This window comes from Mobula hypostoma, chromosome 26 (assembly GCF_963921235.1).
Source record: "Mobula hypostoma chromosome 26, sMobHyp1.1, whole genome shotgun sequence".
Classification (NCBI taxonomy): Eukaryota; Metazoa; Chordata; class Chondrichthyes; order Myliobatiformes; family Myliobatidae; genus Mobula; species Mobula hypostoma.
In genome coordinates this window covers 30,363,935-30,436,023 of record NC_086122.1, presented here as the reverse complement: position 1 = coordinate 30,436,023, position 72,089 = coordinate 30,363,935, and positions in this window count along the sequence as shown.

Below are 72,089 nucleotides of genomic sequence, written 5' to 3'. Positions count from 1 at the left end.
GGACAGCTTCTATCCCCCTGTTATAAGACTATTAAATTGTTTCCTAATATGATAAGAACTCTTGACCTCATCATCTACCTTGGTATGATCTTACTCCTCCACTGCACTTTCTCCGTAGCTGTTACACTTTATTCTGCATTGTTATTGTTTTACCTCAATGCACTGTGTTTAGATTTGATCTGAAGGAACAGTATACAAGATAGGCTTTACACTGTATCTCAATACACGTGAGAATAAGAAACTAATTCCAATTCCAAATAGGATTTATTCTTCAGGTTTTACTGGTGTCATCTTTTTTTCCCGCTATATTGACATTATTTGAAATACCTTTAATGGACTGGAGTTGTATAGAATGACTATGTCAAGGAGGTATGTATTGCACAGCCTCTGACCTTGCTATATTTTGTGTCTGTAGTGTGGGTTTGAATTATATTGGCACTACAGAGGAGATCTGTTATCTGTCTAGATCACTCTCCCTATTTAACCCAGGGTACAATTTGCAATGACCAATTAGCCTATCAACCTGTACATCTTTGGACTGTGGGAGAAGACTGGAGCACATGGAGGAAACTCAAGCAGTCAGGGGGTGAATGTACAAACTCCTTATTACAGGCAGAGGCGGGAATTGAACCTGCATCACTGGTACGGTAAAGCGTTATACTAATGCTACCATGCCACTATGACTTAGATGTATAATCTGTCAACTATATGTCGAATAATTGGACTGGACTTACTTAGGGTGTGCTAAAACTTATGTTCAATGCCAGCACCAGTTCAGGACTCCTATCAGAAATGTTAAAATTGGATCAAATATTCTTGAAGTGTGTTCTACTTTATTTCTTAGACTGGAGGTAGTTATGGGTTTAAGATTTAATTCCTTAATTATGCTGCTGCATTGTTGTATTAATAGAGTTCAAAGTTCAAAGTACATTTATTATCGGAATATGTCTATGATATGCAACCATTAGATTCATTTTCTTACAGGCAGCTCCGAGAACATAGAGTTTTAGAATTACACAGCAGGTAAACAGGCCCTTCGGTCTATCTCATTCATGCTGACCTTGTCGAACTTATTAAAACCTACTAAATATTGAAAGGCCTAGGTAAAGTGAACGTGCAGAGAAATGTTTCCAATGGTGGGAGAGTCTAGGACAAGAGGGCACAGCCTCAGAATAGAAGAATCATCTTTTGGAATTAGAGATGGGGGGGGGGATTTTCTTTAGCCTGAGGGTGTGAATCTGTAGAATTCATTGCCACAGACAGTTGTGTATGCCAAGCCATTGGGCATATTTAAAGCTGAACTTGATAGGTACTTAATTAGCAAGGGTGTCAAAGGTCACGGAGGAAGACAGGCAAATGGGTTTGAGAGGGGAAATCAATCAGCCAAGACATTGTGGACCAAATGGCTTAATTCTGCTCCTGTATCTTACAGTTTTATGAATTATTTCACAATTAACTCTAGTATTTTAAAATGATTAATGGTAGGGGTCTATTGCATTAAGAATGTTGGGAACCCCTGCTGTAATTAAAACATGACAATGGACACCATTTAATTCTTTTCATTTTTGGGAGCTAAGCACTCTTTAATTCTGTTTTCATGTGATTGTCATATGACAGCCATCCTCCTGTCTTGGAAGGTCTAATTTCAGTCAACAGAGGACCAATCAGGTCTGAAGCAACAAATGCAAAATGGTGGAGGATCTCAGCAGGTCAGGCAGCATCTATGGAAATGAATAACAGTCGACGTACGAATCTGTCTCACATTTGCCATTATCCACAGTGCATATCTGAGAGGAGATGAGCATTATTAGAGTATAAAACCATGATTGAAAGCAGGCTCATCTAATATGGAACACAGTTAACCTTTGACCTCCAAGAATAATGACGTGACTCAAAGTCAAGGATGCTTCCACCATTTTATATTATGGCACCGTGCTGCCCCCAATCTCAAACTCCTCTGGCAACTCACAGCTCAGTCGATTCTAAAACAGCTGTAGAGAATTTTTTGACTGCGATCGTGGGCCTCTCTGCTGTTGCCCAGTGAAAAGTGTTCTGGGCAGAGGGCCCATCCCACCTATGCGATGGCACTAGTTATCATCCAGTGTTCCTGCTCAGTATCTGACATTTCCGATGATTAAACTTGAACTCGGATGTTAAAGTTGTGCAAATATGGCTTAAGAAGTTCAGTGCACGTGTTAATTATTTGACTACAGGTCTGTATGCTCAATAACTTTGAATTTAGTGTTTATTAAAGTTTGCAAGCTTTAAAGATTATAAATAAAATAATCTGGTGAAATGCACTTAGAGTGGAGTAATGTTGATTTTCAACTCTTTCCACAGCCTCCAGCTGTGTAACACACACAAAACGCTGGAGGAATTCAGCAGCTCAGGCAACGTCTGTGGAAATGACAGTCGACGTTTTGGGCCGAGACCCTTCTTTGGGACCCGCTCTCAGTTTGGACCCACTGAGGATCCCAGATACTCACATTCAGTTGACTGCTGTCCTGAAGAAGGGTCTCTGCCTAGATGTGTCACAGAAGTAATAAAAATTTTGATTAATAAAAATATTTGGAACACTTACGATATTCACACCAAGCCAAAATGATTGGTTTGCTTAGCTTTAAACTTGATTTCTGAAAATGACTCCTTCGCTTATACCTTTTACAGGTGTTTGAAAAATTGCCAAGAACAGTGACTCTGTTTCCTTATGTAAACAATAACATTTAAAATTTTTAAAAAGTATTTTGTTGCACTATGAAGTGAAATTATTTGAAGTATATAAAAGGAACCCATTCCCTGAAAGCAAGCTAGAATTTTAAGTAAACCAATTCCTTATTTTGATCACAAACAAGAGAAAATCTGCAGATGCTGGAAATCCAGGCAACGCTTACAAGTTGCTGGAGGAACACCTCCTGCAGTTTGTTTGTGTTCCTTTATTTTGATCCGCCTTTTCAACAGGTTTACTGTGTAATCAACTTGCAACTTATACTATGTTTGTTCACATGTCTAAGATTCATAGAAACATAGAAAACCTACAGCACAATACAGGCCCTTCAGCCCACAAAACTGTGCCAAACATGTCCTTACCTTAGAACTACTTAGGCTTACCCATAGCCCTCTATTTTTCGAAGCTCCATGTACCCATCCAGGAGTCTCTTAAAGGACCGTATCATTTCCGCCTCCACCGTCGCCGCCGGCAGCCCATTCCACGCACTCACCACTCTCTGCATTAAAAAAAAACAAACTTACCCCTGACATCTCCTCTATACCTACTTCCAAGCACCTTAAAACTATGCCCTCCCATGTTAGCCATTTCAGCCCTGGGAAAAGGCCTCTACCTATCCACATGATCAATGCCTCTCATTATCTTGTACACCTCTATCAGGTCATCCCTCATCCTCCGTCGCTCCAAGGAGAAAAGGCCGAGTTCACTCAACCTATTCTCATGAGGCATGCTCCCCAATCCAGGTAACATCCTTGTAAATCTCCTCTGCACCCTTTCTATAGTTTTCACATCCTTCCTGTAGTGAGGCGACCAGAACTGAGCACAGTACTCCAAGTGGGGTCTCACCAGGGTCCTATAAACCTGTAACATTACCTCTCGGCTCTTAAACCCAATCCCATGGTTGATGAAGGCCAATGCACCATATGCCTTCCTAACCACAGAGTCAACCTGCGCAGCAGCTTTGAGTATCCTCAAAGATTCAAGAGTCAGAGTACATTTATAATCAAAGTATGCGTAAATTTTACAACCTTGAGATTTGTCTACTTACAGGCAGCCATGAAACAAGAAACCCGAAAGAGCTTAGTCAAAGAAAAAAATCAAGACCAACACTCGATATGCAGATAAAGAGAAAAAAAGCATAAATCATGCAAACAATAGAAACCAGTAATAGAAACAATAGAACATGTAATGTTTCTACAATACTGTACTTAATTGCAATGAACATAATGGAAACTAGTATTTTTGAATGTTCTTGTCACATCAATAAGAATAATGAGTTTGAAGTTCTGAAGAAGGGTCGGGGCCCGAAACATTGACTATCCCTTCATTTCCATACATGCTGCCTGACTGCTGAGTTCCTCCAGCATTTTATGTGTGTTAGTAAGTTTTAACTTAAACAACCAACTTAACTTCATAATAAAGGAAAACACTTAAAATTTAATAAATAAAATGACAATGAGAATTGATTTGCACGTGAAGCAACCTCATTGGCTATTTTCTTTCTTGGAAACCACAGACAATCAGTCCAAGGAGAAGGTGCGATCACTAATTGTCAATTAGACGGTGGCATTTAAGATAAAGTGTGCTTTTGTCAGTGGTATTAGCTGAAGTGTCTTGTAGTGGGTTTAAGCTAAATGTTCCTCAAACCACTAATTCCTGAGCTGAAAGCAATCATTTATAGACTTCAGTGGTCTAACAGAGCAGAGAGAGCAACAATGATATTCTCAACCACAGAGAAACAATGTAATCATGAAATCACACATTATCCATTATATTTAGCTGCTAATTGTGACAATTACTTTAATTTACTTAAGATATACTGTACTGTGCAAAAGTTTTTGGCACATAAACTGTATATACTGTAGCAAGAGTGCCTAAGATTTTTGTATAATACTGTCGTGGTTTTATGTATTGCACTGTACTGCTGACGCAAAAACACAATCCTGACACGTGAGTGATGATAAACCTGATTCTGATATTTTCTAGCATGTTTCTTCTAGGTATAGGTTATGAGAACACTCAGTCCTCTTTTATTATCATTTAGAAATGCATACATGCATTAAGAAATGATACAATATTTCTCCGGAGTGATATCACAGAAAACAAGACAGACCAAAGACTAACACTGACAGAACCAGGTCTTCCTATCTGAACAGTGACTATTAGATTAGGTGTTGGTTACTGGTGCATGTGGACTGAGAGTGGGAAGGGGGCAGGGAGAGGGGAATCGTGGTTGGGTAAAGGGAAAGGGGAGAGGGGATCGAGTGGTAAGCACCTGAGAGACATTCTGTAATGATCAATAAACCGCTTGTTTGGAATCAAATGACCTCGCCTGGTGTCTCAGGGCTGGGTGTGTCTGCACCCACATCACACCACCCTCCACCCCGGTACTCTTTCTCCGCCACCTGTCCCACACCCCTCCCACGGCACTCCACCCTCACCATTCCCACCATCCTTTGGTCCCGTCAGAGTTACAAACTCGCTCTCCGCTTCACATTGACAAATACAGTACTCTGCAAGAGTTTTAGCACCCTGCCTAAACGTATGCATCTAAGACTTCTGCACAGTTCTGTAAAAGTGGACTAAGGATATTACTGAGGACAATGTATCAAAATTACAATGTCAATATTACAATATCTTTCCTAAGACAGGTACAATTTAAGGAATAATTAGTAGGAAGCACCTTACCTTACAATGGATGATTAATAGCAGCCAGTCAACCTGCAATAAAGATACAATATGCCTTTATTAGTGGGTGTAGCAGGTTTTGGGGGTTGAAATATACTGGACAGAATGTGGTTATCTAAAGGTTAAATGTAAAACTGTTCACTTAAGTAACACTTAAATTGATTAAGATGGATTAAGGTAAAGATTGCCTTTTTCAAAGGATCAATTAATGGATGTCACAGAGAAGAAAAAGTATTTATTTTGAGTAATATCTGAACAGAGAGCTACAGAATGAAATGGTCAGGATTGCCAACTGAAATATTTTTGGAATATTCCAATCATAAATAAACATGTTAAACTCTAAAGAAAAGAAATGGTCAGTATTATAGACTGGGGAGCTTGTGAGGCATTAAACAGCTGCATATTAATAATTGGTTTGGTTGTTATAAGCAATATAGGGTGACATTGAATTAGTCACAACTGAATTTTTGACTTGAAATTGCTCAGTTTTTCTAAAACTGTTTCTTGTAGGCTTGGGTCTTCCTATCTGCACAGTGACTATTGATTAGGTGTTGGTTACTGGTGCATACTTGTGTCTCCTGCAAATACTGGCATATAACAGCTAACTACATGGAAATCTAGATGAAGTATTTTGTAAAGCATAGTGGCTAGCACAACGCTTTACAATATCAGCGACCCGGTTTTAATTCCCACCGCTGCCTGTAAGGAGTTTGTACGTTCTCCCCGTGACCGCGTGGGTTTCCTCCGGGTGCTCTGGTTTCCTCCCACAGTCCAAAGACGTACCGATCGGTAGGTTACTTGTTCATTGGAAATACTTTATGCTTTATTGTCACCAAACAATTGATACTAGAATGTACAATCATCACAGCGATATTTGATTCTGCGCTTCCCGCTCCCTGGAGTACAAATCGATAGTAAATATTAAAAATTTAAATTGTAAATCATAAATAGAAAATGGAAAGCAAGGTAGTGCAAAAAAAAACCGAGAGGCAGGTCCAGATATTTGGAGGATACGGCCCAGATCCGGGTCAGGATCCGTTCAGCAGTCTTATCACAGTTGGAAAGAAGCTGTTCCCAAATCTGGCCATACGAGTCTTCAAGCTCCTGAACCTTCTCCCAGAGGGAAGAGGAATGAAAGGTGTGTTGGCTGGGTGGGTCGTGTCCCTGATTATCCTGGCAGCACTCCTCCGACAGCGTGCTGTGATCGTCCTGTGATTAGGGTAGGGTTAAATCAGGGGATTGCTACATGGCACAGCTCAAAGAAGGGCCTGTTCCATGCTGTATCCCAACAAATAAGTAACTGATAAATAAACAGAAGTTTTCTTATTTGGGCACAGAATGTTTGAAATATTTAAACAAAACCCCTGCACTTTCACAGCATTGCAGTGTTGTTAATCTTGATTCTCCTGTTGCTTTATTAAGCCCTTGATCTAATAAAACAGTCCTTTGCTTTGAAGGGTCTCGGCCTGAAACGTCGACTGTACCTGTTCCTACAGATGCTGCCTGGCCTGCTGCGTTCACCAGCAATTTTGATGTGTGTTGCTTTGCTGTCCTTTTTGAATTCACCTGATCTCCCTCAGTTGATCTGCTTGTGCTGATAAAGCCAGCTTACTGCTGTGCCTTCATTTTTTATTTTGGGTTTTACTTATTTTTGTTGCCGTTCAATAACTGATAGCTTTTCTGGAATTTTAGTCAGATGGGCTTCTCCATTCAATGTCCGTGCACACGAAGTGCTGGAGGAACTCAGCAGGTCAGGAAGCGTTTACGGAGGTGAATAGAGAGTCGGTGTGTTGGGTTGTGGCCCATCTTCAGGACTGGAAAGGGAGGGGGAAGATGCCAGAATAAAAAGGTGGGGGGAGGGAAAGGAGGCTGGCTGGAAAGTGATAGGTGAAGCCAGGTGGGTTAGAAAGATAAAGGGCTGGCGAAGAAGGAATCTGATGGAAGAAGGGAGTGATCCAAAGGAGAAAGGGAAGGAGGAGGAGACCCAGAGGCAGGTGATAGTCAGGTGACAAGAGGTGAGAGGCCAGAGTGGGAAACAGAAGAAAAGGAGAGGGGGAGGAAATAAATAAGACAGTAAGACATAGGAGCAGAATTAGGCCATTCAGCCCATTGAGTCTGCTCCACTATTTCATCATGGCTAATCCCAGATCCCATACAACCCCATACACCTGCCTTCCCACCATATCCCTTGGTGCTCTGACCAATCAGGAATCTATCAACTTCCACTTTAAACATACCCACAGGCTTGGCCTCCACTGCTGTCTATGGCTGCACGTTCCACAGATTCACCACTCTTTGGCTAAAAAAAAAAAATCCTCCTTACTTCTGTTCTAAAAGGTAGCCCCTCAATTTTGAGGCTGTGCCCTTTAGTTCTGGATACCCCCAGCACAGAAAACATCCTCTCCACATCTACGTCATATAGTCCTTTCAACGCTCAGTAGAATTCAATGAGATCCCCATGCATTCTTCTAAATTCCAGTGAGTACAGACCCAAAGCTGCCAAACACTTCTCATGTGTTAACCCTTCATTCCCGGAATCATCCTCGTGAACCTTCTCTGGACTCTCTCCAATGACGATGCATCCTTTTTGAGATAATGGGCCCAAAACTTCTAACAATATTCCTTGTGGCCTGACTAGTGCCTTATAAAGTTTCAGCATTATCTCCTTGGTTTTTTATATTTTATTCCCCTTGAAGTACATTCCAACATTGCATTTGCCTTTTTCACCACAGGCTCATCCTGTGAATTAACCTCCTGGAGGTCTTGCACAAGGACTCCCAAGTCCCTCTGCACCTCTGATGTTAGATGTTTTACTGGTCCATGTTCCACACCTTTACTGAGAGGAATAGATCATAAGAACATAAGACATAGGAGCAGAATCAGGTATTGAGTCTGCTGCAACATTTCATCATGGCTGATCCATTTTCCTTCTCAGCACCAATCTGCTGGCTTCACTCCTTATCCCCTCATGCCCTGACTGATCCAGAATCTACCTATCGACCTCTGCCTTAAATATACACAATGACTTGGCCTCTACAGCTGTCTGTGGCAACAAGTTCCACAGACTCACAATTCTGTGGCTACAGAAATTCCTCCTCATCTCCATTCTAAATGGACGTCCCTCCATTCTGAGCTTGTGCCCTCTGGTCTTAGACTCCCCCAATAGCAATAGTAGGGATCAGCAGAACTAGATGCTGGTTGACTGCAAGATTTGAAGTTTGCCTTTTCTTCTCTTTAACGTCAGGGGATCTTTGTGGTCAGTACAAAACAGTGTTTCTCACAGGCAACACGTTACTGCTAATCCATCGTGCTGCCTTGTGTAGGGATGATGTGCAATTGGTAATTTATCCTGGTTTGAGCATTGAATTAAATGTTTCCATTCTGTAGTAGATATCAGGTTTGCCTTGGTGTGGAAAGTCCTGGGTGTAAACCTCAGTAGAAAATGAGTTTAGTTTATCAATAAGAGAAGACTAAACATGAAGACAGAAGAGCCGTTACAGAAATAAGTCTCCATTATCTCCATTTGATCCACTGTTATCCAGTCCATGAAATTAATACAGCATACATTAAACTCTTTGTTCGCAGAGTGTCTTAGAATTGTAACTTGAGTAGCAATGTTGAAGCTTCTGCTGCGATAAAACTACTGTACAGTTGCTGCTATTTTTCTCATTTGTATTTTCTTGTTTTTACAGCGATTGTTTTATATATTTGCTAATCCTTTGAATTTGAAAATTCACCAGCATAATCATGGGTGGAAAATCCAGTGGTAGAACAAATTTGTACAGGTAATTCAGCCTGACAAGTGATTAAAGTTCCCTGACTTCATCACATCACCATCCCTGAGGCCTGACATGGTCATTCTGTCAGGAACATCGAAGCAGCTGGTCATGGCAGGACTGACAGCTCCTTGGGAAGACTGGATTGTGGAGGCGCTTGGACGTAAGAAAGCTAAATACCAGGAGCTGGTAGAGCAGTGCCAGGGACAGGGGTGGAGGGCACGATGTGAGTCTATAGAGGTGGGCATAGAAGTTTTGCTGGCTGCTTGTTGTGCAGATCCTACTCTCTTCTTGCCCCAACAGGGGTTTCAAAGAGAAGGGCCATCAAGACCGTCACAGAAGCTGCTGAGAGACCCTTCAGAAGGCTATGGATCAAGAGGAGTGGCCCGTGGGCCAGTGCTGCTGGGACACAAGCCGGGGTCTGATCAATCCTGGCTGGGTCACCTGGGCGAGAGTGTCTGATGTTGAAAGACCCGACACACCCGATGACCCCAGGTTACATCACCGATGATGCCTCCCAGCATATCCTAGGGAATGCTGGTGTTGACAGGGTTGATGCCATTATCACATCCCTTACTGTGAAGTTCCTTTACTTATACAGTGGTCTAAACTTTAGCGGCTCCCAACCTTTTTTAAGCCATGGACTGATACCATTAACCCAGGGGTCCATGGACACCAGGTTAGGAGCCCCTAAGTAAATGATTGAAACTACAAATCCTATTGCTGTCAAAACGTAGCCCATCAAAATTAGATAAAAAGATACGCACGCAAAATGCTGGAGGAATTCAGCTGGTCAGGCAGTATCTATGGAAAAGAGTAAACGGACGATGTTTCGGGATGAGACCCTCCTTCAGGATTGCGAGAGAAGGGGTAAGATGCCTGAATAAAAGGTGGGGGAAGGGGTAAGAGGCTGATTGGAAGGTGATGGGTGAAGCCAGGTGGATGGAAAAGGTCAAGGGCTGGAGAAGAAAAACTATATACTTACTGTAATTGATTAATAATTGACAATTATTAGTAATTGACAATAAACTGGACTGGTCTAAGAACACTGAGGCTGTCTACAAGAAGGGTCAGAGCCGTCTCTATTTCCTGAGGAGACTGAGGTCCTTTAACATCTGCCGGACGATGCTGAGGATGTTCTACGAGTCTGTGGTGGCCAGTGCAATCATGTTTGCTGTTGTGTGCTGGGGCAGCAGGCTGAGGGTAGCAGACACCAACAGAATCAACAAACTCATTCGTAAGGCCAGTGATGTTGTGGGGATGGAACTGGATTCTCTGACGGTGGTGTCTGAAAAGAGGATGCTGTCCAAGTTGCATGCCATCTTGGTCAATGTCTCCCATCCACTACATAATGTACTGGTTGGGCACAGGAGTACATTCAGCCAAAGACTCATTCCTCCAAGATGCAGCACAGAGCGTCATAGGAAGTCATTCCTGCCTGTGGCCATCAAACTTTACAACTCCTCCCTTGGAGGGTCAGACACCCTGTGCCGATAGGCTGGTCCTGGATTTAATTCATAATTTACTGGCATAATTTACATATTACTATTTAACTATTTATGGTTCTATGACTATTTATTATTTATGGTGCAACTGTAACGAAAACCAATTTCCCCCGGGATCAATAAAGTATGACTATGACTATGATTAATTGGTTTTTCTCTACATTATCATGATTGCAATATACTGTAGCTGCTAAGTTAGCAAATTTCATGACATATGCCGGTGATGGTACACCTGATTCTAATTCTGATAGGAGAGGAGAGTGGACCATAGGAGAAGGGGAAGGAGGAGAGGACCCAGGGAGAAGTAATGGGCAGGTGGGAAGAAGCAAAAGATGGAATAGAGGAAGGAGAGGGTAGGGACTTTCGTTCACTGGAAGGTGAAATCAATGTTCATGCCATCATGTTGGAGGCTACCCAGACAGAATATAAGGTGTTGCTCCTCTACCCTGAGGGTGGCCTCATCTTGGCACAGGAGAAAACCATGAACAGGCATGTCAGAATGGCATGTAGAGATGTTTATTTTGAACTTTGTCCATAACATAAGTAAACTGGAAAAAGGTTTTGTCAGTAAATCGTTTCTCTTACACTTTTCAGTTCTGTCAGTGTGGTGTTTCACACTATTGAAGAAAACCAAAATCACATGTAAAGTTGTGGTAAATGAAACTTTATTGGTGAACTGTCAATTGTGTATAATCTGTATAAATAATGCCCGATAAAATAAGTTGTTTTATGAAGGTAATGCTAAAGCTGCCCTTAGCCCTACCCTAGCTTGTCAAATAAACTCTTCTTGGCTTCCAGCTGGGTAGAGGTATCGAATATAACCGACCTTTTGATGACAAACTCTGCCATCCTCTTCAGGGATGATGCCTGGGTGTTTCTAGTCTGGTTGTACTTGTCCTCCTGTAGCCTGTCCTTCCTGATCGATTAGTCTTCATCCAATCAGGTTTTGTCTTTGTTAACTTAGGTTTCACTCTAAATAAGAACTGGGAGAGCTGCCTTTTGCTGCAAAAGATTTCAATTTAGCTACACAAAGCAGCAATCTGCCTAAGAAGCCTTTGTGGCCATATTCCCTATGTGTACATCTGATATATTCCCTCTGTGTTTCAGAAGTGTTTTATATAGTTAACACTGATTATATAAAATGTAGATCAAAGTTTATGCTGTAGCTGATTTTGTATGCGATGCAGTTCAAACCTTCCCAGTGGGTAAGAGTGGCTCCAAGCCAGAGCTTTCAGGAACACTTATCGAGTAACTAAATCTATCACACATTCACTGAAGATGCTTCAGTCAGAATCAGGTTTAATATCGCTGGCATATGTTGTGGAATTTGCTAACTTTACGGCAGCAGTACAATGAAACACATAGTAACAGAGAAAAAAACTGTAAATTAAAGTTTGAATATATATATAATTGTTAAATTAAATAAGTAGTGCAAAAAATGAAATAAAAAAGTCACGAGGTCATGTTCATGGGTTCAATGTCCATTCAGAAATCGGATGGCAGAGGGGAAGAAGCTGTTCCTGAATCGTTGAGTGTGTGCCTTCAGGCTCCTGTGCTTCCTTCTTGATGGTAGCAATGAAAAAATGTGAAGAGGGCATGTCCTGGGTGATAGGGATCTTTGAGGATGGACAGTGCCTTTTTGAGGCATCGGTCCTTGAAGATGTCCTTGGATCCTACGGAGGCTAGTGGCCATGATGGAGCTGGGATTACAACTCTCTGCAGCTTACTTTGATCCTGTGCTGTAGCCCCATCCTACCCCCCCACCACAATGACAGACATTGATGCAGTCAGTTCACTCTCCTTCTGTGAGAATTCAATGGGAAAGCACCCTAAATATAAGATATGTTCATCATCAAGATATCCGTTCCTTCACAAAATATATAGTGAGATACCGCCAGATTTGGGAACAGCTTCTTTCCAACTGTGATAAGACTGCTGAACGGATCCTGACCCGGATCTGGGCCGTACCCTCCAAATATCCGGACCTGCCTCTCGTTTTTTTTGCACTACCTTACTTTCCATTTTTCTATTTTCTATTTATGATTTATAATTTAAATTTTTATTATTTACTATCGATTTGTAATCCAGGGAGTGAGAAATGCAGAATCAAATGTTGCTATGATGATTGTACATTCTAGTATCAATTGTTTGGCGACAATAAAGTATAAATTGTAAAGTGATGATAGAAACATTGAAGAAGGGAGTACTTGAGAGAATTCTGATCATTTCTCCGAATAGCTCCAATGACCTTAACCTTTTGATGCTGGATCAAATGGATAAAGCTTGTCAGATGAAAATGATAACTTTCTATCTTGACAAGAATACAGCTGTATATTGAGCGTTTTAAAAGGAAGGAATAACAAAGCAATATAATGATATTTTATTTTTAAAAACAAACACATTATTCTGCTGTACAATGCAATTATATTTAGACTATTGTCATCAACGTGGCCCTAAATGATGGAGGAGATGTGCTCATGGCTTGTCAAGTTCTAATCCACTGTCAATCTTTAAACTGAAATGTCTAATGAAATACATTCAAAATATATTGCAATAGCATCAATATTGATTTATTAATGCCTGGGAATGCTGCTCTAATTGAGTTGAAATCCAGGAAGTCAGTTAATGTAACTGACAGTGATATATATAAGAACCCAATCTCCTACAGCGCATGCAACTGTGACTTCTCTATTGCTCAGTGCTGTCAGTCGAATAAATAGCAAATCAATTTGTGTTTCACTCAGACAGAGAAACAATCCTTGATCTAGACTTTGTTATGTAGATTATCCTGAATCTTCTGTTCGTTACGTGCTGTGTCGTATGATGTGGACGATTATGGTCTTTCCATGAGCGTGATTGTTCTTGGCAAATTTTTCTACAGAAATGTCTTGCCATTGCCTTCTCCTGGCAGTGTCTTTAGAAGATGGGTGACATCAGCCATTATCAATACTCTTCAGAGATTGTCTGCCTGGCGTCAGTGGCCGCATAGTTGGGACTTGTGATGTGCACCAGCTGCTCATACGACCATCCCATGGCTTCACATGACTGATCGAGGGGCTAAGCAGATGCTACACCTTGTCCAAGGGTGACCTGTAGTCTAGCAGAGGGAAGGACTGCCCTACACCTCCTTTAGTAGAGACATATCTCCACTCTTTCATCCTGAATGGCGCAACTAATCTGGGTCTCCTTTTGTGTGCCTTCAGTTTTGCTTAATCTGTTTTGAATGATTACACTGATGTTCCGAGCAACAACACTTTTTCCACTCTAAATCTTGTTGAATATCTTTTCTATTGTAGTTATGGATTTTGCATTGCCTTCACAAATATTTTGCCATGTGCATAACTGAGGTCATTTGAATATTGACTAATAAACCTAAGATAACTTGCTGTCAAGAAGGAGGAGAGTTGAATGTAATTCAAGGCTCAAGAGCCCAGAAGTCACTTGCTTGACCTTAGTGTCCTCCAGAAGGTTTTGGGGCTTATGGACGCAGCGCAGGTTTTATACTGTATCTTTCATTTTAGCTGCTTCCTTCATCTTCATAAACTCCAGAGATTCTGCAGACGCTGGAAATCCAGAGTGACACACACAAAGAGTGGTGAATCTGTGGGACTTGTTGCCGCAGGCAGCTGTGGAGGCCAAGTCTTTACAATACTTGAGGCAGAGAATGATGATTTCTTGATTCGTCAGGGCATGAAGCGATACGAGGAGAAGGCAGGAGTTTGAGACAGAAAGGGAAAATGGAACGGCCATGAAGATCTAGCCGAAGCACACTCGATGGGCCAAAAGGTTTAATTCTGCACCTATATCTTATGATCTTATGGTCTTATGGTCTAAAATGCTGGAGGAAACAGATCAGGCAGCATCTATGGATAAGACTAAACAGTCAATGTTTCAGGCGGAGACCCTTCATCAGGACTGGAAAGAAAATGAGAAGAAGCCAGAATAAGGAAGTGGGAGGAGAGGGAGGTAGTGCTAGCTAGAAGGTGATAGGTGAAGCCGAGTGGGCGGGGAAAATGAAAAGCCGGGATGTGATAGGTGGAAAAGGAAAAGGGCTGAAAAAGAAGAAATCTGATAGGAGAGGAGTTTATTCCTTTCCATAGATGGTTCACATCACAAGTCCTGACTATGTGGACACTGACGCCAGGCAGACAACCCCTTCACCTTCATACTCTGTGACCTCAGCTACTCCAACGTGAGCACCTTGTGGATCCCTATGCTTGATTCCAATTTAACTCATTTGATACTAAATCTGATTCTGGGTCAAGGTCCTGGGTGGAGTTAAGTTGCTTTCATTTTGCAGAGTTTGCATGGCTATCTGTATTTGAGCTACCATTGAGAAACCATCAGTAACTTTCGATTGGATGATGAGGACTACCTGCTGCAGGCATAACTCCTCAAAAATACCTGGTAAATATGAGAAACACACATATCAAAAAAAAACATTATTCTGTCACAAGGACAGCAGAACAGCGGTGCGCTGAAACAAAGAAACCACTCCTTGGATTTCTTGGAGGTGCTCTTTGTTGGAGCAGATTCCATACACTACACAACTTTGCCATGGACAGTTCCCTGCTCTTTGCAATGGCAATGATGAGAAAAATAGCTGGACTGGAAGTGCAGGTGGAAGGGAGGAGACAATTCTTAAACGCAAAGAGGTCTACAGATGCTGGAAATCCAGAGCAACACACACCAAACCCTGGAGGAACTCAGCAGGTCAGGCAGCATCTATGGGAATGAATAAACTGGCAACGTTTTTGACCGAGACCCTTCTTCAGGACTGAGAAGGAAGGGGGAAGACACCAGAAGAAAAAGGTTGGGGGAGGGGAAGGAAGTTAGTGGGAAGCTGATAGGTGAAGTCAGGTGGTGGGAAAGGTAAAGGGCTGGAGAAGAAGGAATCTGATAGGAGAGGAGAGTGGACCATGGGAGAAAGGGACGAAGGAGGGGATTCAGCGGAGGGTGATAGGCAGGTGAGAAGAGGTAAAAGGCAAGAGTGGGGAATAGAGGAAGGAGGGAAGGGGAGGGAATATTTTTTATTGGAAGGAGAAAGTGATATTCATGCCATCAGGTTGAAGACTACCCAAACAGAATATAAGGTCTTGTTCCTCCGGCTGGGATGGCCTCATCTTGGCACAAGAGGAGGCCACGGACAGATATGTCAGAATGGGCTTGGGAATCAGAATTTATCGGAGGTAATTAAGTTAGTACCTTTTTGACAGTGTTGCCCAAGACAATTCACCTATAGTATGTATAGTATAGTCATACTTTATTGATCCTGGGGGAGATTGGTTTTCGTTACAGTTGCACCATAAATAATAAATAGTAATAGAACCAGAAATAGTTAAATAGTAATGTGTAAATTATGCCAGTAAATTATGAAATAAGTCCAGGACCAGCCTATTGGCTCAGGGTGTCTGACCCTCCAAGGGAGGAGTTGTAAAGTTTGATGGCCACAGGCAGGAATGACTTCCTATGACACTCTGTGGTGCATCTCGGTGGAATGAGTCTCTGGCTGAATGTACTCCTGTGCCCAACCAGTACATTATGTAGTGGATGGGAGACATTGACCAAGATGGCATGCAACTTACACAGCATCCTCTTTTCAGACACCGCCGTCAGAGAGTCCAGTTCCATCCCCACAACATCACTGGCCTCACGAATGAGTTTGTTGATTCTGTTGGTGTCTGCTACCCTCAGCCTGCTGCCCCAGCACACAACAGCAAAACATGATAGCACTGGCCACCACAGACTCGTAGAACATCCACAGCATCGTCTGGCAGATGTTAAAGGACCTCAGTCTCCTCAGGAAATAGAGACGGCTCTGACCCTTCTTGTAGACAGCCTCAGTGTTCTTTGACCAGTCCAGTTTATTGTCAATTCGTATCCCCAGGTATTTGTAATCCTCCACCATGTCCACACTGACACACTGATCTGAATGCATTACCAATAAACACAATCCAATCTTTCAACTGAAGTCCCTCTGCTACTGACCTTTATGGTGTGCACATAGATGCAGTAATCAAAATAACACAACCGTTCCAAATGAAATTTATAAATCAATGCATAAAAGTAACAACGAATCACTCTTGTGCATGACCTTGGTGTTTGCCTTTCACATGTCTTTGCTGCTCATCTTGTCCCTGTGGCAGTGGCATGGCTGGTGAAGGGTGATTTCTCTCAGCAGGGGAGTCTGCCAAGAATAACTATGAAAAGCTTAGGGCTAAGGAGGCCTGGCTTTTCACTATTCCTTCTCTGGCAGGGAAAATCCAAAGTGTTGGCGGGATCGCAAATATCAGCAATCCCAGAGAGCACAGCAGGTTGGTGTTCTTAAGATCCACTGTCATTCTCCCTGGGCAGGACTAAGGAAAAAGTTAAATGTGATTCCTCCTTGGTATATGCTAAAATGAAATGGAAGTCTGTAAGAGAAAATTGTGTTAGCTTAGAGTGGGATTGTTTTGAGGAAGTAGGGGAGAATCAGTCCACAGCAACGTGTTGAGAAAGTTAAAGGAATACAGGTCTACAGCCATAATAGTGGAAAATGGTGTAAAACACCTCTTTACTGGGAATGTGAGGTCATTGTGCAGGTGCAGGTACGAAATGCATGGAAAAGTACCAGTGTAACGGGTTTTGAAGGGTATAAACTGGCAGCTTCTTGTTGTGAGAGGACAGAATTTTGCTCTAGGTTAGGCCATGGTGAGTGGGCTAGTGCTAAGGTAGGGAACAGCATGTTGAGAGAGTCAGATTGGAGTTAGACTTAGAGAGAGAGAGGAGGAGGGGCTATGTGGAAGCATTCCGTATATCAGCTTATTGAGAGGATGATAAGCATTATTTTGATTTCTATACTGCTACTACTCACTGCTGTAGAGATTTGTTTTTCCTTTTCTATTGCACTTGCGTCAGTTCTAATAAAATGTTTTCTTGTGGCTTTGAACACGTGCGCTGCCTCCTTTTGTTTGCGAATACCCTGAGCAGAACTGGGAAAGAATACCTAATCAGTTTTTAAAAATAATTTTCGTTTACAGCAGGGTACCAGCACTCTGTGCAACCTGCAAGGAGACAGGTGGCCCAGAACAGAAGAGCTTCCCTTTAAAATAGAGGCGAGGAGCAATTTCTTTAGCCAGAGGGTAGTGAATCTGTGGAATTCATTGCCACAGACAGCTGTAGAGGCCAGTCATGGGAGTGGCGGTGATGGATTCTTCACCAGTAAAGGTATCTAAAGTTAGAAGGAGACCCCTCAACTATCAGACTGTTGAACAAAAAGAGATAACTACCACTCATGTGCTGAGATGTTCCCACAGCCAATAATCTCACTTTAAGAACTCTTTACCTTGTTATTTCATGTTATTATTATTTATTCCTATTTATTTATGTTTGCATTTGCACAGTTTGTTGTCTTCTATGCTCTAATTGATATTTCATTGATCCTGTTATAGTTACTTTTCTATAGCTTTGCTAAGTATGCACGCAGGAAAATGAATCTCAGGGATGTATGTGGTGACATATATGTACTCTGATAATAAAATATACTTTGAACTTTTGAAGTCAGGAGAACGGCCTAATTTTACTCCTATGAGCAGAATATGATGGAACAGTAGCGTAGTGGTTAGCGTAATGGTTTACAGTGATTGGAAAACTGGGGTTCAATTCCAGTCTGTAATCCCCCCCGTGACTGTGTGGGTTTTCTCCGGGTGCTCTGGTTTCCTCACACATTCCAAAAATGAACGAATTAGGGCTAGTGAATTCTGGGCATGCTTTGCTGCAGACAGTTACGAGCCACCTCCAGCACATCGAAAAATATGACGCAAAGCCCGCATGCATCAATATTTTGATGTGCATGTGACAAGTAAAACAAATTGTTACATCTTGTGGCGATGCAGTTGAGACCATCTGGAAGTTTCTGTAAACGGTGGTGGGCAGAATGCCAGCAGTCTCCGCTTGTACAGCAGGAGACAGAGTTCACACTGCATTGCGATGTGAGGTAGGCCTTCGCTCAGCAGAAGGTTGGACATCACAGGTACCATCAAAGATGGCAGCACACAACTGAAAAATAAATTATTCACCACATTCATGTTGGATTGGGTCGCGTCCTGCACGTAAAAACTCTGTACAAGGTTGGTGTCGGACTCCTTGATGACATTATATGCCACGTTTCTAGTAATGTGTGGGGATGACACAAAGGTTGGGGGTGTTGTGGATACTGTGGAGGGATGTCAGATGTTACAGCGGGACATCGATAGGATGCAATAATGGGCTGAGAAGTGGCAGATGGAGTTCAACCCAGCTAAATGTGAGGTGGTTCATTTTAGTAGGTCAAATATGATGGCAGAATATAGTATTAATGGTAAGAATCTTGGCAGTGTGGAGGATCAGAGGGATCTTGGGGTCCGTGTCCATAGGACACTCAAAGCTGCTGCGCAGGTTGACTGTGTGGTTAAGAAGGCATACAATGAATGGGCCTTCATCAACCATGAGATTGAGTTTAAGAGCCAAGAGATAATGTTACACCTATATAGGATCCTGGTCAGACCCCACTTGGAGTACTGTACTCAGTTCTGGTCACCTCACTACAGGAAGGATGTGGAAGCCATAGAAAAGTTGCAGAAGAGACAAGGATGTTGCCTGGATTGGGGAGCATGCCTTACGAGAATAGATTGAGTGAACTTGGCCTTTTCTCCTTGGAGCGACGGAGGATGAGGGGTGACCTGATCGAGGTGTATAAGATGATGAGAGGCATTGATCGTGTGGACAGTCAGAGGGTTTTTCCCAGGTCTGAAATGGCTAACACAAGAGGGCACAGTTTTAAGATGCTTGGAAGTAGGTACAGAGAAGATGTAAGGGGTAAGTTTTTTACGCAGAGAGTGGTGAGTGCGTGGAATGGGCTGCCGGCGATGGTGGTGGAGGCAGATATGATAGGGTCTCCTGGATAGGTACATGGAGCTTAGAAAAATAGAGGGCTATGGGTAATCTTATGTAATTACTAAAGTAAGTACATGTTCGGCACAGCTTTGTGCTGTAGTTTTTCTATGTTTCTTTGTTTAATGTACTAACTCAGTCGTGCATCACCATCCCTGCAATGGTTCAAAGTACATTATGTATACATTATACAACCCCGAGGGGGGAGGGAGGGAGGGAGGGAGGGGAAGGGGGAAGAGAAGGGGGGTGGAGAGAGAGAGAGAGAGAGAGAGAGAGAGAGAGAGAGAGAAAGAGAGAGAGAGAGAGAGAGACCGAGAGAGAGAGAGACAGAGAGAGAGAGATAAAGATAGAGAGAGAGAGAGATAGAGAGAGAGAGAAAGCGAGCGAGAGAGAGAGAGATCTCGTGCAAACAATAAAAGTAGGCAAAGAGCATTTAAAATGAAAGTGAGTCCTCAGATGTGAAGCCAGGAGCAGCCGGAACAGGCCCACAGCATCAGCCTCAGGTCATCACATAGTACAGGAAAATGACTTGGAGCCCACAGACACGAAGCCTGGAAAAGCCAGAGCAGGGCCACAGCCTCAGACTCAGTGCATAAACATCATGGAGCAGAGAGCAGAACAAAGCCTGATACTCGTCTCCAGTCCTGATACCCTGCCTTTTCAATTCACCTGGCCCTCAGCTTAAATCGTCCAAATATCGGGTCGTTCCTCGTTCTGAGACCCGGGCCCTGTCGCATCAATACGCTTTGGGCCTGGGCCTGGCTATCAGGAATAAGTCAGTTAACCTAGCATCAATTAGAGTTAATTCTTCACTCCGTCTTCTGCACAAATAGTAACTGAGACCAGACTGCTGAGGCATACATGATCTGTACTGCAAGGCCTTAAAATTAATAAGAAAATGAGTCTTGATGTATAATAAAGTAAACTTAATAAGTGTCTCAAATGTTTTATCTTCTTTCCTAGAGCAGCTAAAAGAACTGCTTGGAAAATGTTAGTGATAAACTTTGTGATACTGTGTGCACTACCAGCTCTTTGTTTAGTTGCTGCCTTGAGTACAATTACGTGGATGTAGTTGTAATTGTTGCATAACTGAGGCCAAAGACAAAAGCATCTTTCATGGACAGTGGAAGGAAATAAAGTCCCAGAACTTTCAGGACTCATTTAGTGTATATACTCTACATCCATTCGTTCATAAGCGTCTAATCTCAAGGTTGTATAATTTATACATACTTTGATAATAAATGTACTTTGAACTTTGATGTTGATTCTTCTCTTTCTTTGCACTAATTCCCCTCAGCAATCTTCCTCTGTGATATATATTCTACAAAAGAAAAATGCCATTTCTCATAAGCATGTAAAATCTCCATATTCATTTACGGATGTCAGTTTAAAAGCTAAGCAGGTCAATATTTCCATCATCATTTTATCACAATTGAAGCCAATTTTTTTTTATCTTTGGCCAACATCTACAAGACCTCGGCCCTAAATTCATCGACCTCTACGCTAATACTAGTTATGTGTTTAACCATGGCATTTTATTTGGCTATTAGCTGAGCTTTCTATCCCTATCTGGTCCTTTGCCAAGACCATATTAATCCATCTATGAAACATTGACTCTGCAGTGGTCAACCTTCCCCCAGCACTGACAGCTTAATTCCTGACTTCACTATGAAGAATACCTTCTCCATCACTCTCTGCACTGACCACACTGCCTCTCAAGTTGGAACTAATTTGGAGTTCTGTGATATATGTAATTTGCCACAGATCAGGCTGAATAAAATCGCCTCCTTCCTCCAAATCACAGTTTACTTTCTACTGATGGTTGAGTGACCGACTCATTTGAAAAATTCCTGTTTTCATTCTCAACTTTCTACTCATTCAGTCACACACTGTGGACGTCACCAGCAAGACCAACAGACAGTCTCCGTTACTAAATTCCTTTTGAGTAGCTTGCTAGTGATTTCAGATGGAAGTTACCCTCAATCATCAGAAGTTCCAAGTTCCAAATAAAATTTATTGTCAGAGTGCATACACGTCACCCACACAACCCTGGGATTCTTTGGCCTGAGGGCATACTCTGCTAATCTATAGAAGGGTAACTGTAAACTGTATCAATGAAAGATCAAGCAGAGTGAAGAAGACAACAAAATGTTGAAATGCAACTATAAATGAAGAGCAATAAATAACGAGAGTATAAAATAACAAAATAAAGATGCCTTAGAATGAGTTCATAGGTAGTGGGAACATCTCAATAGATGAGTCTAATTATGATTATGATTATGATTATGAGGACATGCAGTCCCCTTTTATTGTCATTTAGTAATGCATGCATTAAGAAATGATAAAAATGTTTTTCCAGAATGATATCATGAAAACACATGACAAACCGACTTAAAAACTAACAAAAACCACATAATTATAACACAAACACGAATAAATCTGCAGGTGCTGGAATTTCAAGCAACAGACATCAAAGTTGCTGGTGAACACAGCAGGCCAGGCAGCACCTCTAGGAAGAGGTACAGTTGATGTTTCAGGCCGAGAACCTTCGTCAGGACTGTCCTGATGAAGGGTCTCGGCCCGAAACGTCGACTGTACCTCTTCCTAGAGATGCTGCCTGGCCTGCTGTGTTCACCAGCAATTTTGATAATTATAACATATAGTTACAACAGTGCAAAGCAATACCGTAATTTGATAAGAACAGACCACGGCGCAGTAAAAATCTCAGAGTCTCTCGAAAGTCCCATCATCTCACGCAGATGGTAAACCCTCAGCGCCGCAAACTTGCCGATGCAGCATCCCGGAAGCATCCGACCACAATTCGACTCCGAGTCCGTCTGAAAAACTCCGAGCCTCGGACCAGCTCTCCGACACCGATACACCGAGCACCCTCTCGGCCGAGCACTTTGACCCCAGCCCCGGCAACAGGCGATAAGCAAAGCCAAGGATTTGGGGCCTTCGTCTCCGGAGATTCTCGATCGCACAATAGCAGCGGCAGCGAAGCGGGCATTTCAGAAGTTACTCCAGATGTTCCTCTGCGCTTAATGGCTGTCTCCCATCAAATCCTGAATGATGCATGGCCCCTGGTTACACATATCGATATTCATTCGGAGCAGCCATGCGCACTGCGTCGTGCCGCCATCTTTTCCTCCCTCTGTTCCCTCTGTAATTATCCTCTTCTGTTCAAGAGCCTGATATCCGAGAGGTAGTAACTGTTCTAAGAGGCTAAGGAGCTGGTGCAGACAGATTTTAATTCAGAGATGTGGACTCTTTAGGGTCTTGGGGTGCTGTAAGCTGTAAGCTTTCCCCAGGACTTTGAAATTTCCAATGAACTTGGGCACCAACTTTCTAGATTCCACCCAGAGAGGCAAATTATGAGTGCACAGCCAGACCGGTTCCCAGAATGTAAAGTGAGTCCCTGTCTTCTCCTTCGGTTTGTCTTGGTCTCCACCTTTCGGGTCAAGGCCAACAAAATCTCTCTTGCCCTAACTCACTTTCGCTTGCAGTGTTGGCCACAGTGACCCCAACCTTGGCCCCCTGTTTTGGAAAGAGAGGCTGAGGAAAACCAAACTCACTTGAATGGTGTGCCATCCCACGTACTGGTTGCTGCAAGGTGTTGTGGATGACCTCTGCCCACATCGAATGGTTGCACCACTCATCAGGTCTTTCTGAGGCCAGGCATCTTAAGGTAGGTTCTTAATCTTGGTTGGCCCGCTCCGTCTGGCCATTAGACTGTGGGTGAAACCCAAAGAAAAGGCTTGTTGTTGCCCTATCAGCTTACAGAACTCCTTCCAGAAATGTGATGTGAATTGTGGACCACGATCTGAGACAATGTCCAGCGGGAATCCATGGGTCCTGAAGATCTGGTCCAGGGCAATTTCGGCCAAATTCCACCACAGACGGTAGCTTCTCCGAGACAATGAACTGGCAGGCTTCCGAAAACCAATCGACAATTACCACGATGACCGCCTTCCCCTTGGATGGTGGGAGACCGGTGACAAAATCCATGGAGATGCGTGCCCATGATTTTTTGGAACAAATTGTGGGTGGAGGAGCCCTTGAGGTCAGGAACAGGAATCCTTGTACCGGGCGCACACTCGCATGCCTGCGTGTACTGCCAAACTTCCTTTAGAATTCCAGGTCACCAATACCTCCTCTTGATAAACTTGAGGGTCCTGGCAATCCCTGGGTGAGAGGTCATTCTCGACGAAAGTCCCAATTGGAGTACCTGAGACCAGATGGAACTTGGGATGAACAGGTGACTCACAGGACCATCCTTAGGAATCTCCCCTTGTGCTTGGGCCTTGCGAACAAGAGGGTCAATTCTCCAATGAATTGGCACTACCACCCTGGCCTGGGGCAAAATGTGGTAGGCTTCTCCTCTTGCTCCAGTTCATCAAACTGACAGGACAAGGCGTCTGGCTTCTGGTTCTTTGACCCTGGTTGATAGGTCAGGATGAAATCAAAAGTGGTTAAAGAATAAAGACCACCTAGCCTACCTCGATTTCAGCCTCTTGGTCTCCTGAAAATAAGCCAAGTCCTCGTGGTCAGTCCAAACAATAAAAGGGTTCTTGACCCCCCTCTAGCCAGTGCCGCCATTTCTCCAAAGCTAACAATCCCAAGAAGCTCCCCGTTCCCTATGTCATAGTTTCTCTCTGCTGGGGTTAGCCTCCTGGAGAAGAATACAGAAGGGTGTAGATTACCACCGGAAGGTGATTGTTGAGACAAGGCAGCATCTACTCTGATATCTGAGGCGTCCACCTTCATGAAGAAAGCTTTTGGTATGCTGGCCTTTATAAATCAGAGCATTGAGTATCGGAGTTGGGATGTAATGTTGAAATTGTACAAGGCATTGGTGAGGCCAAATTTGGAGTATTGTGTACAGTTTTGGTCACCGAATTATAGCAAAGATAGAGAGAGTACAGAGAAGATTTACTAGAATGTTACCTAGAATGTTACCTGGGTTTCATCACCTAAGTTACAGAGAAAGGTTGAACAAGTTGGGTCTTTATTCTTTGGAACGTAGAAGGTTGAGGAGGGACTTGATAGAGGTATTTAAAATTATGAGGGGAATAGATAGAGTTGACGGGGATAGGATTTTTCCATTGAGAGTGGGGAGATTCAACCAAGAGGACATGAGTTGAGAGGGCAAAAGTTTAGGGGTAACATGAGGGGGAACTTCTTTACTCAGAGAGTGGTAGCTGTGTGGAACGAGCTTCCAGCAGAAGTGGTTGAGGCAGGTTCGATGTTGTCATTTAAAGTTAAATTGGACAGCTATATGGACAGGAAAGGAATGGAGGGTTATGGGCTGAGTGCAGGTCGGTGGGACTAGGTGAGAGTAAGAGTTCAGCACGGACTAGAAGGGCCGAGATGGCCTATTTCTGTGCTGTAATTGTTATATGGTTATATGGTTATACAATGAAGGGAAAATTCGGGCTAGGAGAAACCAAGATGGGAACTGTTGTGAAACTGCTGTTTAAGCTCTGCAAAAGCAGCCTCTGCATCAGCAGACATCAACCTCCGCATCCTCTCGATCTATTTCTGGTGGCTTCAAAACCATTCACTCTGCCTTGCCCAAAGCCATGAATTGGTTTGCTAATCACCACTGTTCCCCATAAGTTGTGTGGGTGGGTGGCCGTGCAGTAACGGAAATGCTCCCACACACATAGCCTTCGTTGCCACGCAGATGGAATTTTCTTATATATAATGTTTTATTTTGGTGCCACACAGTTTTTAGGACATTTCCTACTCAGAGCAATGGTTGGTCCATGTAGCTGTAAAAATAATTAGAGGGAACGGTGCTAATCACAATTCCAGGCCTCTATTCCAGACCCCAATGCTCCTTGTCATGTTTTGTTCTTTGACCATGGGTGTGGGTTACTGCTTTCCAAAGCCTCACTTCTAGTTCTTCCATCTGCTTCTGCCCAGTTACTGTGCATCACTCTGACTATGAGGGACACTATCATAATGTGAATGCCTTATTTTCGCTCTTTTCCCAACTCATTCTATTTCCTCCTGTCCATCTGAAGTTTGAAGGTGCATTTATCATCAAAGAATGAATACGTTATACAACGCTGAGATTTGTTTGCTTACAGGCAGCCACAGAGCAAGGAACCCGAAAGAACCCAGTTAAAAAAAGTAAGACCAACCCACAGTGCCCACAGAGAGAAAGAAAAAAACACAAAACAGATCATGCAGACAATAGAAGTGAGCAAGAACAACAGCAGCATTCCAAACCAAATTGAGTCTTTAGATCCAAATCCCTGGAACACCCCGGAGAAGGCCCAAAGCCTCGGTATTCAGTCCATCATACTAGCGGGACAAATTGTTGCAAGTTCGCAGACACTAAGCACAGTGGCCGGGGGCAGTTTCACAGCCTTAGTGTCACGGAGGAAGCCCCCAGACTATCTGGGCTGGCGTTTAAAGTGTCCAATCCTTGCACTAGGGCTCAATCCCACGAATTGCTCCGGGCCTAGATTTTGCTGCCGAAGGAGCCCTTCTCGACCTCTCCAAGTTGTATCGGCGCTTGGAGCAATTCGACTCTCGGCACCCTGCCTTTCCGGTCAGTGTGGGCCAACATTTAAATTGTCTAAACGGTGGGATTGTACCTCGCATTTGGAGCCGGGACCCACCGCGGGGAGTCACTCCTGGCCTTGAACACGCCTCCCAGCGATTCGCTTCGGACTTGGATTCCACTGCCAAAGAAGTCTTTCTCGACCTCGCCAAATCGGCTTTGCGCTTAGAGAGATCCACCCTCATATCCGGGTTAGTAGGAGGGGCATCGGAACTCATCGGTCCTGTCTTCTCCCCTCTGAATCATCCACTTCATCCAGCACGGCCCCAACTCCTAGCGTGTTGATTTTGCAGCACACCAGCAGGGCACATTCCTCAAATTTGCTTTGAATTCCTTTGCTTTTGAACTACTAGTAAGCTCTTGCATGTCTTTAGTAGCCCCATCTTCAACCGGAAATTGACAGTAATTATCCAGCCACTATGAACTTGCCAACAAACGTTTTCTTTAAAATATCTATTCACTTATTTTTTGCTTCAAAACCTAAAAAATATCCTTCAGATTGACACCACCTTTCATCTCTCTGTCCATCTGTCTCGCTTTCTCTGTCTCTCCGTTTCTTGGTCTCTGTCTGTCTGTCACTCTCAGCCTCTCTCTGTCTCTCTCTTGTTCTCAGTCTCTGTCACGACTCTCTCCCAGTCTCATTCTAGGTTTTTGTTTGTTTCTCTCTCTCTGCCTTTCTCTTGGTCTCGGTCTCCATCTCTCTCTCTCTCTTTATCTCCAATCTCTCTCTCTCTGTCTCTGTCTCCCTGAAAAGTACATTTGGAAACTTCATGATGTTTTTGGTAGTTTTCATTTTTCCATGATAAGCTGACAGGAATTGAAAAGTTTGACACATGTCAACGATTGTTTGAGCTGTATCATCAATGAATTAACGTCTGCCATTAATTATATATCCTCAAAATGTTAACACTAATTAGATTGAAATGATACAATGTTGTTTGTTATAAACACGGAACCTCTTTGAACCCAGCTGTGGAGTTCTTGTATCCATTAACAATCAAAAGAAAGGGATGCCAAAAAACCCTTTTCATATCCTCTAAGAAATGTATATGTTGAATCTGCACTGGATCTAAAATCTGCTTATTTCAGAACATTTGCATATCAGTATTATTTTGTTGTAACATGAAGAGGTTTCTTTTATCCCTCAACTTTCTGGCCATAAGCAGCTGATGGATAGGAAGCAGATGATTTACTTGGTTTGATCTGCATCATCAGCTAACAGTGTTTCTTGCATGGGATTAACATCTGGATTCTGGCAGTTCTATTAGGTGTGCAAGAAATAAAGCAAGAGTTATTAATCGTTGCCAGTAATTGCTGGCAAGAGAACTCAGTTGGATTTGTGGTAACTGGGTTTTCCCTCACTGTCATTCGATGCTGCATTGTCACAGTCACAATTTAGAGTGCTGGCTAAGTTAATTAGACTAATACTGTTCCGCAGTAGTGAACCACAACCCTCTAAACTATGACTGAAGCAGGACTGAGAGAGCAGAAACCACAGCTTGGTAAAGGAGAAGAAAGAGATCATATTGCAGATGTATCCTAAGACCTTGCTGCAAAGCAGGAACACGTCTTATCACCTTGGTAATCAGTGTATTAGGGTGGTGGGGTGGAGAAGTGTCTGTACCAAAGGAAGCGTATGGCACCCCTTCCCCCTCCCAGCCTGCAGGTCCCCCTTGGGCAAGGTGAAGCACCTCCTTAGCCCTAAATCAGGATCATGTAAAGCCATGGGAGCAGGTGGTGGATGGTCATATGAGCAGCTGGTGCACAACACAAGACCTGGTTATGTGACAACTGACACCAGGCAGACAATCTCTGAAGAGTATTGATAATGACTGTGCTCATCAGTCTTGTAAAGACACTGCCCAGAAGAAGACAATGGCAAACCACTTCTGTAGAACAATGATGGTGATGGAGAGAACCAGGATCGCCTACGCCAGGGGTCCCCAACCTTTTTTGCACCGTGGACCGGTTTAATATTGGCAATATTCTTACGGACCGGCCAACCCGGGATGGGGCGGGGGATGGTGTTCAAGTAGGGTTAAACTCACCTCAGCGTGTCTTTTACAGTTAGGGTTGCCAACTTTCTCACTCCCAAATAAGGGACAAAAGTAGCAGTCAAATCCCGGGGCACTTTACCCCAGAAAGGCGACCATTTCCATGAAGCCTTGCGCAGGTACCTGTGTGCGCATGTGATGTGCGCATGTGTGTACGTGCCGATTTTTTTCTCCCCCACAAATCAGTATTGCCTTCATCTTTCCGACTACACTGTACATGCATTATTTCTACTTAATATAGGCTGTGTATTTATCATATCATTCCTGCTTTTACTATATGTTAGTGTTATTTATTTTCGGTTTTATGTGTTATTTGATATGATTTGGCAGGTTATTTTTTGGGTTTGGGAACACTCAAAAATTTTTCCCATATAAATTAATGGTAATTGCTTCTTCGCTTCAGGCCATTTTGGCTTGAAAGGTTTCATAGGAACGCTCTACCTTAGCGGGGGAAATACAGGACAAACCAATTTAGCCCAATATAAAGGATGTCCCGGCAAATATGGGGCAGTTCGCAACCCTATATTCAAGTTCAACTGTGCGTGACAGGGAACAAGGAAAGGTGCAGCTGACTCAAAACGTTTCCTCGCGGCCCGGTAGCACGTGCTTTGCGGCCCGGTACTGGTCCGCGGCCCGATGGTTGGGGAACGCTGGACTACGTCACGTAACAAGCGAACAAATCAGTGTATGAAGCACTTTGCCGATGCACAGACATTCCTTTCTGCCACTGTCTGAAGAGGTAAGAGCAGTCCAGTAAATGCTAAATCACTACTTAGTGAGTCTCACAGGATGCAGAGACGACATGCTTATTCTCCGACTCTGTGTCCACTGAGGAGGTTGTCGGAACCACAGAATCTTTCACAGATGGGGATGGAGGTGGCTGATGACAGTTTGAGAGGTGATGATTTCCATCTGTCATGCATATTAAGCTTCTTTGTGCTCATGGTACATGCACTCTATTCTCCACACCAGCCCTACATTTTCCCCTACACGGTCCTGTGGTTATATGATTCACTATACCACTTGTTTACCAGCAGCCAAAGTCAATTGCTGCCTGCTTCTCAGATTGCAGAATTTACATCTGCATCGACTGGTTATTACCCCTCGACCATCAGGTCCTGAAACAGCATGGATAACTTTCTTATTTCTATTTATTCATTGAGATAGAGCACGGAATAGGCTCCTGCGGCCCTTCGAAATGCGCCAGCCAGCTATCCCCCTATTTAATCTGAGCTTAATCTCTGGGCAATTTACAATCAACCTACCGACCGGTATGTCTTTGGAAGCCCACCTAGTCGCGGGAAGAAGGTACAAACGCCTTTCTGGCAGCGACGGGAATTGAACCCCGGTCGCCTGTACTGTAATGCGTTGTGCTAACCACTACGCTACCATGCTGCTACTCTGGGAAAACGATGCTGACTATGCACTATAATCTAATTTTATAAACTTCTATCACGCTTTAGCTCAGTCTATAACAGTCCAGAGAAACAACCCAATGTTGTCCAATCTCTCCTTTTAGTTCATACTCTCTAGTCCAGGCAGCATCCTGGTGAACCTCCTGTACCCTTCCCAAAGCCTGCACGTGCTTCCTGTGATGGAGTAACCTGAACCATTCAAAGTGCAGCCAATCCAATGTTTTATTTAGCTACAACCGTAATTGTCATTTTTTATTATTTTGTTTTGCTATTAAATCTAATAATCTAATAAATTATTTGGTATCCTTTACTCATTTCATGCTCCCCTGCAGTGTCGTCTTATTCAGCATATTTGCCTTCTTTGTATCATTGGAAAAGCATCTCCCAATTTTCCAAACCTGTTGAAATGTTTTGTGTTTCAATACGCTTTAGTTCTACCTGCTGTGTTATTTCAACATCTTCTGTCTTTGCTTTCTATTTTTTTTGTTATTCTTTTAGGAATAGAGGCTCTGACAATAACAATAGGGCAGAAGTTCTCTTTGGGAGAGAGTTCATTGCCACAGATGGCAGTGGAGGCCAAGTCATTGGGCTTATTTAAAGTGGGGGTTAATAGTTCTTGATTAGTTTGGGCATCAAAGGTTACAGGGAGAATGGGGTTGAGAGGGATAATAAAGCCATGATAGAATGGTGGAGCAAATTCGATGGGCTGAATGGCCTAATTCTGCTCCTAAGTCTTATGGTCTTATGGTGACCTGTGGCATCACTGCAATTGCTTATGCGTGATGTCTGTGATGTGGGTCAGGATTTGCATCTGACAGGATTTCATTCAGTTAATCATAGAGATTCTGCTCAGTTTTTCCCGAGCGACCCCTAGCGAAGGTCGTGCTTGTAAATGTTCCCCTTTTCTGCTTAAGTTTGCTACTGTGAAAAGCGCAGTGCCATTCTGTATCCTGTCTCCTCAGTCCCCTCTCTGACTGGACCAGGGTTAACCACAGAAAACACAAAACTCATCTTCTTGTAGAATTTATTTATTGGTTTATTGAGATACAACACAGAACAGGCCCCCTTTGCGCTTCGAACCACACTACCCAGCAGCCCTTGATTGAACCCTAGCCTAATCCCAGGACAACTTACAATGACCAAGTAACCTACCAACTAGTGCGTCTTTGAACTGCAGGGAGGAAATCAGTGCATCTGGAGGAAATGCATATGCTCATGGGGAGAGCGTACAAACTCCTTACAGACACCGAAGGGAATTGACCTGGGTCGCTGGCACTAAAGAGTGTTGTACTAACCACTCTGCTACTGAGAACTATGGGTTCTTTCATTTTCAATCTTATGCAGGCTGAACCTAGCCTGGACAATCAACTCCACATTGTCTAATGTTCATTTTGCATTCGTTTCAGCTTCGCGTATCACTGGGAAAGTTGTATTAATTTGTAATGTTATGAGTGAGTTTGTGTAATTCATGGTTTTTTTCTAGTGTAGTTGCAGTTGTGCTGCGCTCAGTATGCTGAAGGAAAAGAGTGGTGGCCGCTCACTTTAACTCTGCTTTCCATTCCCCTTCCAACATATCAGTCTATGGCTTCTGCCATGGTGAAGCCACTTTCAGGTTGGAGAAGCAATAGCCTCCAACATGACAGCACGAATAGTGAATCTTTCACCTTCTGGTAATTTCCCCCCCTCCCTTTCTTTCTTTTTTACATTTCCCATTCTGTCTCCCCTCTCACACCTCCCTCTGGCGTCCCTCCTCCTTCCTCTTCTCCTATTTTCTCCCACTTTTCTCTCCTATCAGATTCCTTCTTCCTCAACCCTTTACCTTTTCTGCCTATCACCTTCTAGCTTCTCCTTTCATCCCCCTCACCTGCCATCTTGTACTTCCTCCCCTTCCCCCACCTTCTTATTCCGGCTTCTGCCCCTCCCCCTTTCCAGTCCCGATGAAGGGTCTCGGCCCAATACGTCGGCTCTTTATAGATGCTGCCTGACTTGCTGAGTTCCTCCAGCAGTTTGCCTGTGTTTCCTTTCTGCTGTGTTTTTTTTTCCAACAGCCATAAACCAGAAGTATAGTTCCAGGCAGTGCATAACTAAAGGGGAGTTGCTTTTCCTCCGACTAGATTGATTCTCAGATTCCAAAAAGCAGGTTTGGTCTGTGGCTTTTGAAAGGCTTGGGTGCAACAGGGCATTAAAATAATGTAGCTGCTGATTGATCTTTGTAAAATTAACACGCATGAGATATGTGGTGAATATAACGAATGTGTGAGTCTGAGCATAGGTCACTAGTGTGTTAGGCTGTAATGTGACATTAACGCAAGAGACATTGCTTTGATTACAACCTACATTTGCGTTAGAACTTGTGCAAAGCTGCGGCTATGCATCTTACTTGTGCTAGGCTCTTTTTCCCCAGATTTCTGCAAGGTTGGCGAGGCTTCTGGGATCAACCAACAGACAGCAATAAAAACGGAAGTTTTTAATGCATTACTGAGAAATTGTCATTTTCTTAAAGTATGGATTCACCCAAGGAGCAAATCAAGCCAAATGATACTCTGGCAACAAATGCTTTCATTAAAAATGAAGCATTAGAACTGTGTTTAGAATTGTGGTTAACAAACCATTAAATCGGAATAACTTGTTTTTCTTTGAATAATAAGACGCAACCTAAAATGCAGAATTTCAGTCAGTTTAACAACAGTGTAATAGGATAGGTAGTGTTATTGTACCTCTGCCCAGCGTCTGCTTAGTCCGCAACTAACCACAAAGACCTTTTAATTTCTCTCTGTCGCCAGAATCAAAATGGTTTTGTGAACAGTCAGAGGTTAGCAATTCAGAGTAGGGAACAACAAATATATACATTTTAAAAACAATTGAAAGTCCAGAAACATTGGCATAACTGATACAGATGGAATGAGCCAACACCCCCCTCCACTGCTCTTTGCAGCCCACTTCGTTCGACTGGAGTCATCCGACAGAGTGAATGCCTTGTTGCAAAACTCTTCAGGCTGGCTGAGGTTTCTCCAAGACCTCGCTTCTGAAGAAATGCACAAATTTAAGTGAATGACATACCCTTCCATAAACAGCGATGATGCATTATTGCACCAAACCATTATACTTCAATTATTCATCAGAATGAGTAATTATTTGGTTGTGCTCATCAGAAAACAGACTGGACCACGAGCAATGGAAGAAGATGCATGGCAGAGAAATGAATAAAACCTTAGGACGTTGTAAGGAAATAAGCACTTCTGTACTCAAGGCTCTTTTTTTTAAAAGCTATCTGCGGGAATTAATGGAAAATCTCAGTAGTGAGGACTGGCTGTACCAATTTATCATCGTTCAAAGGTTTGCTGGCGTCTCAGGCTTTCTAAATGCTCTTCAACATCTTTCTTTTGAAGATGAGGTTACATAACGTGCAACAGAAACCATCACTCCTGAGATCCTGAGAGGCTTGTGCTAAGATTGCTGTGTGCTCCAGCTAGATCAGCTCAGTATTAAAGACCACTCCCACCTGCAAACTGCTGCTCCTGGAGACTTAGAATGTGACCATGTGTGCAGAGCAATGTGAGGTTTAAGTGCGACACAGAAGAAATGCTGAAGGAACTCAGCAAGTCAGAGAGCATCTTTGGAGGGGAATAAATAGTTGACATTTCAGGCCAAGAGGGTCTTGCTGGAAACGTTGACTGTTTATTCTCCTCCTGACTGACTTGCCGAGCTCCTCTAGCATTTTCTGCCTGCTGCTCAAGAATTCTATCATCTGCAGAATCTCTTGTGTTTATGAGATTGTGTCCTGTGAGTTAAACTATAAGCTCTTTAATTGAGGATCTACTTATGGTGCCTGGTAAGAATCATCACCATACTTGAGAGACAACAGATGCTTGAATCTGGAGCAACAAACAATCTGTAGGAAGAACAGAACAGGTCAAGCTGTATCTGAGCGAGGAAAGGAACTGTCGATATTTTGGTTCAAAATCTGCATCAGGACCTTCACCACTTTTGAGCAGTTGTGGTCACAGGCTCGAGCTATGACAAATTCCATTTAGATAAACAAGCATAACAATCCTGATTAGGAACCACAAGTTAGATTATGAGGACATGCATGCATTAAGAAATGATACAATATTCCTCCAGTGTGATATCACAGAAACACAGGACAGACCAAGACTGAAAAACTGACAAAAATCACATAATTATAACGTATAGTTACAACAGTGCAAGCAATACCGTAACTTGATGAAGAACAGGCCGTGAGCACAGTAAAAAAGTTCAAAGTCTCTCGAGAGTCCCACATCTCACGCAGACGGGAGAAGGAAGAAAACTTTCCCTGCCATGCCCGACCACAGTTCGACCCTGAGTCATCCGAAAATTTTGAGCTCTGATCAGCTCTCTGACACCGAGCACCGAGCACCATCTCTGACGAACGCTTCGACCCCGGCCCCGGTCGCTAGCAGCAGGTAAAGCCGAGGATTTTGGGGCTTTCCCTCTGGAGATTCTCGATCGCACAGTAGCAGTAGCAGTGAAGCAGGCATTTCAGAAGTTACTCCAGATGTTCCTCCGTGCTCTCACAGCTGTCTCCATCAAATCAGAATTGTGCACGACATCCTACTTACAAATACGATATCATTTCACCGGAGAGGCTACGTGCGCTGCGCCATGTAATGAAAAGTGTGTAGTAGACATTGCAAAAGCTTGAAGTTTCTTTTACACACAGGTCTGTGGTTTCACCCCTCTGCCCCACACAAGTACTCATGCCCCCCTCCCATAATACAGTCAGAGGATCCAAGTCAATGGTGAATTGCTTTATCTGCACAAATCTCCTGGGCAAGCTATGCTAAACCTATCATATACTGACAGCCAATACTTTAGTATTGCTCGAGCGACAAGTGGTCACATTCCAATGTTATCATTTTACTTAGACAATAGACAATAGGTGCAGGAGTAGGCCATTCGCCCCTTCGAGCCAGCACCACCATTCACTGTGATCATGGCTGATCATCCACAATCAGTACCCTTTTCCTGCCTTCTCCCCATATCCCTTCACTCTGCTATCTTTAAGAGCTCTATCTAACTCTTTCTTGAAAGAATCCAGAGAATTGGCCTCCACTGCCTTCTGAGGCAGAGCATTCCACAGATCCACTATCCTCTGTGTGAAAATTTTTCCTGAACTCCGTTTTAAATGGTCTACCCCTTATTCTCAAATTATGGCCTTTGGTTCTGGACTTGTTTGCATTGTCACCCTACCTGGCCAGTCGCACCAGAAACCTGACCAATGAGAGTCCAAAAAAATAGGGAATTGAACAGATGTGTCTTTGCTCAGCTAATTGAGCCATTGAGTGAAACAGCTTGGAGCTAGACTCTCCAGCCGAACTCATCCATGCTGACTCAGGATCTATATATTTATTTATTTTGTGTGGTTGTATTTTACTAATAACGTATGTGCTTGCTATCTTGTATGTGTGGGGACTAGGTCTCAAACCACAGTGTCGCCTGTTTACAGCTGCCAGGAGATAGGCGCCAGAACAGGGGCACTCCACCGGGGACGGCGTGGCGTGGCGGCCTGGCTGGAGTCGGTGCTGCCCCCCAGTGTCCGCTCGACAGAAGACAAGCTGTATTGTGGTCGACGGCAGATTTCTCAGGCAGTAATGGCTCGGGTCTGGACTTCTATTTTTTGCTTGGCTGTTTCTCACTGATATCTTTATGTGCTTGCTATATTGTATGTGCTATAAGTGCTTTGTGCTGTGAGTGACTTTTGGTATTGTGTTTTGCTACTTGACCCCAGAGTTACGCTGTCTCATTTGGTTGTATTCATGTATGGTTGAATGACAATTAAACAGATTGAATTGAATGCTGTGTGAAAACCATAAACATCCTTCAAACATCTGTGCTTGATATCTATAATTGAGATTTCTTTTCTAAGATATTTTTAGGCAGTTGCCCAGGATTGGGGATAACTGGCTTCCACCCCGGTTCTGTGGGCTCTGAGGTGAACAATGATGCCAATAGAGGAACTGCAGACCCCTGTGCAGACAGGTCATCAGATCCCTGAGGAACAGACTGTGCTGCATTGTAAGGCGATGTGATCCTTCCATTGTTTACACGGGTGTCTGAGAGCTCCTGGTGCATGGACTTGAGTTCCTTTGCATTACTCCAGATATTCCTTCTCTAATGCATCTTGTTTTGTTTTTGTGCTGCATCGGATCTGGAGCAACAATTATCTTGCTCTCCTTTACACCTGAGTACTGGAAATGACTTTAAGCAACCTTGACTAGTTGCATCACTGCCAGGTATGGGACCTCAAATGCACAGCAATGCAGGAGGCTGCAGAGGGTTGTAGAGTCAGCCAGCTCCATCGCAGGCACAACCCTGCATGTCCATCGAAGACATCTTCAAAAGGTGATGCCTCAAAAAGGCAGCATCCATTATTAAGGGCCCTCACCTTCCAGGACATGCCCTATTCTCATTAATACCATCAGAAGGAGGAGGAGAAGATGGTGGCGCGATGGCAGCGCGCGAGGCCTCTCCGCTGATTGATATCTGAAATCTGTCAAGTAGGGGTCTGTGCACAACTCTGATTTGATGGAGACGGACGTGAGAGTAAGGAGGAACATCTGAAAAACTTCTGAAGTGCCCGTTTCGCTGCCGCTGCTACTGTGTGGTATCCGGAATCTCCGGAGCAGAAGGCCCCGAATCCTCCGCTTTGCTTGTTTCAGCGGCCGGGGCTAGATCGAAGGCGCTCGGCAGAGGATGGCGCTCGGGAGGCTGTATCTGAGGGGCTGGTTGGAGGCTCGAAGTTTTCGGACAGATGTACTCAGTGTCGGCTGTGGTCGGCTGCTTCCAAGGCATTGGTAGTTGTCAGTGCCTGGAGTTTATGGCAGGGAGTTTCTCCCTTTTGCCACCTGCTATCGGGGTCTCCAGAGTCGATCGATTTGGGGACTTTGAGACTTTTTTTTTACCATGCCCATGGTTTGTTCTTCATTAAATTATGGTATTGCTTTGCACTGCTGTAACTATATGTTATAATTATGTGGTTCTGTCAGTGTTAGTCTTTGGTTTGTCCTGTTTCTGTGATATTACTCCGGAGAAACATTGTATCATTTCTTAATGCATGTATGCATTTCTAAATGACAATAAAAGAGGACTGAGTGTTCTCATAATCTAAAAAAAAAGAAAGAGCAGCTACAGGAGTCTGAAGACCCAAGCTCAATGTTTTAGGAACAGCTTCTTCCCCTCTGCTATCAGATTTCTGAATGGTCCATGAATCCATACTATTCTTTTGCACAATTTTTTTTTAAATTGTAGCTTAGGGAAACCTTTATACCTTGCCCTATGCTGCTGCCACAAAATAACATATTTCATGACATATGTCTGTGATAATAACCGATTCTGATGCTGATTCAAGGATCAGGTTTATTCACCACATACATTTACATGAATTAGGAATTTGCTGTAGGGTGTTGGTGTAACGTGCAACAAAAAAGCAAAATTTAACAATTAGGAAGAATAAAGAATGATATAGAACAAAAGTTGGAGGTTAAAGTACAGATATGGAATAACATTTCCATAAATATATACATACCAGCATGTATTTACAATATAAAATTGTTTAATGTGTTTACAATGTTAGTGGAGGAGGTAGAGGGAGGAATGGGGAGAGGTGCTAACTAGAATGGATCATCAAATTAAACACATTCTGATTAAAAAGGAGTAAAAACTAATAAGCAAAATCACTTTCAATGAGGTAAGTTTAACCAGTGATTTAATCAGTTCAATGATATCCACGCAGTATGGCAGCCATATTATTACTACTGAGATTCTCCCTCCTTGACAGAACGTGCACATAGAGTAGATGATGCTTGTTATTCAGAACACACAAGAGGTAAAACCATAACGTGGACCCTTTGGTCTGGAAGATGCTGCTCGGTGAATTGTTGTGGCCAAGTGTATTTGTGTTCTGCTCTTTTATTTCAGTACTATAAGAGTATCAATAACCAAGGTTGCAATGGCTATCCAAATTCTCTAACTTTCTAATCTTCTGATTCTGCTTTCACCTCTGAGAAACAGGGGTTCAACAGATTACATTCTCAAAACACAGTGCATAAGCTCTGAGAAAGTTCTAGCCTGTTCCTTTCAATACTGATGAACATTCAACAGTCTCCTTTTCCGTTCAAGTACATTATGGAATTGTGGAAAGAACTTGAATATCAACGAACTCTTGGGAACACCTACTATAATAACATTGGAATAAGGAGTACTGTCTCTTCTTATTGGGAAGACTGAAGAATTGAATGTTGCCCTTCAATAAGAAACAAGATTAGAAGTTTCTTCACAACAGGATTGGTAGGCCACCACTTACTTTTTAGAAGGATCAGTTGATGCAGTGACTACTATATTATTGTAAGGAAAATGTGTCTATAATTTTTTTAGGCATCCGTTACTCTCGTGAGACCATGGATTTGCGCCTTGGAAGGTTTCCAGGGCGCAGGCCTGGGCAAGGTTGTATGGAAGACCGGCAGTTGCCCATGCTGCAAGTCTCCCCTCTCCATGCCACCGATGTTGTCCACGGGAAGGGCATTAGGGCCAATTCAGCTTGACACCGGTGTCATCACAGAGCAATGTGTGGTTAAGTGCCTTGCTCAAGGACACAACACTCTGCCTCAGCCAAGGCTTGAACTAGCAACATTCAGATCACTAGACGAACGCCTTAACCATTTGGCCACGTGCCAACACAGTTTATAATTTAAGTCAGAGTATACAAGCAATTAGAGATTGTATGTTTCCAGTAGTATTTAATGCATTTTAGTGTTTGGATGCTTTAGAATTTACAGTACCTAGCATCCGCGTTGGGGTGTATGGGGTGCCCAGGGAGGGAGAGCACCTCTGTTGAAGGGGCTTGTCACATTCATTCCAGGACAGTTCACCCACCTTTGGTTCCCATTATTGGGAAGAGGCATCAGTCAGAGACTGAAGGTGTGCTCATTAGGACAGAAGGTGCTTTTTTTCAGTTAAATGGAAATGGTGCATTTGGACTTTTTTATGGTTGGTATGTTTTTTGTCGTTAATCAGAAATAATTGTATCATGGTCCCGTGGTCCACAGCAGCCAAGCTGGCATATGTTGTGGAATTGACAGTACCATGGGAAGATGGTGTCGAAGAAGCTTATGAGAGGGAAAAGACCAAGTACTCTGAACTGGCAACTGAAGCTGCCCAGAATGGCTGGAAGACCAAGATTTTCCCTGCAGAAGTGGGATGCAGGGGATTCGTGGCTACATCTACAATCAGTCCATTGAAGAAGATAGGGGTGAGGGGTCACTCCCTCCAACAAGCAATCAAGTCCTTGTCAAACGCAGCAGAAGAAAGCAGCAATTGGATTGGATTAAAAGGAAAGACAACAACTGGGCTGCAAGATGAAGACAGGAGGGTGTGGAACTGAGGGGGGGGGTGTATCTGGGACGCCAGGTAGCACCGTTGAGCCCTCTGGAGACATCGTGGGCTTATCAACGAAATGTCAAAGGAGGAGGGTGCCCACCTGATGACCCCAATGAGGTACCTACTCTCCCTCCTTGTCACCACCAAGCCCACTGCCAACATCGAGAGTGCCGACTTACACATAGGGATTAAAACATCAGGTTCTAGTAGCACTACTATCTATTTATCTGTCTATTTATTGAGTTAAAGTGTGGAATAGGCCCTTCCAAAACTTCGTGCTACACCACCCACCAATCAAAGTTCAAAGTTCAAAGGTTCATCTATTATCAGAGTACCTTCTCTTCTCTCTCTTCGGTTGACCATCGAAATCCGATGACGACGTCCACTCCTTTAACGATGAGATCCTTGATGACTATACAGTCCTTTCCTGGACCCACAAGCTCTATTGCAGGTGGGACATGTATATGTAGTAATGGTGGCAACCATGGCTGCATTTCTCCTGGCTCTCTCCTGCTGTCTTCTGGTTGCTCTTTCCATCTCCAGAATACGAACCCCGTCCCTACACAGCTGTCGCCAACTCTGAAATTCTTCTTCTCCAGATGGGCACAAAACCGAGAAAGAAAAGGACGGCAACAAAATCATCGACCTCCCAATTTCCCCTCCCCTGCACCAGAAATGAACAAAAATGGAGCAGGGATATTGACATCACCCTCCCCTGCACAAAAAAGAAAAGGAAGAGAAAGATCGGATGAAAAAAACAGAATATAAAATCTACCACTGAAAAAAAGCAGATAGTCCATATTCTAAAACTATATCCATATTCATATCCAAAACACAGAAACCTTGGTAACAACCTCTGGGCACAGTGGCAGGCTGAACAGTCTTCCATCTCCGGTAGCGGAGTGATCCCACCAGCGATCAAAAGGCAGGCAGCCAGCCTCACCTTCCACATTCGCCTCGATGTTTCAATCTCCTTTGGCGCTCTAATCAGCGAAATGGAGTTCAACATCAACTTGCGCCCCCCACAGTCTCCTCGCCACGAGGCTCGCGCTAGCTGCCTCGACCTCCTGGAATCCTCATGGAGACTGCGAAGCGCTGGATCACACAAACGACCTCCAACCTGGCTCCAACATTTCCAGAAACATATTCAAGATGAAAAGCAGATATAAAAGACACAAAAGAAGTGAAATGAATAGTTTAGTTGTCTATCCAGAAGATGTTGATCGTGGGACCATTGTCTGCAGGTGCCATCTTGATCCTAGACTAATCACAAGCCAATTTACAATGACCAGTTAACCTACTAACAGGTATGGCTTTGGGACTGTGGGAGGAAACCGGAGCACCTCAGAGGAAACCCAGACAGTCACGGGGAGAACGTACAAACTCCTTACAAGCAGCAGCGGGAATTGAACCCGGGTTGCTGGTACTGTAAAGCCTTGTGCTAACCTCAATGCTACCATGCCGCCCCAATCAGTATAGACTCTATCTATACCTCGTGTATCGGTAAAACAACTAACATAGTGCCTGACCCCACCTACTCTGGACGTTCTCTCTTCCATTGGGCAGAAGATACAAAAGCCTGGGCCTGCTTCAGCTCTTATGTTATAAGACTATTAAATACTCCCCGGTGCGATAAGTTAGACTCTTGAACTCTCAATCCACCTCGTTATGATCTTAATGTTCAAGAATATCCTCTGATATCTTTGACCTAATTGTAGTACTTGGGCCATCTGGGCAGTTTTCAACTTAAATATCAATTTCTCCCCTTTCCCCCTTCCCCCTTCTCTTTTTTTTTCATTCCCCATTCTGGTTCCCCCTCACCTTTTCTCTTCTCCTCGCCTGCCCATCACCTCCTTCTAGTTCCCTCCTCACTCCCTTCCATGGTCCACTGTCCTCTCCTATTTTATTCCTTCTTCAGCCTCTTACCTCTTCCACCTATCCCCTCTCAGCTTCTTACTACATACCCTCCCCCGCACACCCCTCTTCCCCTCAACGAGTTTCACCTATCACCTTCTTGCTTCTACTCCTTCCCCTCCACCCCCACCTTCTTATTCTGAACATCTGCCCCCTTCCTTTCCATTCCAGACGAAGAGTTTTGGCCCAAAATGTCGACTGTTTCTTCCCCTCCATAGATGCTGCCTAATCTGCTGAACTCCTCAAGATCTCCAGCATCTGCAGAATCTCCTGGTGTTTAAAATTTGACAGCTTTTTCCCATTGCCGTTATAGATATCGATCCTTGTGCGAACTACGTTTTGCACCAAACGGAGCGACGTTACAGATGTGGAAAGATAACTAGAGAGCTGCAATTGTATCAGGGTTCTGGGAGAAAGTTGTTTCAGTCCAGGATGTAAACTGAGTCGGTTTTGCAGTTGCCAATTAAAACACGAGCATGTAACCACTTAGAGTGTAATAAATCCTCTCCAGAATCTGGAACCCACAACAGCACCTGTGGAGTGACAATGGGTGGACTATTGATTCAGGTTAGCAGCCTTTCAACGTGAGTGTTTCACACCACAGTGCACAACCTCAGCACTGGGAAACACATGTCCCACCTAACTGGGAAATAGAGCTCTGCCACAAGAAAGCAGCATTCATCATCAAAGATCCTATCATTCAAACCATGCCCTCTTCTCTCTGCTACAAGTGGGCAGGAGGTACAAAAGCATTAGGTTTCACACCACCAAGGTCAGGCTCAAGTGTGCTTCTCCATTCATTCATGGTTGACTTTCTTTTTAACCTTCTTCTCCCGCTTTCTCTCTGTAGGAGAAGATGGCGGCCCGACGCAGTGTGCATAGCCTCTCCAGTGAAATGATATCGTATTTGTAAGTAGGATGCTGTGCACGATTCTGATTTGATGAAGACAGACGTGAGAAGCAGAGGAACATCTGGAGAAATTTCTGAAATGCCCGTTTCGCTGCCGCTGCTACTGTGCGATCGAGTATCTCCGGAGGGTAGGCCCCGAAATCCCCAGCTTTTCCTGCTGCTGGTGACCGAGGCTGAGGTTGAAGCGTTCGGATAGAGATGGTGCTCGGTACTTGGTGTTGGAAGGCTGATCAGAGCTCAAAGTTTTCGGACGACTCAGAGTCGGACTGTGGTCGGGCATGGCAGAGAGAGTTTTCTTCCTTCTCCCGCCTGCGTGAGATGTGGGACTTTCGAGAGACTTTGAAATTTTTTACTGTGCCATGGCCTGTTCTTCATCAAGTTATGGTATTATTGCACTGTTGTAACTATATGTCATAATTATGTGGTTTTTGTTAGTTTTTCAGTCTTGGTCTGTCCTGTGTTTCTGTGATATCACACTGGAGGAATATTGTATCATTTCTTAATGCATGCATTACTAAATGACAATAAAAGAGGACTGCGTGTCCTCATAATCTAATCTAACCTTTAACCTATCAACAACATGAGGAAGTCTGCAGATGCTGGAAATCCAAAGCAACACACACAAAATGCTGGAGGAACTCATCAGGTCAGGCAGTGTCTACAGAAATGAATAAACGATCCCCATTTCAGGCTGAGACCATTCTTCAGGGTTGAAACGTAAGTGGGAAGATGCCAGGATAAAAAGATGGGGAGTGGGGAAGGAGGTTAGCTAGAAGGTGATAGGTGAAGCCAGGTGGGTTGGAAAGTTATAGGGCTGGAGAAGAAAGAATCTGATAGGAGAGGAGGTCTGCACATCTAGGAGAAAGCAGGATAGACAGAGGAGAATCAGTTGATGCTGTGTACTTGGATTTTCAGAAGTCCTTTGACAAGATGCCACTCATGAGACTATAGTATTAGAGGAAAGATTCTAGCATGGATAAAGTAGTAGCTGATTGATAGAAGGCGAAGAGTGGGAATAAAGGGAACCTTTTCTGTTTAGCTGCCGGTGACTAGTGATGTTCCACAGGGGTCTCAGTTCGGGGTGATTCTTTTTACATTATATGTCAGTGATTTGGATGATGGAATTGATGGCTTTCTTACTAAATTTGAAGATAGGTGGAGGGGCAGGTAGTTTTGAGGAAATAGAGCGACTACAAAAGGACTTCGATAGGTTAGAAAAATGGGCAAAGAAGTTGCAATTAGAATACAATGTCGGGAAGTGTATGATCATGCACTTTGGGAGAAATGAAGGGGTTGACTATTTTCTAAAAGGTGAGAAAATACAAAAATCTGAGGTGCAAAGGGATTTGGAAATCCTTGTACAAGATTCCCCAAAAGTTAATTTTCAGGTTGAGTCTGCGGTGAGGAAGGCAAAAAGAGGACTAGAATATAAAAGCAAGGATGTAGCGATGAAACTTTATAAAGCGTTAGTGAGACCTTGCTTGGAGTATTGTGAGCAGTTTTGGGCCCCTTATCTTAGAAAGGATGTGCTGAAACTGCAAGTGATTCAAAGGAGGTTTACAAAACTGATTCTGGGATTAAACGGCTTGTCATATGAAGAGCGTTTGATGGCTCTGGGCCTGTATTCACTGGAATTCAGAAGAATGAAGGGTGATCTGTTTGAAACCTATTGAATAGTGAAAGGTCTTGATAGAGTGGATGTGGAGAGGATGTTTCCTATGGTGGGATAGTATAAGACCAGAGGACAGAACACCCGAATAGAGGGGGATCTTTTTAGAATGGAGATGAGGAGGAATTTCTTTAGCCAGGAGATTGGGGCTGAGAGGAAAAATGGATCAGACATGATGAAATGGTGGATCAGACTTAATGGGCCAAATGGCCAAATTCTGCTCCTGTGTCCCAAGACCTTGTAATCTTGTTCTCACCTCTGTAAATGCTAACTCATTCATTCTTCACTTAACAGGTTAGTTTTTTGCCTCATTATTTACCAGCCTGTGGAGTGTAGCCCTCAATGCCGAGCTGTAATTTTATTGCAAGGTTTGACTGTGTCAAGTTTATGTGCACATGTGTGGAGATATGTAATCTTAGACTTGTACCTTTCAGCAAGTCTTATTTGAGCATAAATCAGTCTGACATTGCTTCAAATGGCTACACAGTATGCATGTACAAGAGTAACAAGTAGAGTCAGAGTCATCGAAAAGTACAGCGTAGAAACAGATCCTTCAGGGTTAGCGCGATAGCGTAGCGATTAGCAGAATGCTTTATAGTACCAGTGACCCGGTTTCAATTCCTGCTGCTGTATGTAAAGAGTTTGTGCGTTCTCCCTGTGACCACGTGGGTTTCCTCAGGGTGCTCCGGTTTCGTCCTACAGCCTGAAGATGTCCCCGTTGGTAGGTTAATTGGTCATTGTAAATTGTCCTGTGATTAAGCTAGGTTTAAATTGTGGGACTGCTGGGTAGCTCGGCTCAAAAGGTTGGAAGATTCTGTGCTGAATCTCAATAAATAAATAAATGGCCTGTGCCGAACCGTTTAAAATGCCTACTCCCATCGACCTGTCTGGGACCATAGGAAGTGTAAGCGATTCTGTTAAATTTTAATTCCAACAGTATTATCAAATAAACAAATAAAATTGTAACAAATATCGGCTGCAATGTGTCAGAAATCTTCACAAATGAATAACTTTGTACATCTATTTACAAGTGTAATGAATTGTGGTAATAAGGGAATGTTACCCCCAGGGAATCTGGTGGCAGAAGGGTTAAAATTGTTAATAAATAATTGTTGTTTGCTGGAGTAGAGAAATAAATCTGTGAAACAGGATGTTGAAGAAACCGCTGACACTGAAGAACTGGTTAACTGAACATTGTGATTTCCTGAGTGCAATTGCTTTTTTGATGCCAGTCAAAGATTAAAGCCAGGACAATCTGGTCAGAGTAACCTAATTCTGGACATTTAATAATGCAGTTAAGAGAAGAAAGAAATTATAATCAAGCCCTTCCCATGTCACCATGACCTTTACTAAGTTTTTACAGTTACGTGATGCAGTTAAAAAAAGACAAAGGAATTTTTTTGTTTTGCACTGAGGTGAGCACTAAGAAAGGAGGATGATCATCTGATCAAGGTCACACCCCCTTAATTCTTCATGGTCCACAGTCAGGGGTACTATCATTTCATTAAATGCAAAGAAATCATTTGCTTGTGACCAACCTAGAAACCTCTTCACAATTTTCTATAACCGTCTCTGCTGCTGTCTCTGTTTAGCCTCTAGCAAATACCTCGGAGCTGGTGAACTGTAAAACAAGTCCTGGACAAAGGGAAGGTGAGGGCAGCTAAGGGTCGCAGACGGGTGGAAGGTGGGTTGAAGGTCAGGCATGTCATGATGCAAATAACTCTCAGAGAGGTCACATTTTGGACCAAGTTGTAGCTCTCACTCAACATAGTTTTCATCACCATATACATGGAAGTTGTTTGCAAGTTCCGCAGACAGCTTAATTGAAGTAAAGGGGTGAGGGATTCTGCAGATGCCAGAAGTCTTGAGCAACGCGCACAAAATGCTAGAGGAACTCAGAGCTAAGGCTGAGCAGCGAATACGTTTCGGGCTGAGATCCTTCATCAGGTAAATCACCTTGTAAGGATCATGAATAAAGAACCTATCCACTTGGATTGAAGGATGAGTTCCATTCTGGCTTGGAGTTCTGAGGTGGTTATCCGTTCAGCACAAAATCATAGACTCTTCCATAGACTGGGTAGGGGCTGTCTGATGGGAGGGAAGATACTTTTAGTCTGTACACATTTTGCTGAGGCTTCTGTAGCCTCAGTGTTCTTAATGTCATCCCAAATGTTTCTCCATTTTGAGCAGACATAGGCCAGGGATTCCCTGGAGTCTACAAAGATGTCAACTGTTATTCGAGTAGGCTCAGAGCACGTCCTAGATTGTTCTGCACTGTCAGCCTGATGATCTCTTCCCAGAACAAAATTTGCAAAAAGGTGCAAATCTGGTGCAAGTGACAGGGTCTAACCGACATAGCTGACTGAATACATCCAGGGCAGCGTGTGGCTGCCTCACTGCTGCAGAGGCAGTTCGATCCTGACCTTAGGCGCTGTCAGCGTGGAAGTGGCACATTCTCCCTATGGCTGTGCTGTGTTTTCCCATCTCCTCCCACCCCCACTGCACGCCCCCCTCCCAAGTACCCTGTTTCCTCCCACCTGCTGGTTGGGCAGCTATTGTGGGTGGCTGGCAGGAGAACTGGGACTGGAGAAAGAGATGCAAAAAGAAAAACTGGATTACTGTAGAGTAGATGGAGATTAGAGACTGGCACAGATGCAATGGTCTGAAAGCCCTTTTAATGTGCTGCCTGCCTCTGTAATTCCTGTTGTCAGTGAAATTAATTCTATAAATATCTGTGGTCAGTTCTAGCAATATCATTTCCTCCTGTGCTTTTCCATAGCACTAGACAGCAAAGATTTGGCTTCCTGAATACCCTTGGCTGTATCTTATGGATTTTGGGTTGCTGATCATGAAAATCACCATGAGATTTCCCTATAATGCAGCATTTTTTTTTTGGAAATCAACTATATTTGTTATTTCAGTTCATAATTCAAGTCAGAACAACTGATGCAAAGATTAATGAAGATATTTTGTTTGGTCCCTAAGTTAAGCTGGTCATCAATGACAGGCAATTTGAAGAAATTCTAGTGGGACTGGAGAAAATCGCATGGAAGGTATTAAAGGATGTTGTTGAAATTTTGCTTGGCAGCTACAGTGCAGCAGGTTGACAACATACTTCAAGCATACAAAACCATGAGGTGCAACATGCCACTAACGATTCACTTCTGCATTCCCATTTAGATTTCTTCCCTGCAAATCTCAGCGCTGTTAGTGATGAGCACGATGGAAGGTTTCACCAGGACATTGCGGCCATGGAGAAACGGTATTAGGGCAACTGGAATCCATCAATGCTGGCTGATTATCACCGGACAATTAAGCAAGAAGCCTCAGACACTGAGTACAAATGAAAATCAACAACAAAACATTTTAGGCTTAGTTGAACTGTTACAAAGCATCAGCACCATTATGCAATTAAACTCATTATATTCGATAAAACTTAATTTCTTGTTTCTCCAAGTCCTACGTGATACAAGTAGTCTGAAATTATATTTGTGTTCATTCTTCAAGTGGTCTACCATAAACAAAAAAAAATCTGAGGAAGCAACACACTAGAAAAAAATGTGTTGTCTAGTGTAATTTGAGGGAAAGGGAAGTTTCACAAAAACAGAAAATATTTAAAATCCCAAGACAATCAGAACAATTTCATTGCTAATCATCACACAGTCTGTCTATAAACGTTTCTCACTTTTGACATTCATTAGCAGTTATTAGATAGGATCTCTTCTGAGACAAAGTTAATTATAATCAATCCTCACTTTTAATGACCGTCTAATTCAGTTTACAATGACTATTAACCCTGTTACAATATAATGCAGAATGGTATAGTTTTAGCGTCTGCGGATATTAACTAGATCCATCGGCTGCTACTGGATCAGGTTCCAGCATTAGTGCAGCAAAGGCAACTGCACTGTAAGTGTCTGCTGAAAGGCGAGAGAGTCTGCTTACGGTTGCCTGACGAGAGAATCGGCTTCCTTTTTTCAAACACCTTTCGAAGTGCAACACACACGAGATGCTGGAGGAACTCAGTGGGTCAGGCAGCATCTGTGGAAATGAATCACCCGTCAACGTTTCAGGCTGAGACCCTTCGAGACTCTAGGCCAGACCTTCCAAATGTTACATCTTCTAAGCAACATGAGACCGTGAGACATGAGAGCAGAAGTGAGCCACTGGGCTCATCCAGACTGCTCCATCATTCTATCATGCTGATTTGTTATCTCACAACAAGCTGGAGGAACTCAGCAGGTCGGGCAGCATCCGTGGAAAAGATCGGTCGACGTCCCGACGAAGGGTTCCGGCCCGAAACCTTCTAGATTCCAGCAGAATCATCTTTTTAAAAGGCTGTTAACTTGGCCCTAAGCACATCTTCCCTTTTATTCCTACCATATTACCAGCCCCTTTCATTTTGTTTATTGCACAATTATACCACACCGACTCTATTAATGAATGTTCTGGATTCTAAATGTAATTATAAACTCTCATTTTAGTTGTTAAGAGAATATGGTCAGATTTAGTTTACTGCAGCAACAGTTTATGCTTTACAAATAATACCTGTGATAAATTTAATTGCAATTTGTAATGGATCAGTTCAATGTCTGAATCACCTATTTAGGCATTGCACACCCTCTGCCACAAATGGGACTTCCCAGGTGGCCAAACGTTTTAATTCCAGTTCCCATTCCCATTCCGACATGTCAATCCATGGTCTCCTGTTCTGCCAAGATGAGGCCATCCTCAGGTTGGAGGAACCTCATCTTATATTCCACTTGGGTACCCTCCCATCTGATGGCATGAATATCGATTTCTCCTTCCAGTGAGCATATTCTCCCCCCCACCCACTTCCTCTATTCCCCACTTTGACAGGTGTTACTTCTCACCTGTCCATTATTTCCCTCTGGATCTCCCCCACCCCTTCCCTTTCTCCTATTGTCCACTCTCCTCTCCTATCAGATTATGTCTTCTCCAGCCCTTGACTTTTCCCAATAACCTAGTTTCACCTATCACCTTCCAGCTAACCTCCTCCCTCCCCCACCTTTTTATTCAAACATCTTCCCCCTTCCTTCTCAGTCCTGAAGAAGGAGGGTCTCAGCCCAAAATGTTGACTGGGGTTGAGAGGGATAATCATTCGGACACGATAGAATGTGAGAAGGATTTGGCCCACCAAGTCTGCTCTGCAATTCCACAATCAATGGGCTGAATGGCCTGATTCTGCTCCTTTTCCTTATGGTCCAATGGTCTTAAGATCTTGACGTGGATTTTAACAAGTCCTTTGATAAGGTCCCACATAATAGACTGCTAGAAGTTTAGATCACATGGGATACAAGAGATTCTGCAAATGCAAGAAATCCAGAGCAACATAATCAAAATGCTGGAGAACTTAAGAGGACTGAACAGGAATTAAGAGTCGACGTTTCAGGCCAAGACTACTTATCATTAGTCCTGACAAACGGTCTCTGTCCGAGACATTGACTCTCTATTCATTTCCATAGATGCTGCATGACCTGCTGAGTTCCTCTAACATTTTGTATATGTTATTTTTGATCACATAGGTTGCAGGATGTGTTAGCCAATTGGATACACAATTAAAACAACAGGAATTCTGCAGATGCTGGAAATTCAAGCAACACACATCAAAGTTGCTGGTGAACGCAGCAGGCCAGGCAGCATCTCTAGGAAGAGGTACAGTCGACGTTTCAGGGGTCTCGGCCTGAAACATCGACTGTACCTCTTCCTAGAGATGCTGCCTGGCCTGCTGTGTTCACCAGCAACTTTGATGTGTGTTGCTTGGATACACAATTAGCTTGGTGGTAAGAGTCAGAGAGTAGTTGTGGAGGGCTGTTTTTCAGACTGAAAGCCTTTGACCAATGGTATTTTGCAGACATCGAAGCTGGATTCACTGATGTGTAGTCATTTATATTAGCATTTTGAAGGAAAATATAGTTCTATGGTTCATAAGTTTCTGGATGACATCCAAAATTGGTATAGTGGACAGTGAAGAGAGTTAATTAAGATCACAGAAACATCTCAATTAACTGGAAAAGTTGGCCAAGGAATTGTAAATGTTTATGGTCCAGTTTCAACCTTGTACCTTTAATATCTACCTTTTGTTTTATAACCAATCGTAGCTCTTTCCGTATTCTGTTGTCCACCCATCTTCAACAAGGATTTATTGCGAGTATTTCATTGTAAGGGAGAGACAAAGTGATCCGAATCTAGCATTTTAAACTAGAAATACAAGACCACAGATGCTGAAATCTGCAGTAAAAATAAAATGCTGGCGGTCTATTTTCTACATCAGCTATCTATTTCCTTCCACAGATGCTGTCTGAGTTGTTGAGTTCTTCCACTATTCTGATTTTTGCTTTAGAATTGTAAATTCATACAAAGGCAATAATGAAGGCAGGAAAACCGAGCTAGTTAAATTGGCACGTTAAATTACGGAATTATTTAATTGAAGAGCATTTTTGGACATTTAAGAGGCTCTTTCAGAATAGTTCCCTTCTAATGCAGGGGTTCCCAACCTTTTTTGTGCCATGGACCCCTCTCATTAACCAAGGGATCAGTGGACCCCAGACTGGGGACCCCCGTTCTAATGTGAATGTAGTAATCCAAAAGGAGGAGTCAACATCTGTAATGACGCAGCAAAGTTAAAGATAATACCGTTCTTAAGGGAAAAAAATATGCACGGGGTTAAAAATTGGCAGGTTCGCAAACGCTGAAGTAAAGAATTAATAAGAAAGACAGAGTATGAGATAAAACTAGGCATGTACACACAACCAAAAATTAAGAGTTTCTAAAGATATTTTAAAAAGCTGTCAAAAAGAGTAATCTGGAAATAATAAGTGAAGAGAAAGGGGATGGCTCCTGATGAAAGGCGTCAGACTGAAATGTTGACTGATTAGATGCTGAGTTCCTTCATCATTTTGTGTGTGCTTTTATAAATTATTGTCAAAATGGTTGTTGTCCAGTGAGGCAGTGTGGTGGGTAGTGCTTGTCGTTCTCAGTTTCTTTCATCTTCCGCCGCTGGCTAGCTGTCTCACGAAAAGAAGAGCCTAGTGTGTAAGCCTCACCAACAGCAAGCCTCATATCGTGCCTCCTCGCTGGTGACAGATGGAAGCTGAAACTGAACTCCTTTGGGACTCAGGCTAAGCTACAGAGGACGGGGAGGAGGTCTGGCCCCTGCACACGTAGCACGCAGGCCCACTGGTGCGTGGACACGCCCTGGCGCTCGTGAACCAGATCCCCAGCTGCGGGTAAATAGCCCCACTGCCTTGCGGGCAACCTCGGGAGAGACGAAGGCTACGGGAGTAAACCCAGACAGCAGATCCGGAGTGGAGCCCCTAAGGCAGCTGGACGTCATTGAACATCCTTCTGGCAGCCCCTGCAGCCAATTTGCTGCCAAACATATTGCTTCATAAGCTTTCCTTTGGACCACACTGAGAGGGGGATCTTGACGACTGGGCATCTCAGGATCTCCAAACCTTCCACCCAGGCTTGTGATGATGATCACCATCACCCATTGTCCATCGAGACAGACCGATGTCAACTATGACATAATTAATCAATATCCTTTTAGGTCAAATGTAGTGAGTGGGGTGCTATTCTGTGTACTGATATAAATGACTTGGTAGCTATGCCGAAGGAATGATGATTAAACTTGCTGATGACACGAAATACTTTCCTAATTTAGCTTTGTGAAGAGGATGTAGAACAATTACAAATATATATAATGCAGCTTAAGTTCATGGGCAAAGTTCTAATGAATTGAATATAAAGTAGCTGTATCGGTAGGAAAAATAAAAGTATATCAGTTAATGAGAGTTTGAAGAACTCTGAAATGAAGAGGGTTCTCTCTTTCCTGGTGCATGATTTTTAAAAGCCTAGTATTCAGGTAAGTGAGTAATTATGAAAGCTAACAGCATGTTATTATTTCTTGTTAAAATAAAATGAATACCAAAGTAGGAGTTGTAGTGGACATGAGTTTGACTAAACTTTGAGTACTTGCACAGTATGGGTTTCTATATTTAAGGAAGTGTTCAGAGAAGCTTTATTGAACTAGTAGTCGGAATAGGAGAGCTGCTTTTTGAGAAAAGGTTGGACAAAATCGGGCCTGTATCGAATGGTGTTTGAAAGAGCAAGGAACACAACTTGTTTAGAGCATGTGAGATCCTGAAGGGTCTTGACACAGTGGATGTGGAGAAGATGTTTGCTTCTGTGGGAGAAGCTAGAACCGAGAGTTACCATTCAAAAAATAAAGTACCATCACTAAGGATGTAGATAAGGCTCCTTTTCCTCTCTCAGATGGTTGTGGATAGACTTTGGAATTATCTTACTCAATGGGCAGTAGAAATTAAGTCTTTAAGTATTATGAAGGCAGATATATATATATAGATACTGCATATTTGAAAAGTAAGGAGATAAGAGGTTACTGAAGGTTAATAGGAATGCGAAGATAAGGTTACAACCAGATCAATCTATTACTAATTAAAAGGTGAAACAGGCCAGAGAGCTGAGTCCACCCCTCTTTCATCTAAACACCAGCAAGTACAGGCTTAGAGGCATCAAATGTTCGTCATACTTTAACCTTTCATTCCTGGAATCATTCTCGAAAACATCCTCTGGACACTTTCCAACGCCAGCACACCTTTTCTTGGAAAAGAGGCCCAAAACTGCTCACAATACTCCATGTGTCGTCTGTCCAAAGTCTTATAAAGTCTCAACGTTACATCCTTGCTTTGATATTCTAGTCCTCTGGAAATGAATCTTAACATTTCATTTGCCTTCCTTACCAGTGATTAATCTTGAAAGTTAACCTTTAGGGAATCTTTCATGAGGACTCCCAAATCCCTTTGTACCTCTGATTTCTGAACTTTCTCCTTTTTTATTAAATAGTCTATGCCTTTATTTCTTCTACCAAAGGACAAGGCCATATACTTCCCAACAGTATATTCCATCTGCCACTTCTTTGCCCATTCTCCTAATTAGTCTCAGTCTTTCTTCAGAATTCCTGTTTCCTGAACGCTATCTGCCCCTCCACCAATCTTCCTATCAATTCTATAAATCCATCAATTCCCTCATCCAAATCATTGACATTTGACAAAAAAGACGTCGTCCCAACACCAATTCTTGCAGAATTTCACTGGTCACTGGCAGCCAACCAGAAAAAAATCCTTTTGTTCCCATTGTTTCCTTCCTGCCAGTCAACCGAACTTTTATCCATGCTAGTGTTCAAGTATACAATATCCACTGATCCTCCTTTATATTACAGCCTGTTATTTCCTCAAGGAATTCCAACAGATTTGTCAGGCAAGATATCTCCTTAAGGAAACCATGCTGACTTTGGCCTATTTGATCATGTGCCGCTAAGCATCCCGAAACCTCATCCTTAACAATCTTCCCAACCACTGAGGTCAGGCCAACTGGCCTATAATTTCCTTTCTTTCACCTCCCTCCCTTCTTAAAGAGTGGAGTTACATTTGCAACTTTCCAATCTGGAACTGTTCCAGAATCTAGTAATGCCTCCACAATCTCTTCAGCTACCTCTTTCAGAACTCTGGGGTGTAGTCCATCTGGTCTAGGTGACTTAATTACCTTCAGACCTTTCATCTTCCTGAGCAGCTTCTCCTTAGTAATAGCAAATACATTCACTTCTGCCCCTGACAATCTCAAATTTCTGGCATACTGCTATTGTCTTTTCTAGTGAAGACTGACGCAAAATACTAATTAAATCATCTGCTATTTCTACCTCTCCAGTGTAATTTTCCAGTGGTGCCACTTGTTTCTCTTTTAGTCTTTATATATTAGAAAAATATTATGGCGTCCTCTTTTGTATCATTGGCTAGCTTAACTTTCCTCTCCTCATTGCTAGCTTTGTTGCCTTCTGTTTGTTTGTAAAAAGCATCCCAATCCTCTAACTTACTACTTTTTACCATATTATAAGCCCTCTCTTTTGCTTTTATGTTGTCTTTGACTTCCCTTGACAGCCACGAGTGCCTCAGCCTCCTTTTAAAGTACTTCTTTGGGATGTATCTATCCTGTTCCTTCCAAATTGTTCCCCGAAACTCCAGCCATCATACCTGGTAGTGACCCCTTCCAATCAACTTTGGCCAGCTCCTCTTTCATACCTCTGTAAATCCCTCCACTCTAATACTGATATGTCTAATTTTCCATTCTCCCCCTCAGACTGCTGGGTGAATTCTATCATATTCTGATCATTTCCTCCTAAGGATTCATTTACCTTAAGTTCCTTCATCTGGTTCATTACACAAAACTCATCCAGAATTGTCTTTTCCCTCATCAGCTCAACCATAAGCTGCTCTAAAAATCCATCTCATAGGCTTTCTACAAGCAGCCTCTCTTGGGATCCAGTTACCAACCTGATTTTCCCAATCTACATGATTATAGAGACTTTCATAACATTAGCCTTTTGACATGCATTTTCTATCTCCTGTTGTAATTTATATCCCACATCCTTGCTTCTGTTTGTAGGCCGGTATATAACTCCCACCAGGGTCTTTTTACCTTTGCAGTTTCTTAACTCTACCCACAAGGATTCTGTATATTCTGATCCAATGTCAGCTCCTTCTAAGGATTTGATTTCATTTTTTACCAACAGAGCTGCTCCACCCTCTTTGCCAACCTGCCTGTCCTTTCAATACAATATGTATTCTTGCATGTTAATTTCCCAACTATGATCTTCTTTCAGCCATGACTCAGTGATGCACACAGCGTCAAACCTGTCAATCTCTAACTCCGATATGTTGACACAATCATAGTTCATTCTAGGTTGCCGAGCCCAAGGATGGAATTAATCATAGTCTAACAGATATTAATGCAACAGGACTGAAGTGATGGAAGAACGCAGCCAATCAAACAGCATCTGTGGAAGGAGAAACCAATTACTATTTAGTGCCAATGATCCTTCTTTATCAGTTCAATGCAGCAGTTCTGTTTTGCTTCAGGTTACAGCACCTGCAGTTGTGTTTTCCATTCATTAATGAATGTTGCCTGGTTATTTGACATTAACGGAGTTTATACCTACATTGATTCAGACAATATGGATAAGTCACCAGGACCGGATGAGATGTACCCCAGGCTATTGTGGGAAGCAAGGGAGGAGATTGCTGAGCCTATGGCAATGATCTTTGCTTCATCAATGGGGATGCGAGAGGTTCTGGAGGATTGGAGGGTTGCAGATTTTGTTCCATTATTCGAAAAAGGGAGTAGGGATAGACCAGGAAATTATAGACCATTGAGTTTTACTTCAGTGGTTGGTAAGTTGATGGAGAAGATCCTGAGAGGCAGGATTTATGAACATTTGGAGAGGCATAATATGAATAGAAATAGTCTGCATGGATTTGTGAAAGGCAGGTCATGCCTTACGAGCCTGATTGAATTTTTTGAGGATGTGACTAAACACATTGATGAAGGTAGAGCAGTAACTGTAGTGTATATGGATTTCAGCAAGGCATTTGACAAGGTACCCCATGCAAGGCTTATTGAGAAAGTAAGAAGGCATGGGATCCAAGGGGAAATTGCTTTGTGGATCCAGAACTGGCTTGCCCACTGAAGGCGAAGAGTGGTTGTACACAGGTCATATTCTGCATGGAGGTCGGTGACTAGTGGTGTGTCTCAGGGATCTGTTCTGGGACCCCTACTCTTCGTGATTTTTATAAATGACCTGGATGAATAAGTGGAGTGATGGGTTAGTAAATTTGCTGATGACACTAAGGTTGGAGGTGTTGTGGATAGTGTGGAGGGCTGTCAGAGGTTATAGTGGGACATTGATAGGATGCAAAAGTGGGCTGAGAAGTGGCAGATGAAGTTCAAATCAGATAGTGTGAGGTGGTTCATTTTGGTAGGTCAAATATGTTGGCAGAATACAGTATTAATGGTAAGACTCTTGGCAGTGTGGAGGATCAGAGGGATTTGGGGTCCGAGTCCAGAGGACACTCAAGGCTGCTGTGCAGGTTGACTCTGTGGTTAAGAAAGCATACGGTGCATTGGCCTTCATCAATCATGGGATTGAGTTTAGGAGCAGAGAGGTAATGTTGCAGCTATATAGGACCCTGGTCAGACCCCGCTTGGAGTACTGTGCTCAGTTCTGGTCGCCTCACTACAGGAAGGATGTGGAAGCCATAGAAAGGGTGCAGAGGAGATCTACAAGGATGTTGCCTGGATTGGGGAGCATGTCTTATGAGAATAGGTTGAGCGAACTTGGCCTTTTCTCCTTGGAGCGACGGAGGATGAGAGGTGACCTGATAGAGGTGTACAAGATGATGAGAGGCATTGATCGTGTGGATAGTCAGAGACATTTTCCCAGTGCAGAAGTGGTTAGCACGAGAGGGCGCAGTTTTAAGGTGCTTGGAAGTAGGAACAGAGGAGATATCAGGGGTAAGTTTTTTATGCAGAGTGTGCTGAGTGCGTGGATTGGGCTGCCAGCGACGGTGGTGGAGTCAGATACCACAGGGTCTTTTAAGAGACCCCTGGACAGGTATATGGAGCTCAGAAAAATAGAGGGCTATGGGTAACCCTAGGTAATTTCTCAGGTAAGGACATGTTTGGCACAGCTTTGTGGGCTGAAGGGCTTGTATTGTGCTGTAGGTTTTCTATGTTTCTATGTTTCTAATATCCAAAGACCTTGGCAATTTTCCAAAAGGGAACAGGGCTGATATATAGAATCAGGTCAAGGACTGATTTTAATTTTTCTTGCTTTTCTTCAAGCCCATCTACCAGTATCCCAGATATGCTTAGCTAACTGAACATCTGGGGCTGGACTGTAGTGTAATGGTTAGCATAACGCTTTATATTACCAGTGACCCGGGTTCAATTCCCGCCGCCTCCTGTAAGGAGTCTGTACGCTTTCCCTGTGACCGCGTGGGTTTCCTCCGGGTGCTCCAGTTTCCTCCCACAGTCCAAAGATGTAGCAGTTCATAGGTTAATTAGCCATTGTTAGTCCCGTGATTAGGCTAGTGCTAAACCAGGGGAATGCTGGGCGGCGCAGATCCGCGCTGTATCTCAATAAGTAAATAAATGTTAATGAAGGATTAGGTCTGGGAAGTGACATTAGACAATGCACCTAATTACTAAACACTTCAGGAAGTGTGAGAAGTTAACTGAAGCAGTGAAAAAAACCTTCATTATATTGCAATAAATAACTTTCATTCGATAATGGATTTTACTTTCCATTATTGCCTGCTGGAATTACAAAGAAACCATTTTATCCTTAGCATAAGCTGAGATATTGAAATTACTTAATTTAAAATAAGTAAATATAAACACATGGAAAGGAAATAAGATTCTAAAGGAGGCAATATTCCACATACGGACTTATAAGTGCTTTTAGAATACTGGCTTTTCAAGTCATTAAAAAGTCTTTTAAATATATCTGGAGGAGAGTCAAAGTGTGTTAGAAGTGAAATGTTGACTAGTATATGACCACACTGTCCCCAGGGCATTGGACACTTTTTAATTTTAACAGTAAAAATACTTAACCATTTAGAAACATAGAAACATAGAAAATAGGTGCAGGAGTAGGCCATTCGGCCCTTTGAGCCTGCACCGCCATTTATTATGATCATGGCTGATCCTCCAACTCAGAACCCCGCCCCAGCCTTCCCTCCATACCCCCTGACCCCCGTAGCCACAAGGGCCATATCTAACTCCCTCTTAAATATAGCCAATGAACTGGCCTCAACTGTTTCCTGTGGCAGAGAATTCCACAGATTCACCACTCTCTGTGTGAACAAGTTTTTCCTAATCTCGGTCCTAAAAGGCTTCCCCTCTATCCTCAGACTGTGGCCCCTCGTTCTGGACTTCCCCAACATCGGGAACAATCTTCCTGCATCTAACCTGTCCAATCCCTTTAGGATCTTATACGTTTCAATCAGATCCCCCTCAATCTTCTAAATTCCAACGAGTACAAGCCCAGTTCATCCAGTCTTTCTTCATATGAAAGTCCTGCCATCCCAGAAATCAATCTGGTGAACCTTCTTTGTACTCCCTCTATGGCAAGGATGTCTTTCCTCAAATTAGGGGGCCAAAACTGCACACAATACTCCAGGTGTGGTCTCACCAAGGCCTTGTACAACTGCAGTAGTACCTCCCTGCTCCTGTACTCGAATCCTCTCGCTATATATGCCAGCATACCATTCGCCTTTTTCACCGCCTGCTGTACCTGCATGCCCACTTTCAATGACTGGTGTATAATGACACCCAGGTCTCGTTGCACCTCCCCTTTTCCTAATCGGCCACCATTCAGATAATAATCTGTTTTCCTATTTTTGCCACCAAAGTGGATAACTTCACATTTATCCACATGAAATTGCATCTGCCATGAATTTGCCCACTCACCCAACCTATCCAAGTCACCCTGCATCCTCTTAGCATCCTCCTCACAGCTAACACTGCCACCCAGCTTCGTGTCATCCGCAAACTTGGAGATGCTGCATTTAATTCCCTCATCCAAGTCATTAATATATATTGTAAACAACTGGGGTCCCAGCACTGAGCCTTGCGGTACCCCACTAGTCACCGCCTGCCATTCTGAAAAGGTCCCGTTTATTCCCAGTCTTTGCTTCCTGTCTGCTAACCAATTCTCCACCCACACCAATACCTTACCCCCAATACCGTGTGCTTTAAGTTTGCACACTAATCTCCTGTGTGGGACCTTGTCAAAAGCCTTTTGAAAATCCAAATATACCACATCCACTGGTTCTCCCCTATCCACTCTACTAGTTACATCCTCAAAAAATTCTATGAGATTCGTCAGACATGATTTTCCTTTCACAAATCCATGCTGACTTTGTCCGATCATTTCACCGCTTTCCAAATGTGCTGTTATCACATCCTTGATAACTGACTCCAGCAGTTTCCCCACCACCGACGTTAGGCTAACTGGTCTATAATTCCCTGGTTTCTCTCTCCCTCCTTTTTTAAAAAGTGGAGTTACATTAGCCACCATCCAATCCTCAGGAACTAGTCCAGAATCTAACGAGTTTTGAAAAATTATCACTAATGCATCCACTATTTCTTGGGCTACTTCCTTAAGCACTCTAGGATGCAGACCATCTGGCCCTGGGGATTTATCTGCCTTCAATCCCTTCAATTTACCTAACACCACTTCCCTACTAACATGTATTTCACTCAGTTCCTCCATCTCACTGGACCCTCTGTCCCCTACGATTTCTGGAAGATTATTTATGTCCTCCTTAGTGAAGACAGAACCAAAGTAATTATTCAATTGGTCTGCCATGTCCTTGCTCCCCATAATCAATTCACCTGTTTCTGTCTGCAGGGGACCTACATTTGTCCTTACCAGTCTTTTCCTTTTTACATATCTATAAAAGCTTTTACAGTCAGTTTTTATGTTCCCTGCCAGTTTTCTCTCATAGTCTTTTTTCCCCTTCCTAATTAAACCCTTTGTCCTCCTCTGCTGAACTCTGAATTTCTCCCAGTCCTCAGGTGAGCCACTTTCTCTGGCTAATTTGTATGCTACTTCTTTGGAATTGATACTATCCCTAATTTCTCTTGTCAGCCACGGGTGCACTACCTTCCTTGATTTATTCTTTTGCCAAACTGGGATGAACAATTGTTGTAGTTCATCCATGCAATCACTTCTCCGCTTTCGAACAAAAACCATTGTTCTTGTTAAGCCATCTGCAAAATGAACAAAACAGCAGATCATGTTAAGTGTAAAATCTTAGAATAAAGTAAGGACATCTCAATCTTTATTTTAGTTGCTGGAAAGTGGCTGAGTGTAATTATAGTGCCGCGGCCTATTAAAGTGGCAAGATCTGAACAGACTGATTTGAAAGGTTGTAAAATATGTTTTTATTTTAATAATTAATTTACAGCAGTCCAAGATACTTTATAGATACAGAAAGCATTGTTTTTTACACTAGCTTCCGATCCTCTGACCTCCGATCTTCTAAAGTTCATCTAACTGTAGAAATTAATATTTATATAGTAGAAATCAGCACTGCCTGAACTTATCCTGTCTATATCAATCTGTTATGCTCTTTTACCAACGTTATACTGAAGTAGACTCATAAACAACACAGTTAGAGGTCTTTTGGTCATCTGTATAGATAACATTCATTAAGTACCCTGGTTAGCATGATGCTATTACAGCTTGGGGCGTCTTACTTCGGAGTTCAATCCCATAAGAAGTTTGTAAGTTCTCCCTATGGAATGTACAGTTTTCTCTGGGTGCTCTTGTTTCCTCCCACAGTCCAAAGACTTACCTGTCAGTAGGTGAAATGGGCATTTTAAATTAACCTGTGATTAGGCTGGGGTTAAATTAGTGGTTGCCAGGGATTACTGGGCAGCCTAGCTTGAAGGACCAAAAGGACATATTCCCCATTGTATCTCTAAAATAAAATACTAATCTCATTTAGCATGCTTGGTCTGTACTTGTATACTAATGAGATTGTGAGCTCAGTTTAACCTCCAGCTGGCTCCTGCTCTATTGATGAATGGTTGCACTAGTCTTCAGAAAATTAGTACATTATTGTTAGATTTTTCTAAACTTGACCAAACAAGGTGAAAAGCCAAGTATAATCATGCCAAATGCCTTCAAAGTCAAAAGATAGAAGATTATGTGAGCCATGTAGGTATAAATGATGTTTTTCTTGAATATTAATAGTATAGGAATTACAGAAAGTCAAAATAAATTTAGTAAAAAGGTCCACAGTTTGAAGATTCTGGGAAACAATATTCAAGGAATAAAAATAATGCCATATGGCATGAGGATGGTATGAAATCCTCATTGTCATGGCGTGATTAACGTACAAGATGCACTTGGTGGCTCCTGGCCTGTACTCACTGGAATTTAGAAGAATGAGGGAGGATCTCATTGAAACCTATTGAATATTGTAAAGCCTAGATAGTGTGGATGTGCAGAGGATATTTCCTATCTTGATGGAGTCTAGGATCAGAGGGCTCAGCCTCAGTATAGAGGTCTGGCCATTTAGAACAGAAATGAGGAGGAATTTCTTTAGGAAGAGGGTGGTAAATCTGTTGAATTCATTGCCATAGACAGTTGTGGAGGACAAGTCATTGGATATATTTAAACTGGAGTTGATATGTTCCTGATTCTTCAGTGTGTCAAATGTTATGTGGAGAAGGCAGGAGAATGGTGTTGAGAGGGAAATTAAATCAACTATGGAATGGTGGAACAGATTCGATGGGATGAATTCTGCTCCTATGTCTTATGGTCTCATAGTGTAAGGAGGGGAGGAAATAATTGAGGTTTAACAAGAGTTTGAGAAAATGTGCATGGAAGCATTTACTAAATTCACATTTACAGATAGAGGCAACAATGGGCGTTCTCCCTTTTGAAGGACAGATCATATCTGGTGTACTGAAAGTTCAGTAAAATTAATGGGGATAACATTAGTCAGGAATAAAATTGGCCACAATGCAGGGATACCTAAGAGCTTGCTTGCTGAGGTTAAAACTGGAGAAAAACCTTATCTCCAACCAATCAGCATGATTAAGAGTTACCATCCATGTCACTGTGTTTCAAGGGCAATGGGAGTTAGAAGGAAGTTCAATGGCTGTGGATTATGTACAGCATGTCGGTAACAATCAGTAAACTACTCTTTAGCTAAATTTGCATTTGATACCAGACAGTCAGAAGTTAAAAGATAGAATTAATAAATATGCCTCCAATTAACTAGGTGAGAATTAACATTTATAGTAAGGAAGCAGATTTAGTTTGACACTAAAGAGGGAGGAGCAAGTCCTCTATGATTCACCATTATGCATGGGCAGGTAAGCCCGGAACAGGACTATTTCCAAACACAGAGACACATAAGGTAGCAGAGGCTGGGCTCTTCAAGTTCAAGTTCAGGTTATTCAATCGGACACACGTATGTAGCTAAACGGAACATCAGAATCAGGTTTAATATCACGAGCATATGCCATGGAATTTGTTGTCTTTGGGGCAACAGTACAATACAATACAATACTAATAGAGAAAACTGTGAATTACAGTGAGTGTATGAATGTTAGATGGTTAAATTAAATAAATAGTGCAAAAATAGAAAAGAAAAAAAGCAGTGAGGTTTTGTTCATGGATTCAATGTCCATTCAGAAATCTGATGGCAGAGGGGAAGAAGCTGTTCCTGAATCGTTCAGTGTGTGCCTTCAGGCTTCTGTACCTCCTTCCTGATGGTAGCAATGAGAACAGGGCATGACCTGGGTGATGAGGGTCCTTACTGATGAGTGCCACCTTTTTGAGGTATCAGTCCTTGAAGATGTCCTGCAAATCTAGTGCCCACGATGGAGCGGACTAAGTTTACAGCTTTCAGCAGCTTATTTTGAACCTGTACAGTAGTCCACTACCCATACCAGACAGTGATGCATTCACCATTGGCCAAGGAACAAAACACAGTACATACAGCCACCCACAGCATATATAGTTACGCACAGCACACAATGTGTTTGAGGAATGGAGTGGGTTAGACAGCATCTATGGAGCGAAATGGACCCTCCATAGATTCTGCCTGACCCAGTAATTCCTTCCCATACTTTGTGTGTTATTTCCAACCACAACTTGCTGCACATCCATCCACTCAGCAGAGTGCTGCCTCTGGGCTACACTTATCGTAATGGTGTACTGGTTCTCTTTTGGACTACCAACTTCCACAGAGCTCTGAGCTTTCAGCCAGCCCCATTGAAAGGAGAGGAAGAAAACCCTGCCATGAGAAAGGTATGTAAAGGACCCTCCGTGTTTTAATTCAACTAGAATAAATGTTTTTAGAATCATGAAGTATTATAAAGTGATTCAACATGGAAACACGTCCTTCAGCTCAATGAGGCCATAATGATCATCAAGCGCCATTTACACCAGCGGTTCCCAACCTGGGCTTCACAGACCCCTCTGTTAATAGCAGGGCTCCACGGCATAACAGAGTTTGGGGACTCCTGATTTACACTAATCCTACACAAACCACGTTTTTTAAAATTCTCCCCTCCTTCCCATCAGCCCCTCTAGATTCCACCACTCTTCTACACAACAAAGAGAATTTACAGTGGAAAGTGGGGCGGTGGAGGAAACTGGAGCCCCAGAGAAAAACGATGAGATCAAAGGAAGAATGTGCAGTCTCAGCACAGATGTTGTCGGAGATCAGGAACAAGCTTGTGTCCGTAAGGCTGGATGGCAGCAGCTTTACTAATTGTTTCACTGCACTGTGCCGCTCCTGGTAAGCTGAACTTCCACTGCTATCATAGCAGGATTGATAATCTGTTCTCTAGACAGCCAGTCCAGGCCCTTAGATAACTAGTCTAATCACTTAACTACTGCACTACCACTCTCAAATGTTTTAAATGGCCTCAGATAGAGAGCCGTGCATGAAACTGTTCTGGAAGAAGCATTATGATCTGGACCAAATGGTCCTGCAAAGCTGGGGCAGAGGAAGATCTTACCTTGAGTGTTAGATCTGATGGTTGGAACGAATGAGGTGGGGGTGGGGTATCTTCCACTAATTGTTCGTATCCCACACAGAAGCTGTCAAGTGAAGTAAAGCTAGACGAGCCTAAGGCTAATTAACGCATGAGTTTGTGGACAGATGAAACAGAAGTCATTTGTAGAGAATCATTCATTGTCAGAACAACTTGCATTCTCGGAATGTCCAAAAGTGCTCTTTACAATTAAAGAAGGACTTTCAATGTGTGAAACAGAGAGAATTCTGCAAGAGTGACCGTGATCAGAAGAACTCAATGTCGAGGAGAAGGATGTAATGTTACAGCTTGCACTGGAGTCATCCTGTTGTTGAACTCTAATCCATAAAGTTCTTTGTGTTTGCTAGATATGTCACTATTCACTTTGAGTCTGTCCTTGGTTCCTATAGACCCCAGCTGCATAGGGTTCCTTTGTTTCACACTCTGTTAATTCTAGCCAATGCATCTTTACTCCAAGTTCGGATCAAGGCTGTAGTGAAGTTTGGAACTGTGTGGTAACACCAGATTGGATACTGGTGTATAAATGCCACTTTGTAACTGCTACAATATCTAACCAACTTTACTTTTTGTGTTACAAATATGCTGATGGAACCATAATTGGCCAAACTGGATTTGTCCTGCCTTTTGTGGGAATTGTTCACTTTGTCAGTTAGTTATCATTAGCAGGCTAAGGTACAGCTATTCCAGAAGACATCTGCTCTACAGCTAAGTTTTTAAAGAGCCTCAAGTCTTGATGGGTGCTGTGCAGAGAGCCACGTAGAAGGAACTGACTTCAGTGAAAATTTACTTCTGCAATGTTGGAGATCACAGGAGGAGGCCCTTTGAACTGAGGACATCTGCAAATGCTCCATCCTTGTCTTTTGCCCTCTGTTAGAAAGCATACATGCAAGCCTCAGGGAATGACGCATCCTTCTGAATCTGGGTTTGCGTGTACTGTCAACCCCCACTCCCACCCCCCACTCTCCCATTACTGGAGGCTTTTCCTTCAGCATCCAAAGTCCAGTAATCTTTTTCATCTCTCTCTCTCTTTCTCTTTCAGGCTTTGCTTAAAATCTACGCCTTAGAGCAAGCTTTTAGTCAAACCTCTTAGCATCTTCTTCTTTGGCTCAGTGTCAATTCTTGTCTTATTATGTTTCTGTGAAACATCTTGGGACGATTTTGTACATTAAAGGCACTACATAAATGCTAGTCGTTATTCCATCGTCTGCCGTTTTAATTGAAGCATTACCCCATTTAAAATAGATGGGTTAACATCTTTATCAAAAAAGCAGACAGGACCGTCTTTCAAACACGTTAAGTGTTCATCTGCAATGATTGCCGAAAGTAATTTCAAGGTTTGTATGTTCTATTACAAGGAGAGATAGAGAGAGATGTCCAATTAGTGGCTTTTATTGGCAAGGGCAATCATTTCATGAGTAGATGGAAGGTCCACCACCCTAACTGCAGGTCACTCTAAAACCTTTCACTAGCGCCAGCTTCCAAAGGATTTAATTTAGTGTTTATCGAAGCACAAGGTTAAAGGTTGGGTCAAAATCAAAAACCTCAAACATGTCTCCAGTATTTACTTCATACATAAAATGTGTATTTTATTTGGACATCTGCACTGGGTCATCTGTGATTGTAACCAAGTAAACCAATTAGGATTTAAACAAAATTACTTTGCTTATTAACGCTTTCTTTTTCATTGGGCAAATCACATTAACACTGAAACTGCATTAGAATTAACTCTCCAGAGAGGATAAGGTTTGATGTTAAAAGCATTCCAAAAGACGTTAAACTTCAAGAACACCTATTACAGACAACCTGTTAATACTGCAGCAATTTTATTCAATTTATCAGTCAAAGTCAAGGCTCATTTCCTTTACCTTTTCCAACATCCTGAGGCAAAACTGTCTTTTTACTTCCCAGGCCCAAGATACATAGGGGAGCAATTCAGCAATATAAAGTAATGGTTTAATCATGGGTATGGGAGGCAATATAAAAACTTAGCAGTGATTATTTTACACTATTGTCTCATCTTCCCTGTTAATTCCATCATGATCCATGTAGCTCACCACGAAGATGTTTATTCCCAGCACATTGAAAAGACCTAGGGCAGCAGAAGACTTCTCGAAGCCATGTAACAGATTGTGCTAACAGAACGGTTTTGACAGCCGGTGAAACTGACAGTCAGACGTGCCTTTTAAACTGAGTTGGGAATGTTTTCCAAACATTCAAAGTCGCTCCAGAGATATTAACAAAGAAAAATAGTCTTTGAATGTTAATTTTGTAAATCCTAAGATCACTTCAGAGATATTAACAAAGAAAAATAGTCTTTGAATGTTAATTTCCTAAATCCTAAAATCACTTCAGAGATATTAACAAAGAAAAATAGTCTTTGAATGTAAATTTTCTAAAATTAGTAACAGGTACATGCGCACACATGTGCACACACGTGTACACATGCACACAAAATGAAAAGATGCTCGAACAGTTAAGGATCTTAATTTAATCTCTTTAGAACCTTTAGTAAACTACTTAGTTCTTGTAGGAGCCATGTATCTATTATGGCAGTTAGTCAGGTGGATGGGAGTGTGGTAGATGAGAAGAGTTTTAGTTCTGTATTTCATACTTCTATCTTTGGAGGTTCAGTTAGAGCTAGAGCTCGAGCTGGAGAGTGAGCTAGGTTGATGTGTTTTTTGTTGGCCACTTAAAACTGCTTAATTACATTAAAAATAGCTTAATGACATTTAATTACGCTGAAGAAAGCTTAAGCACATTTAATGTGCTAAGACGGTTTATTTTGTTATATCACTTGTTCTAGTTTCATTAGTTCTTATCGCTTCAAGATTGTTTTGCTAGTTTCTTAATAAAGCATCGAAAATATTTTTTTGAGTTTGGAACCTTGTTTTCAGATTGAATGAAGGTTTATCGTGTAGAATCAACACCAACCTTCCTGCCCCCTCCTCCCCCGCTCCACTCGCGTGCTTAGTCACTAAGCAGTGCTGGTTTGTTCGAGTCACCATTACAACTTTCTTCTGGCAACTTATTCCCCCCATTCATTTCGAAGGGCCTGTCCTACTGGCAGCAGTCTATGCCAAACTGAGTTTAACAAGATTAAGAGCTAGGAAATCCTCTGGAGTTCGTGCTGTTCAGTTGGACTTCTCAGAGCTATGCTGAATGCAAGATTGCACATAGTATCCGGTCTGGAATTACAGAATTATCCTCCAGCAGATCCATGCTGATCTCAGCAGAGGATTTGCCTCAGTATCGACCTGCACTGCTTAAGAAGTAAGAACAATCATAAAGAGAAAGTCGTTTAGAGGATTCAAAGTATATTTATTATCAAAGTATGTATACACTATGCAACCTTGAGCTTTGTCTCCTAACAGGCAGCCCCAAAACAAAGAAACCCAAAAGAGCCCATATATAAAAAAGATTGTCAAACAGACAGAGAGAAAAAAACACATCATGCCCATAAAAAAATTAAAAGAACCCACATAAGAAAAAGAAGACTGTCGCTTTGCAAACATATTGCTAGTTGTCTGCAATAAATATTCTGGATGTTTAATGGCACTTGGCATTCAATACAAGGATAGGCCTCTTGTGCCTTGTTTCAATTACTAATTCATTGTGATGTTATTTTTTAACTAAATCTAACATCTGCACATTTTTTTTGCTTTTGGAGAAATTTTATCTGTTGTAGGTGTAAACAGGTTATTAGCCTGGCAAATTACCAAAATTAAGATCATATGTGGAAGTGTTAGCACTATAATCTCTTTTGCCCAGTCTCATAGACTATATCTGTTGACTGAATGATGTGGGTTGATGGTCGACATGTCAGCACTATCATGTTTCAGAATTATAAACCAATTGAATCACCTCTTCGTTAGTATTTCAGATCTTTACAGGGTGAGTCTGGGAACTAACTGCTGAGGGTGCTGCAAGTTTCGTAGAGGATAGAGGAGAGCACATTTCAGTGACAGCTCAAATAACTGTTAATGACCTGACTCTCAGGCTTCTACTCCATGTTCACCATGTTACCCTAACTGAAGGATTGCTGACATATCTGTCAATATCGCTGACACAGAGCTCTCAGCCGTGGACTCACGTATTCCCTTACATTAAGGCATTATATTAAGTATAATAGAGAAATAATATTTACTTATCAGGGAATATGAACTCAACAATAATTCACACTAAAATGTGTACTGTTAAGTACCTGTTCACAATAAAATTGTATTAACTTATCAGAAATGCACTTAAAAGATAAAGCAAGCTTCTGACAGTTCAGTCAATATGAGGAACGCTTCTCCAGTGTCATGTTTCAATTACTAATTCATTTCTGTTGTTTTTCTTAAAAAAAACAATTCAATTATTCATACACACCATCCATGTGTGGGGTTCCCAACCTTACCAACCAATGGCCAAGAGGATCATGGGAGTCTCCCTATCATTCATTGGGGATACTTATCAGGAGCGCTGTGTATTAGCAAGGATCCTACCCATCCATCCAACATCCTCTTTGACTCCCTACCATCAGGCAGGAGACTCCGATGCATAAAGACAAGAATGGTCAAGATGGGAAACAGCTTCTCCCCTCAGGCTATTAGGCTTCTGAGCTCCCTGACGGATAGCTTGTACTGTACCCTACAATATTTACTTTATACTTTATAGTTTATTGTCACCAAACAATTGGTACTACAATCATCACAGCGATATTTGATTCTGTGCTTCACACTCCCTGGATTACAAATATTAAATATTAAAAATAGTAAAAATTAGTAAATATTAAAAATTTTAAATTATAAATCATAAACATAAAATAGAAAAATGGGAAGTAAGGTAGTGCAAAAAAAAATCGAGAGGCAGGTCCGGATATTCGGAGGGTATATCCTCGGTGACGATAAATCTCGATGCCACCAGGTCCGGTTCATCCGGAGAGAGTGGGACGCTGCTCTTCTGTTCGAACCTTGCGTAGAATTTAGTTTATGCACTTTACTTTGTTTGTCTAAGCATAATTCATTTATAGATTTGTTTCTTACTTTCCTAAGTTATTCCTACTGCTGTGCTTTATGCACGGGTCTGGTGTAGTGTTGTCTCGTCTGATAGTATACATGTATATAGTTAAACGACAATAAACTTGATTTGACTTGGCTCTTTATACCAATACCATCAAGCAAGGGGTCCCTGGACCCCAGGTTGGAAACCCCTGGTTGTAGATGGTGTGCATGGAAGTAAATAATGTCAAATATGAATCTGTTGTCAGCAGTGTCCCTGGTGTGGCTGCATGTATGTTACACAGCAGTCATTCAGATAGAAGAGCATACAGCGAGTAATTCATTCTATTAGTAATTGGATGAATAACTGTTAATTCGTAGATTATATTTTTCAGAAGTTAATTTGTCCCTGGGCGTTTGAAGTCATGAAAGGGACCATCTGAGTAATTGATGAACTAGAGGTGATCAATTATTGTGCCTCAGTCTTGAGAAAGGATTAGCCCTTACTATTAATACTCCTTTGCTTTTTAAATGCCGCTTGGCTTTCTATAATTTATCACGAATTCTGCTATTCAGTGTTTCAACGCTTCTGCTTTCTGAGGAGGCTGAAGACAGCTGGACTTTGCACGTCAATTCCCACGCCCTTCTACAGAGGCGCAGTAGAGAGCATCCCAACGAGCTGCATCACTGTATGGTACAGAACATGCACTGCGGTGGATAGTAAGACTTTATAATGGGTAGTGAAAGCTGCCCAATGCATCACCGGTACCGGCCTGCCTACCATCAAGGAGGGGAGGGCCCGTCGACTCAGACCATGAGAGGCCTGCGTCGGGCATTTTCATGCCTTATAAGGCGCAGATTGGAAGTCTGTGTGGGGCGCCACTCTTTGCACAGACACTAGAGCAATGTGTGGTTAAGTGCCTTGCTCAAGGGCACAAACACGCTGCCACAGCTGAGGCTCGAACTAGAGACCTTCAGATCACTAGACGAATGCCTTAACCACTTGGCCACATGCCCAACAGGATGTCATGTATATATAGAAAGCTGCTGGGAAAAGGCCAGCATTATCATAAAAAATCCCACCCACCCTGCTCATGGACTGTTTGTCCCAATCCCATCGGGGAGGAGGCGACATAGCATCCACGCCAGGACCACCAGACTGAAAGACAGTTGCTTCCCTCAAGCAGTAAGGCTGATCTACACCTCCACCCACTAACCCACCCCTTCACACCCTAACCACCACTACTTTATCATTTTCTATCAAAGTCACCTTTTGTACAGGCACTCCCATACCTAGCATCACTTTATGTACATACAATCAATGTATATAAACTATCAGATGCATTGCATTTTTTTTATTTTTATGTTCTTTATCTCATTATGTTTTTTTCTGTGAAACTTTGGATCCAGAGTGACAATCATTCTGTTCTCCTTTATGCCTGTGTACGGGAAATGATTTCAAATTATCTTGAATCATTATTTTTTAACTTACCTTTCCTTTTACTAGTGTAACTGGCTGAAGGTTTGATCTCTCTCAATACTTGCTAAATATTGCGTGCCTTCAGCAATGATTGTAATCTAGTGAATTGTATTTTTAGCCAATGGCCATTAGTTCAACAGCTACTCACTATCTACCACCATATCGAAGTATATGATCACTTAAAGTGAAAACAATTGCTACTGCGTATCGTTAAAGATTCACGATTCAAGATTCAAGATTCAAGATTGTTTAATGTCATTTCCAGTACACAAGTGTAAAGGAGAACAAATTAATTGTTACTCCAGATCCTGTGCAGCACCAAAAAAAAATCACAGGATGATAAAGAACACAATAATTTAAAAAATACAATAAATATAAATGCACAAGATAGCTTATATATATAAATTGATTGTATATTCATGAAGTTATGCTAGACAGAGGAGGGCTGTACATAAGGTGACTCTGATGGGCAATGATAAAGTAGTGGTGGAGGGGTGGGTTAGTGGGTGGAGGTGTTGATCAGCCTTACTGCCTGGGGAAAGTAACTGTTTTTGAGTCTGGTGGTCCAGGCATGGATGCTCCGTAGCCTCCTCCTTGATGGGAGAGAGACAAACAGTCCATGGGCAAGGTTGGTGGATCCTTCATGATGTTACTGACCCTTTGTCAACACCACCCTAATGTCTTTGATTGTGGGTAGGCTGCTGCCGGTGATGCACTGGGCAGTTTTGACGACCAGTTGCAAAGCCTTTCTGTCGGTCGCAGTACAGTTTCCATACCACGCGGTGACGCAGCATGTTAGGATGCTCTTACTGCACATCTGTAGGAGGACATGAGTATAGGTGTGACTAGTCCAGCTCTCTCAGCCTCCTCAGAACGTAGAGGCACTGGTGAGCCTTTCCAATTGTGTAGAATGTGCTCTGGAACCATGAGAGACTGAACTCCCAGGAGTTTGAAACTGCTTGCAGTTTCTTCTGCTGTGCCAGTGAGGTAAAGAAGGGTGAGAACCGTGCGAGATTTCTTGCAGTCAATAACCATCTCTGTTGTCTTGTTGACATTGAGGAAGAGGTTATTTGCCTGGCACCGGGCCTCGAGCTCTTCGACCGCCTCGCTATATGCCCCCTCATTGTCGCTGGTGATGAGCCCCAACAGTGAACTTGACAACGTGGTTACTCGAATATCTGGCTGTACAGAGCCCTGGGCGCACCCGTGTTGAGGATGATGGGGAGGGAGGAGTGGTTGTGTATCCTGACAATCTGAGGTCTGTTGGTTAGGAAGTCCAACACCCAGTTGCACAGCGGTTATTTGTACCAAGGAGTAGGAGTTTGATCATCAAGGTCTAAGGAACAATAGTGTTGAATACTGAGCTGAAATCCAGGAAAGTGTCCTCGATTTCTCGGTGTGTCAGGACCAGGTGTATGGCAGATGCTATGGCAGCACTCACAACACGCTGGAGGAACTCAGCAGGTCGGGCAGCATCCGTGGAAAAGATCAGTCGACGTTTCGGGCCGGAACCCTTCCTCGGGACTGTAGGGGGAAAGGGCGGAGGCCCTATAAAGAAGGTGGGGGGAGGGTGGGAAGGAGCAGGCTGGTAGGATCCAGGTGAAAAACCAGTAAGGGGAAAGATAAAGGGGTGGGGAGGGGAGGCAGGGAGGTGATAGGCAGGAAAGGTGAAGAAGGAATAGGGGAAAACACAATGGGTAGTAGAAGGAGGCAGAACCATGAGGGAGGTGATAGGCAGCTGGGGGAGGCAGAGTGAAATAGGGATAGGGGAAGGGAGGGGGAGGGAATTACCGGAAGTTGGAAAATTCTATGTTCATACCAAGGGGCTGGAGACTACCTAGACTGTATATGAGGTGTTGTTCCTCCAACCTGAATTTAGCCTCATCATGGACATATCTGAATGGGAATGGGAAGCAGAGATGACGTGGGTGGCTACCAGGAGATCCTGTCTGTTGTGGCGGACGGAGCGTAGGTGCTCGACGAAGCGGTCCCCCAATCTGCGTCGGGTTTCACTGATGTAGAGGAGGCCGCACTGGGAGCTCCGGATGCAATAGATGACCCCAACAGACTCACAAGTGAAGTGTTGCCTCACCTGGAAGGACTGTTTGGGGCCCTGAATGGTGGCAAGAGAGGAGGTGTAGGGACAGGTGTAGCACTTACGCTCACAGGGACAAGTGCCGGGTGGAAGATCCGTGGGGAGGGACGTGTGGACCAGGGAGTCGCGGAGGGACCGATCCCTGCGGAAAGCAGAGAGGGGTGGAGAGGGAAAGATGTGCTTAGTGGTGGGGTCCTGTTGAAGGTGGCAGAAGTTGCGGAGGATTGTTGTGAGTGTTGCTTTGACCCCAGCGTCTGCAGATTATTTTGTATTTACGAGATGCTATGGCAGTTCTTATTGGTGAGTGTCGAATATGACATGAATGGAGGAATGGAAGATAACTTATGTATAATGACATACGGATCCAGTTGAGGGAGCCTAATTGAGTTAGCTATTCCATTCAATGAATCCTTGGTGGAGTTGTTGAGGGGACAATAACATGGTGGCCCAAGAAATAAACAGAAACACAGAGACCTTGTAAATAGTTTTGTGCATCGTTTATTGAAGTGCAAAT